General features: G+C 42.7%; 1 protein-coding gene, 1 non-coding gene and 1 pseudogene across 2 annotated transcripts; all 3 read right to left on the bottom strand.

Moving 5' to 3' along the window:
- Positions 1 to 14,037: 14,037 nt before the first annotated feature.
- Positions 14,038 to 65,042, bottom strand: LOC128584493 (sorting nexin-31-like; annotated as a pseudogene).
- On the bottom strand, positions 48,449 to 50,106 carry LOC128583186 (E3 ubiquitin-protein ligase makorin-1-like). The gene has a single exon (XM_053587197.1). It carries the CDS (start codon positions 50,091 to 50,093, stop codon positions 49,239 to 49,241), a length of 855 nt encoding a protein of 284 aa, XP_053443172.1. The 5' UTR covers positions 50,094 to 50,106; the 3' UTR covers positions 48,449 to 49,238.
- LOC128585318 (U2 spliceosomal RNA) lies at positions 53,492 to 53,683 on the bottom strand. Its single transcript, XR_008380027.1, has one exon. It is a non-coding gene; the product is annotated as a U2 spliceosomal RNA (small nuclear RNA).
- Positions 65,043 to 72,089: the final 7,047 nt, after the last annotated feature.

Below are 72,089 nucleotides of genomic sequence, written 5' to 3'. Positions count from 1 at the left end.
CTTTTGAAATTTTATGTCATATTTTTAATGTTCCTTTTTATCATTGGATATGTTTAGATACAAAAATACCTTTGTGTTATAATTACCTGCAGGGGTAGTACAGTAACATGCTGTACATGTTTGTAGCCTAGAAGCAGTAGGCTATACCATGGAGACTGGGTGTGCAGGAGGCTATACCACACAGGGTTATGTAGGTAAACTCTATGATGTTCTCACGACAAGGAAATAGCCTAGGGATGATTTTCTCAGAACCTATTTCCGTCTTTAAGTAATACATATATAAATGAAAAATATAATATACATATAATATAATATATATGAAAAAATTTGCAGAATTAGAATATAAAGAAAATATTGTATAACTGTACAAACACGAAAAGTATTTGTATTATACAGATATATATATAGTGTTTCAAGAGCCATTATATATATATAGTTCTATATAGTATATTGTACAGATATACATATATATATATAGAGAGAGAGAGAGAGAGTTTCAAGAGCCATTGTATTTGACATGTTATTCTTTTCTCTAGTTAAGATACAAGTGTGTATGAAAATACATATATTACCACTAGGTAGTTCTAAAAGGTATAAACTTAATTAAGTTTATATATTCATACAAATTAATAAAAGAATACATTTTAATAGAGTACACATACAGAACATTTTTGGGAGGAGTGTCAAAATAGTCCCCTGCAATACCAACATCAGAAACACCTTAGGTACTCTAAGAAGAAGCAAATTCGAAGGAGCTTTTCCAGAAATATTGAATGGAAGCTTACATGTGAGAGCTCAGGAAACGTGCATTTTAACAGGCTTCTTAGATGATGATTATGAACTTTGAAGTTTGCAAATCACTGCCCTAGTTTTTACTTGTTCTTTGTAGTATCTCAATGCTACAAGGGTGTGAACTGGCATAGGGATATGTAGGGTTCAATTTACATAAAAACAATTTAAATTATGATTGCATTCATTTATCAGAAATAATTAGAGCTGTTGGTATGCATTAGCTGTCTAACTGAGCTTGGTGTTCCAAATGCGTTATCTTTAATGCCCACAGAAACCTTAAAGAGGTTAAAGGGGTTAAGTAACAGAGTCCAAGGGCACAAAGAAAGACAGTGGTGATTCAGGTTCAAAGCCGAATCTGTTCTTTGCTTTTTTTTACTACTTCACTCTGATTGGAATTGCCTATGAAAAGGGGTTTTTAACTTTTGGGTATTGTGCTGGATATTTTATATCTGCACTCCACATCTTTTCTTAATCCATTATCATCCTGCTGTCTACTCTGGATGGTTGAGTGGAATGAATTGCACCCAGTTTTTACTTGGTTCAGGAATGAAAAATCTGGTAGGAAATAACAGACCAGAAGGATAGTGGAGTAGGGTCTGTACACCCCAGCTACCTGACTGATGGATCGCAAGTTGTCTATATTCTTTTGTGTGGGCCCAGCTCCTTCCAAAGAACTTCTCTGTATGATTACACTCCGCTTTCTGGTAACCACCTCCTCCCCTAGCTACTTCAGTCCTGAGGTAGAAATGCCTTCCTAAATCTGGTACTAACATTTCCTTTCTAAAATTCCCTACACACTGCCCATACATTTGTAATACTTTTTTAATTCTTATTTTTGTCAAATATCCAGTTTGAAATGTGCCATCTGTTTCCTGCTATGTCCCTAAACAAACACTCCTTTAGATTCAATTCTATTTTTAAAATAAACACTATGAATTTAATAGTATCTAGTAAAAATTTTATGTTATTGTTATTATTGTAGGTTTGTTGAGGGTACAGAGAATTAGATTATACTGTTTCCATTTGTTAGGTAAAGTCCCTCTTATAATTGTGTCCTGCCCCTAAGAGGTGTGCCACAACCCTAGTGTTTTGCTCCTTAAGGGAGAGGATCCCCATCCATACCCTCCCCGTCTCCCTGCTCCCTCATTCTTCCACTCCTCCCCCTTGAATTGATTTCAGTTTTTCTCTTAGATGAATATGTATGAGATCATCTACTGGCTTCATATTTTAATTGAGTACATTGGAGTCTTGCTTCTCCACTCTTGAGATACTTTACTAAGTAGAATGTGTTTCAACTCCATCCAGGAAAATAGAAAAGATGTGAAGTCTCCATCCTTTTTATGGCTGAATAGTACCCCATGGTATACATATGCCACAGTTTGTTGATAGGCATTTGGATTGCTTCCATGAATTGGCAACTATGAACTGAGCTTCAATAAACATTCTGGTGCAAATGTCTTTGGGGTAAAATGATTTTTGTTCTTTTGCATAGATACCTAGTAATGGAATTGAAGGATCAAATGAAACGTCGACTTTTAGTTCTTTGAGAATTCTTCATACTTCTTTCCATAACGGTTGTATTAGTTTGCAATCCCACCAGCAGTGAAGAATCTGAAATTGAAATGTCTAGTTGTAATAATTTATAAAGTTGTGAATATTCATTTAGCATGCTATCTGGCACATAGGAATGAGCTGCAAATCTTACTATATGCTTTGTTTTGAACTCCTTTCAGAGCTATGATGCATTTTTTACTTAAAATACTAATAAATCACATTTTTGGTAGAATTTTTGACAAGGTGTTGCTTCCTGATTCTTTATTTAATTTTAAGTTAACGAAATCAGAGCTCTTGTCTAGTCTACAATACGTTTTTACAACCATGGTAGTCACGTGTGTGATGAAATAAGTAAACTAATGAGTTCTGAATACATACACTTCACATGCATGTTTACATTGACCTATACCATAAACATTTTGCATTTTGTATATTTTAAAAGAAAATAAACAATACTACTTCCATTATTCTTGATTCAGAATTGCCAGAAATTCTATGGAAAAAGAGAAAAGAAAGAAAAGCAGCTATTTGGTATTTATATTTTTTCAATAATGTCTACCCAACTGGTACCTCTGACTGAAAGAACATCTCTGTTAAGTTTCCCTAGGGTGAGTGGGGGGTAAAATGAGACAAAGGTATGAGAGGATATTTCTTAAAGCACTTACTAAATGACTCTCAAAAAATCACATATGATATCTGAGACCTACAGAAATACTTACTATGTTCTATTTCTATACAAATAAAGAGTGCTGGCATACACACATCTTCGCTTCACCTCACTGAAAAGAAAATAAGGTAGTAGAAGCAAGATAAATTCAAAAAGAAAATAAAATTTGTGGTTATTATACAAAATAAGAGATGCCAATAAACTGTTGGAAGGACAATAAAAGCGGAATACCAGACAGTTCCTCAAGTGAACTAGGACTGATCTAGTTCTCCCTCCTTTCTTGCTTGTAATTCTCAAAAATAGCAGCAGAATGTGCTGGGAATGCCACCTCTTGAGTTAAAGAAGACAGCTTGGGCTTTGTTCCTCTCTCTTCTAGAAACAGGATGAACTGTGAGGCTTTCCGCAGTGAATCACATGGCCTACGCAGTAGGTAATTCGGATTAGGCTGCCCTTCAGAGTTTTTTGGCACATGGAGTCAAGATTCCATCTGCCCTGGACAATTTTCTTTAGCCTTTAGGGAACTAGCTCTTAATAAATAACAAACATCTATGCTTTACTGCTAATCAGTGAATATTAAATATGCTTTGCAAAACTTCTTGAGATTGTGTTTTGTCTTACTGGATTCACAAAAATAGGTGATGAGGATATGGTGGACCTAAATGGAAGTCTAGGATGCAGTGGGCATAAATATATGAACTCCTGTTTCTGGTAATTGGCACAGTGATGCTCTTTGCTGTTCTTCGTGTAACAGGTGTCCTCTGGTGGGATTGCTAATTAGTAAGCCTGCCTGAAATTGATACCTCAGCAAGAAAGCTAAATTTGAAAGCTAATTACTTGCATAGAGGGACCCAACCAAAGAAAACTTATTTTCACATAGAACAATAGAAAGTCCTGGCAAATGAGAGCCTTAAATACCTCTGAAGTGAGAAGATCTGAAAATGGGAAGATTGATTGAAACTTTGAGCACCAGCTAGAATTCCAAATTTTCACATTTGCCCAATGCAGTCAAGCCAGGCTCTTTTTTACAGTGACAAGATGTAGAAAATATCTTGCTGATCTAGCTTAAGCAGCAGAAGACAAGATGTAGTTCAATACTCAAGAAGACAAGATTGTAGAGCAATACTCTTCTACCTTTCACATTCTCTCTAGATTTGTAGAAAATTGACAGCTAATTGTATGTTCCCAAGCAAGGATGTATCTTCACATTCTGTTAGTTGATTGCTACAGTCTTATTAATAAAGCATATAGGTACACTACATAGTAAGCTATAATGAGAGAGTGTTGCTGTGAGTGGGGCTATGTTAACACCTCAGAATAAATTATTTAAGATGACATTTCAAGCTATAGAAGAGGCAATTTTGGAGGGAAACCCTTTCTTCACTTTGATTTATCAATTGACTAATTTAAACAGGCCTTATATATCACCTGTTATGTGCACAATTATTTCTGCCTTTAAATAATTGTGATTAATTGCATTGAATACTCAAATATAATTTTGTATAAAATGCAGTTGGAGCACAGATTTCTCTGGATTGTCAAGGACCATATGTCTTGAAATTTACTGATGAATACAGATTCCCCCTCAAAGTACAAATGGAGTAGCAGATGATATTAAGTAAATGAGAATAATTAAGTGGAATAAAATATGGAATAATTTTTTCAACCAATAAAGATAAAACTCTGAACATTTTATACCACAAAATGTAACTCCTTTCAAATTTCTTATCAAACATATAATATCATTGATATTAAGATGTTGTTAAGAAACATGTATGTTTGAAGAAGAGAATCATGGCTGCATTCAGAGAAATGAAGTGTAAAACCAAAGAAATGATTAGAAATTGAGTTTAGATAAATATTTGAAAGAGAAATAGGATCCTGAGAGAAGACCACTGGGCGCCACCTGAATGTCTATTCACTGTGCTTAGCTCACACAGTTCTCCATGGTATCAAAAGATATGGAATGTGTATGCATCTTAAGAAATTTAGTCACAGAGATAAATGATAAACAGTGATCAGCAGGGCTTCATACTTTGGACATTAATGGTCAAAATAGTCTGACTTATCTCCTGTGAGTAAATTCTTCTATGATTCTCCACTCTCAAGATATGCTGTTTGAAATTAATAGCATTTTAAAACGTGACTTGTATTTATATAACACACATTAATCTAGCAACTACAAAGCAGTTTAATTTCTTCCTAACATACTTTTGTGTAGAATTTGTCACCTAAAATGTTACATGATTGCTAATTTATTGATTGTTGTCTTTTTAATTAGAATGTGTGTTTCATGTGTGTTAGGTGCAAGTTTATTTAATAATATCTTTATAAACAGGACCTAGAATAGGAAGCAAGCAAATGTGTGTTGAATGAAAGTAAAAAATAAGTATTTTTGAATCTATTTGTTTAACGTATATATTATAAACTTTGGTTTTTACCTCTAGATATCTAGTTCTATACCAACAGGGCGTTTTGTAGTTATGTTTTGCTCACCACTGCTTAATCAGTGCATATCAAGTACCCTGAAACATTTTGATAATGAATATCTGTTGAATGAATGAATAAGATCTAAAGTGTTTGGGAAGTCCTTGTAGGACCATAAGAAGTTTATGTATCTGTTAAAGGTCATGAGATTCTGGATTCAATATCTTGTGATACAGGCCACAGGAAACTGTAAGTTATGTCATCTGTTCACACCTTCACCCCTCAACAGCAACTGCAATTATCCTTGGTATCCACAAAAGCACCCAGATTCCCTGCTCTCTCCATGGTTCGGTGGTGGTGACCTCCATGGGTTCTGCTTTCAGAATGGTTGAGGCTGTAGCTGGAGTGCTCTGGTGGTGTAAAGGCAGCTGTGTCCTGGACTAACCACCAGGAAGGCACACACCTGGTAGAGGTACAAGCTATGGGGTACACAGACCACTCACATCCCCCTCACTTAGCATCAGGAGCAGTCTCTGTCCGTGATGCACATGAAAGTGACTGGATTTCATCTTTTCCTCCTGCCTGGGCTAGAAGCAGTGGCTCAAACCTTGGAGTGCTGATCTGCAGCTGAACTGCTCAGGCAAAGAAAACCATCTGTGCTGTGGTCTTGTCCCTGAGCCAGATAGTTGTGGGGTACAGAGACTGCTTGTGCCACCTTACCACCATCAGTGTCAGTGGGATCTGTCCTTGTAGGAGCACAAAAGTGGCCCAGCCTCTCTGCTTGATCTATAGCCTTATGGATGTGGCAGGGCCAGTGATGAGACAACGGTGGGCCCAAAGCAGGACAGAGGCCTCTGAGGGCTGTTGCGTGACTGGAGATACGAACGAACAGCAGCTTTGCCATGGGTATAAACTCGCTCCTGTAATTATTAAGTCAAGAAACAGACTATATGGGATGAGATGGCATGTAGCAAAATTCTTTATTCAGGGTTTTGATTTTATACCTTTCTTGTCACGTACACACTTAAACTATTATCTGTTAGTTTCACCATTACCTCATTTTACCTATCTGAAATTAACTTGAAAGGAAATATCCTGTTATCATATCAACACAATCACTTTTGCAGTAAACATCTTCTTCTAGACACTGACTAATCTCTGGGCAGGTATCTAAATAAAGATCACAAAGAAGAAAGTAGCCACAGGGGAACAGAGTTAATGGAAGAGTATCTTCAAGCGTTCACTCAGTTTACTCAGTATGAAGTAACGACTGTGTCTTTTCCTCAGGGCAGAGCACCTATAGACCTCTGACAATATGTTATTAACAAACATCAACCCTCTGGCCAGTATCTCTGAGGAAGGGTAGCATGCTCTTTGATCTCAGGCTTCATGGGGTGCACAGCTTCAGAGAATAGGCTTGTGGAATTTTTAACTCCAGGCAAGCCAACTCTGTGTGTGTCCCATTGGGGTCCAGGTCCCTTAAGCCTCTGGAAAGAAAGCAAGCCATTTTAAACTCACACTGAGTTCACTTTGTGTGCTTAAATGTAGGATATGTTTATTTCTAAATATTATCCTACAAGGGCCGAGCTGTTTGGGTATCCCTGACCTGTTGGTGCTCAAGGATCAGAAACCTGTGTGAATCTATATGAGTTTGAGCATACACACAACACAAGTAGGTGTTGGTCAGAAGCCCCACTAGGTCCTCAAAGGGCTGTCTTGTAGCTAGAATTTTAAAAATCCCTAGCAAGGATCTCTCACTCACAGTTACCTGGGTCAGGGAGCTTCTCCTGTCTTCTTTCTGATCCTGGCTAATCAGGCTATCTGGCTTCACTGGCTTCTGCTTTTCCACTTCCACTTTTCAGATGAATTCCAGGGTCCTCTCCTAGACTATCTGTTCACAGTATGAACATATGTTCACCAATTGAGATTGCTCCCCAGGGGAGAGATGCACACTCACTGTATCTAGTCAGCCATCTTGAATAGGAACCCCAGAGTACATAATTTTTAAAAGAATCTTTACAGCATCCAATCAGGGTATATTGGGTTTAATGTACTTCAAAGCTAAAGCACATCAAAATAAATGGGCAGTGAAATTTGAGGGCATCTTTCTTAGGATACGGAAAAAATCAGTGAGTTGTTTTAACTCACATAGATAGTTCTTTTTTGGGTTAGAAAAAAATCTTAGAAAAGTAAGTGCCTCAAAAATAAATACATTATTAAAGATATATTTGTTATGATTAATTATTAGAAAGCATGCAAATTATTTCAGATCATTAAGAGGAGAAAAATATGTCTTCCTAACTTGTACATAAACAAACAATTGAAGATTCATATTTAATCTTATGGATAAATACTGTGATAATAAATCAACCACCTTGTTTTGAATTTCTGGATTCTTGGTAAAAATTATATTAAAACACAACTCCCAAGAATGTGTCATTATGTCTCCATCTTTCCATCCATTTCTGCCTGTTTCTGTTCGTCTGTCCTTTTCTCTATACCCATTATCTATATGTATTTATATCCTTAGAGAGTTTCAGTGTGGAATGGAGGTAGTTTTGGGGTGAAGAAAATAAAAAAAGTGGGATGTATCTATTCAAGAAATTATTCTAATCTTTTATATATAATGGTTTATGACACTTTAAGTATTTATAGTAATACCTGCTCATTGAAACCAAGATCCATGAGTGGCTCATGGCCTTATTCTTAGGTTTATCAGAGCAATTAGCTTAAAGATAGATACAAAATGTTTATTCAGTGAACACATATACATATACAAAATGTTTATTCAGTGAACACAATAAACAAATGTTCAGTGAACACATTCAGCTTAAAACTGTGAAAATTATGAAGAAATGATTGTTTTAAATGTATTTAAATAATATTTTTAAATAACTGTCATTGCATATGAGCATTTATTGATTTTATATAAATTGTTTACATTTTTAATATTATTTGAAACAAAAAAAAGAACTGAAAGTATATTGTGAAATCTTAAAAATAAGTGATGAGAAAGAGTTTTAAATATGTTTATAACCTACTGCGTAACATTCACATTGCTGTCTTAAAGCACTTTGGTGCAGTGGTGAAATAATGATGAAAAAGTAGAAAAATCAGTATCAGTTAACTCTTATGAGATTCATTTGTATTATTTAGATTAAATATTCTGAAAAAAGTTATTTATTTGTTAATGTTTATAGTGCTCATTGTGTGAAATAATAATTCTTAAAAATTAATTCACTACTCATCTAAAACTCAATCTTTGATTTTTCATTCCTATAAAAGCTTTTTGTTTGTGTCTTCTTTGATTACTAATGTGTCAATAACTAGCAACTATTAAGAATCACTGCTTCTAACTCCTAAGCTAATCTTCTTACATGTCCCAATAGTAAATTTTTGTTTTGTGTTATTTATGAACTTTATAAACTTAATGTTGAATATTATTTATATAATAGAGTACATTATATTTCCACATTTTTATTATATAATATATTGTATAATTTATACAAATATGGGTATAAAAATTTACAGTATTGAGTATTTTCAGAGGAACAGAAACATACTGGGTAAAATAATCTACAAATAGACAGCAGACGGCACCCATTTCCTGCTGTGAAGAAAAACTGAACTAGTTCCTCATGTATATTTTCCATAAGCATGTATTGCTTTGTCATTTTATGTAAAAAAGAAAAAGGAAATGTGCTCCCTCTCCCCCCTAAAAACAATATGAGGGTTGGAAAGGCGTCTGATAAATATTTATAGCAAAATAAATTATGAAAAGATTAAATTATATTGAACTAAAAGATAATGAATAATATTTTTAAAAGCTTTTAAAACATCTATCTTCACCATCATTCATAGCTTATTTATCAATTTTATCTATATATAATCTGTAACTAGTTTCTTATGTTTATTATATTAAATACTTGCATCCTGTATGTTATTGATAACAATTTATATAATTTTGTAGGATACCTGGACAAAAAGTGATCTGTTTTTCTTTAAATAATTATAATTTACTATACACATCAAAAGTATTGCGTACATGTGAGAGAGAGACAGAGAGAAAAGGAGAATTTTGGCGTTGTAAAGCATTTTATGTATGTAAATGATATTATTGAACTTTTAATAAACATAATGAAAACAAAGAAATACAAACTGTAATTAAAATCATTCTTCTTCAGTAAATCACTAAAATCAGAATTTTGAATTAAATATGAAATTCAATAAGTGTTTGTACATTCATTTTAGTGTTAAATAACTTCCTTTGGTTTAGTTTGTATTGTATTTTATTTTATTTGTGCAATAAAGAACACGAGTGAACTAATTATGCAATGATAAGGCTTATAACATGTGAATCGCCTAGGGTTTTAGAATTTACCTTGTTACCTTTTTATGATAAAATTGTCCCTTAATTGGTAAGCATAGAGAATATTATTTTAATGAATATTTAATAAAAATGTGTTTTATCTATTCATTAGACATCAGAGTAATAAGTATTAATAATAAATGTTAATTTATTTTTAGTTAAATAAATTACCTTTAGTGATAGTCCTGTATTATTTTTAATTACAAGTATATTTTTCCCTGTATTTAAAAGACAGTCGATTTTAATACTATAGGTTTTGGCAATGGTCATTCATGCAAAATGACAGTCAAATCAGATTGTCAGCAACCTTAAGAATCAATGCAGATAGCTACTTGATTGACCCAGTTTTTGCAATCAGTATAGATTTTTAACAAAGCATCAGCTGCAACACAACCTATTTTGGCCCCAGAAACTGCATCTTTTTTCTTATTCCCATCTTTTAGATAGGGTGTTGGATTGCATACAAATTCACAAAAAGTCACGTAATTAATAAAGCAGAAGGCGATGAATGACAAGTAAATGTGTGGAGACAGAAGCAAGCCAACTGCTCTTTATGGTAGTAAAAGTAGAAGAAAGCATTGGAAGTTTTAAATAAATTTTATTTTATTTATTTTTTATTTTTTATTTTTTTTGTAGAGACAGAGTCTTACTGTACCGCCCTCGGTAGAGTGCTGTGGCGTCACACGGCTCACAGCAACCTCCAGCTCTTGGGCTTACGTGATTCTCTTGCCTCAGCCTCCCGAGTAGCTGGGACTACAGGCGCCCGCCACAACGCCCGGCTATTTTTTTGTTGCAGTTTGGCCGGGGCTGGGTTTGAACCCACCACCTTCGGCATATGGGGCTGGCGCCCTACTCACTGAGCCACAGGTGCCGCCCAATTTTAAATAAATTTTAAAAATGGGTTTTAGAAGCGCCCTATTGGGTAGTTAGGATAAATTATCAATGCCCAAATAAAGACAGTCAATACATGGTGAGAACTAATAATGCAAGATGTGAAAAGAATAGGTCAGACATTTTAGCTCTGGGTTTAGTTCTTTGCTTTATTACTCCTCTTGCATTTGGGATTTGCTGTTTCTTTTAATAGCTCAACCACAGAACTACAACTTCATTGGCATTCAATTTATTTTTCCTTTTGCTTCTCTCATTTAATTAATCTGTCATCAAATACTCTACCACTATCTCCACTACTGGGCCCTAAAAGATATAGTACAAGCAAGGCACTTTTCACGAAGCATCTTATTTCATTTTCTCATGTCTGTGAGGTATGTTCTGTTATTAGTCTTTGCTGTTAAATGAAAAAAATAATTAAATATTAACATAAATAAAATTGCAAGGCCCTAAATTCAGGGACTTCTACCCCCAACATGATTTTAGCCATGACGCAATTCTGAACACCATCCAGGGAATCTACTTTTTTTGTGTGTGTCCAACCATCAATGATTCTCCATCCTTTTTACCTCCACTAACTTAATCCATTGTGTACCTTGTTTTGAGACTGTCTCTCTATCTCTTGCTAAACAACAATGACAACTACAACAAAAAAGTAGCAGGGCGCTGTGGTGGGCACCTATGGTCCCAGCTACTTGGGAGGCTGAGGCAAGAGAATCACTCAAGCCCAAATGTTAGAGGTTGCTGTGAGCTGTGATGCCATAGCCCTCTACCGAGGGTGACATAGTGAGACTCTGTCTCAAAAAAAAAAGAAGAAAATAAATGAACCTACACACCACAACAGAAAGGAATCAGCAAGGACATGAAGAACTAAGCACATTTTTCTTTTCTTTTCTTTTTTTTTTTTTTGGCAGTTTTTGGCCGGGGCCAGGTTTGAACTCTCTACCTCCAGTATATGGGCCGGTGCCCTACTCCTTTGAGCCACAGGCGCCACCCTAAGCACCTTTTTCTTTCCTGAATTTACTTTATGTTAGGAACCTGAAAGGACTGTTAGCACAGGGCAACAACCTCAAAAAGAAGGCATGGCTGCAAAGGAAGATAAACGGGACTCACGGTGGTAAGTATTAACTGAAAATGTAATCAGTCATCAGTAGACTAGCATCCTCAAACACAGATTCAAATGGTCTACAGCAGAGGTAACACAACTGTTTTTGTTTTATTACCTTTAAAAAGAGTTGGCCCTACAAGAGTACATGTGAAACTTACTAAATGTAGAATATAAATGTCTTAACACAATAACTAAGAAAATGCCAGGAAGGCTATGTTAATCAGTGTGATGAAAATGTGTCAAATGGTCTATAAATCCAGTGTATGGTGCCCCATGATCGCATTAATGTACACAGCTATGATTTAATAATAAAAAAAAAAGAGTTGGCCCTGTTTATGGGTTCACAAGTCATCACTCAAATGCACTATATATAGCACCTCACTAAGTTGGTCCAGACTGTGAGTCAAGTCTAGACAAATGTTGCTACAAAGTTACATGGTTCCTTCCCTGAAGACTGACTGGAGAGGGAATTATACAGAACCTAACTTTTTTTTGTAGAGACAGAGTCTCACTTTACCACCCTTGGTAGAGTGCCATGATGTCACAGGACTCACAGCAACCTCCAGCTCTTGGGCTTTCACGATTCTCCTGCTTCAGCCTCCCGAGCAGCTGGGACTGCAGGCGCCCGCCACAACGCCCGGCTATTTTTTGGTTGCAGTTCAGCGGGGCTGGGTTTGAACACAGAACCTAATTTTATTTTATTTTATTTTTTTGTTCCTATAACTTTAACTTTACTTATGATAGATATGTAAGTAAAAGTTTCATAAAACCGCCCTTGCATTTAAATTATGCTTTGTAGTATGCAATTTTCCGTTCCATTAAATTGCATTAAAAATATACTGGTCACACCCATTATATTCATTTCACCGTCTTATTTATAGTTTAAAAATGCTGCCCAACATTCTGATAAACACATGCTTTTTTTCCAGAGAATCCCTTCTAAATATCTTCCTTGGACATCTCCAGTGAGGGGACTGCTTCAGGCTTTGAGGTGGCCCTTTTTATTCTATAATTTTAGAATGCTTGTTCCCCAAAATATATTGGGAAGCATCTTTATTTCATTAAGAAGCAGAGCAAGCCTGTGATTAGTGATTACATTTCAGGTTTCCAAGACTGAGTGGAGTGAACTCCCCACACATGGTGACCAATCAGCTATTTAGAAGCTATGATAGGAAAACGATGGTCCCTTCAAAGAGGTCCCCATCTTAATCCCCAGAATCTATGCACACAACTTTTTGTTTTCTCTTTTCAAAATGAAAAGTCATTATAGTATACAAGATGGTTTTGTTGTCAATAGTTTTGGCCCAGTGAAAATATGCAAACAGTTAACATTCATCTCATTAAAATTATAGCATATCTATAAATACAAGAGATCTTTATTGTAATTAAAGTGATAAAATATCTGAGTTAGAGAGAAATGCATCCACAAGCCCAGGAACACCAAGGATTGCCCACACCACCAGAAGCTGAGAGAGCAGCTTTGAGAGAATTTCTCTGCTGGAGGCTCCAGAAGGTATCAATCCTGCTGATACCTCAATTTCTGACTTCTGCCCTCTAGAACTGTAGCAGAACCTAATTTTAAAAGGGAAATCACATAAGCCATGGTTTTCCAGAGCTCCTATCACATACCAGCACCCTCCACAGAGGGCACAGTATGAGGCATAGAGAACAGGTGGGTATCAAAGTAAGGCACTGGCCATTGGGTTCTGGCTGGTTGAAGCATGGTGGAGGAGGGTCAGGGAGTATGTGCCTGCATGGGGCACTGGGCAGCGGGAGAGTCAGGAGGCCAGGCCAGCCCCCCACCTCTCACCAAACCAGAGTCCCAATGTGGGGCTAGGCCCTCCTGGAGGAAGGGGCGCCTTTTTCTAATTTGTACAAAGTTACTGTATGGGCTGAAATGCAGGCCCAGAATTGACTGAACTTTCAAATGTTTAGAGAAAGCCCAGAAATGTATACTTTTAAATGCAATCTCTCATTTTGTTAACATCATTCTGTTTAAAAAAGCTAAAGATGCTTGTGTAAATTTAACATAATGTGAAAAAAAAGAGAGAGAGAGAGAAGAAAGGAAATAGGTTGCAGGAATCCATTTGACTCCTTGGACATCATCTGCTTGTAAAAAATCAAGAGTAGCTCATAAAAAATTAAAAGAGTACCTTTTCTTTTTTAAGTTTTTGCTGTGAAGGTGTTTATTCAAATATAGTCAGAACCTCTATTGAGTTTAAATCAGATGATTTTTCACAAGTTATCATCAACTCTTTCGTGTCCAAAGCCAAAGCCCTAAATGGGCAGGGTCAGACATTTGTCACCAGTACTCAGGGGCCATCGTCAGACTTCCTGGGTGCCTGACTATATTCAATGTGAAGTAAAAATTATCTTAAGTCTTACACTAAAATAGTGGCTCTGACTTAGAAGTATGCTTTTAAATATGACATTTTGAATTTTTTTTTTTGAAGTTTTTACAATGAAGGTGTTTATTCAAATAACGGAGTATCTTTTAATAGTTAATTATAAGGACTCCATTTTTTGCTGTGTATCAGATCTCGTGAGAGCTTTGTGAGTTAACTTTTTAAAAGGATGACTGCTTCTCAGTCATCCAGGTATCCGAGGCACCCAGGACACAGGGGAAGGAAACAGTCTCTGTCCTTGGCCAGTCAGAGTCTGGTTAGGGAGAAATGCAGTGAATGGTATTAGCAATGCTGGGTGAGAAGTGCTGGAACAGAGGATATAAACAAAACACCTTGGGAACAGGGAGGGAGGAAGGCATTTTTTCTTTGAGAAGAGTCAAGGGCGGCTTCCCAGAGGAGGCGGCCACTGGGGTCCTGACAGCCCTGCTCCTGCCTTTGGACTTCTCAGTACTCCACTCAGACTCAGGCTATGATAGCGATGGTGATGATGATAATAGTAAGAGCATTATGAGAGCAACTACAATATTTTGAAGATTTTTGCCATGCAAAAAGCCAAGATTGGAATATAACGGTCTATTAAAGCCGGGAGAGCCCTTAGACACTATTAGTTCAACCTCATCACTTAACAGGGAGACGTCGTGGTTCAGAAGGATGAAGTGGCTGGCTCAGGACTGCACAGAGAGAGGGCTAGGGGCAGGGCAAGGGACAGACTTCACTTCTCAAACTGCAATTCAGTGAGCTTTCCATGAAGCTACCTTTTTGCCAGCTGCAAGCAGAGGAAATACCATCATCTATTTCTCCCTGGTTTACAACTCCTTAATGAAGACAGATTAAGAAATCACAGCATGGGGCTGACAATTCTGACCTCTCACCACAGTGGGAACTGGAAGCCGTGCCATCGAGACTGTAGTTCCCACAAGAACGATACTAGAATTAGGTGATGTGTTCTCAACTAAGGACTTGACATCACAAAAACCAGACACCGTGTATCATAATGGCAAGGATACAATGAGCTTTATTGAACATTTAAATTAAGTTAAATGTTCTTAATGAACTTAAATGTTCATTAAGCTGTGAGCTTTAATGAACATTTAAAATGGTAATTCAGCTCCAAGTTATATAACGTGGATATAAGTATACTGGACGTGATTATATGTGGATGGAAGTATAATATGAAATAAACTCAAGCTATGTTCTGGTCCTACAAATATAATAATGAATATTAAACATTTAACGATATTTTGATTTGCCTCTTTAGGATTTAGAAAAACGTTGTGGTCTTGATCTCTTAGAAAGTCACCTAATGACGTACACATTGAGGTTCTTTCCTATGCCCTCTAGTAAGTCAAAGCATAAAAATCCACCCGCTGACTTTTTTTTTTTTTTAAGACAGAGTTTTACTTTGTTGCCCTTGGTAGAGTGCCTTGGTGTCAGAGGTCACAGCAGTCTCAACTCCTGGGATCAGCCTCCTGAGTAGCTGGGACTGTAGGTACCCACCACAACCCCAGCTATTTTTAGAGATGGGGTCTCGCTCTAGCTCAGGCTGGTCTTGAACTCCTGAGCTCGGGCAATCCACCCGCCTCGGCCTCCCAGACTGCTGAGATTGCAGGCTCATTGACCTTTTTGTTGTGCCAAAAGTTATACAGTAGGTTTTGTTGTTTCCTAGTCTCCTTGAAAAGCTCATTAAAAGTAATGACTGAACCATAACCTCTTTCCTCTTTTCAAAATTCTACCTCCTGACTTGGAGGCAGCCCTGGCAGGGCTGTGACCATCACCCTGCCTGTGGCTTAAGAACAGACTATAGGATATTCTCAGGGACTCCTGAAAGAAGTTTCCAAGTCTCCCTCCCAAAAGGGTCCAGCCAGGCCTGGGCAGCGTCAGGTCCCTGAGGATGTTGGCGTGGTGAGCAGGTGAGCGTGCACACTTGGAAGTGGCTGGCAGAGCAGGTGGAGAACTGAGGTTGGGTAACGTGGTGGGTGCATCATGTCACAACTTGGCAGAACCTCCACCTCACCAGGCAGGTGAAGGGAACAGAGGCCAAGCTCTCGATTTATTTTATTGGAGGCTAAAGGGCAGGGATAGGCAGGACCAACTATATAATGTGCAGGGCCTATCTGTGAAGAATGAAAATGCAAGTTCTTGGTTCAAAAATAATTAAGAATTTCAATAGCAGATCATCAAACAAGCAAGAGGCCCTATACAACTGCATGGATTTCGTGGACATGGAGTCAGTCGTCGGTGCCGGTAAGGGAAAAGAGGGGTATGCTAGAGTGAAAGTCAGGGTCATGTGTGACTTTAAATTATTAGGTATTCTTTCTAGGCTCACATCAAATTAGCCTAAATAATACAGAGGGTGCCAAAAAAGTATATACATTTTAAGAAAATAACAGACTATATTAAAATTAAAATACTCAATATATATCAGTAATGTTTGCTGTCTTGCAGAATCTCTTGTAATTGCAGAAGTCAAATGTGACTTGAGGATTACAATTTTAATAGTTTGTTCCTTTTAAGATGTGCATACATTGCAAATGCAGAGAGCAATTTAAAATAGAGGTAGAATTCTTTCTATTCCTCTTTCTAAACTGCTCTTCTTTTGTTTTTTTAAATCATAATAAAACATACACAACATAACATTTATCATTTTAATCCTTCCTAAGTGACCGGGTCAGTGGCATTATACGTGTATACATTCACAATGTTGAATAACTGTCACCACTATCTATACCTAAAAATTTTTCACGAGCACCCAACAAAAACTTGTACCAATTAAATAATAACTACTTTGCGCCTCACCTTAGCCCCTGCTAACCTCTGTTGTACTTTCTGTTGGTATGAATTTGCCTGCTCTAGGTATGAATATAGAATTATTACCTACCACATTTTTTAAAATGATTCCAAACCAAATAGCCTGTAACACACGTTCTTCTGAGGATTCTTGGCAACACTCACCTGCATATAGAGCAAGTCTATGGCTGCTCTGCTGCCCATCAGCATGGAGTCAAGGGCTGGATCCAGATACCTGAATAATTCAGGGGCATTAGTATAATTCATTTGCCGTGGAAATGGCATGCCCAGGAGTGAGTGCGTTAGAGAGTGGAGGCCCTCTACCCTAAGAAGCAGGGCCCCCTTTACCAACAAAGCCACACCCCTATCTGTACTTGTCTACCTTCTCTTTGTACCCCCCCCCTACATCTCTTTTCTTTCCTAATTTCTTTATTCTATAATCTTTTACCTGGTGGGCTCTGAGAGTAAAGATGTAAACAAAAAGAAAAGTTCTAATGGGAAAAGTCCATATCCCTGTCCACACTCAGCCTCCCTCTTGGACGCCAAGTCCTGGATTGCCTTTCCCTTCCCCTGAGGGCCTGGCAGAGTCATCTGCCCCATACGGACCCATCCCCATAGTCATCACCCTGCACCCAGGCCGCCCTCATGGCCTGAGCTGCTCTAGTAACCTTCTTCATAGGCTTTCTGCTTCATTTGTGTGCCCTCAACCTCACTCTTCACATCCTAACCTGAGTGCTCCTTCCTGAGTACCCCTTGAGACTCTCATAGCCCTGGGAGTTCAATCTGCCCTACTTGCTTCCCAGGCCCTCGGTGGACCCTCTCCTGCCCTCATTTCCAGTTCCATCTCCTACCATCCCCACCCCAGCACTACATTCTAACCCTGCCTGGGAGACCACTTCCTACACCAGCCTCCTTCCCTGACTGATCCACCTTGCTCTGCAAGCCTCAGTGGTGCCCTCACCACTGGTCTCTCCTCCCCAAGGCCGTGTTAGCCACCCATCCTCTGAACCTGCCCAGCACCCTGTCTTCATCCCGACCACTGCTCTGATCAAGTTTTCTTAACACCATATGTGAAGAACCTTGAGACCAGGGGCTGGGTCCTATCCAGAGTTGTTTCTCTGCACCTTCATGGAGTGATTTGCAGATAGCAAAGGCTCCATGTCAGTCCGTTAGATTCAGAATCACCAGGATGAACTGAAACTGCACAAGCAGGGCAGCATTTAAGAAAGGACAGGAACTATCAGGAAACAATGCACTATGGCTAATCTAGCGCTGACCAGAAAGTAAGGCAGAGACTCTAAGTTCAGAATCATAGGGTGAATTGGCCGATGGGTGAGCCTTAGACCAGGAAAATCAGGGTTGCACACTTCACACTCCATTTCGGTACAACCTCGCACATCCCAGAGGCCCCTGTGTGCAGAGAATAGCAACCACTGCAACAGAGAGTTAGAGGATGCCCTGACCCCTCCCAGACTGGGGCTCTGGTAGGCCAGGGCAGGAACCCTCTGGTTTGGAAGTGACCACATCACCCTGGAGAGAGGACCCAGAGAAATCTCAAAGAAAAATCCTTAGATCTCCAGCTAGACCTTACTGCGAGGCCTCACTTGTTATGAATATACAGCTTTTGGACCTTGCATCCTAGTGCTCACCTAGCAAGGCCCCCTCTGGAAAGAGGGTGAGGCACCTGGGGTCCCCCACCAGGCTCTCCCCTCATCGGTTCTGGTCCCTAGCTCAAACACACAAGTTCCCACAAGCAAAGGCCATCTGCTGGATCCTAGATGCTGGCCTATGATTGGGTAGAAGATGTTTTATCTTGTACTTATTCTAGAATTTACCTATTAAGTGAAGACACAGGCAAAGTCTAATTCAAGCTGCAAGGTAAGGAACAGAATCCTCATTGCTCCTTTGATCTCAAGTTTTCAGGAGAGGTCGTGAGCAAAAACAACAACAAAATCTAAGCCCCAGGGATTTTGTCTTCTTTTGCTTACTATAATCATTATCATCCATATAGCAGTAACAGACATAACCAAAACTCACTGAGCATATGGGATTACTTTATTTAACCCTCACAATAATCCTACAATGTAGGCACTACTATTCCCATTTTATAGATAAAGGAACTGAGGCCTTTAGGCTAAGGTTATATAGCTAAAACCTGAAAGAGCTGGGACTTAGGTTCCCATATTCTGGTCCCAGGAACAACCATGCTCAGCCATCACCTCAGTGTAAGCAGCTTCCAGAACAGCTATTCTCTAAACACGTAAATGGAACTGAGTCCTTCTGTCTTTCTCAGGGTGCAATGGCACAAGATTTTGCCCATTTCTCAGAGTACTTCTGAACAACAGTATATGAACTTCTAGCTTTGCTGAGATCTTCCTTCCCAAATTCAAAGCCACATACGGGGGCTCTAGTGAGGCCAAGCTAACTACTATTCCTAGATTTCAAAATGCCTTTCCTGAAAGCGTCTGTGGGTGGGGATGAACCTAAGCGCATGTAATATAGCCATGGTAATAAATGGTGGGAACTAAAGTTTATAGGAGTGGGTGGGGCAGTATCCTGCTTCTCATTGCTATTTTCTATTTGCTTATTCTCCACAGGACCCCATATTCCTGGGGGAAATGATAGTATTTTCTGCAGAGGGACACTCGCGTCCTATCAATCTAGGAATATGGGTGGCCCTGGTATGCAATGCTGTCCGTTAGGAGCATAAGCCCAATACGTAGAGTTCAAATTCCCAACAAATTGGCTGAGTCCACTCATTGCCTTCAGAGAACACCACACGTCAACAGAGGAATCAGATCTTGTGATAATCACAAACTCCTTCTGTTAATATGGTTAGTAATCCTTTCCAAAGCAAACCAATGGCCAGCCATTTATCTCTCTTACCTGCTTCGAGCCTCCCTGGCCTGCCCCTGTTTTTCAAGCCTGTTTTCTTGACTGCTCAGTAGAGGTGTGGAATAGATGGCCACCTTCCTCATTTGAATACCCCGAGTGGCCAGGTGAGAATGGTAAAAGTCGTCCTCAGCGTCCTATTCTGCAGGATAAGCATCTGGTTCACGCTGCCTTCTCTCAGCTTCACTGCTCTTCCCAAGACTTTCCCAGAGTCTCTGGTCTCCAGCTGTCAGGCCGGAGCAGGATGTGGTGCGATGTCCTCAAAGGCCTTCTGTACTCAAGTACTTACCACTTTCAGAGTCCAACTCTACAGTTTTCCACTTCAGAACTCCAAAGACTAACATAAGGGAGTTCAAAGCCCGCCAATTTTTTCACCACTAGAGAGGGGAGAAAGGCAGTCTTACTGGTTGAAACAGCACAAAGAGTTCACACACAGCAGCTTTCAAATGAGAAATAAAACATTATTACTAGAAATAATAAAATCACAATAAGAATATTCTCTTGCATTTTTAACTTTCTGAAGTTCATTCAAAGAATAAATATCCTTTGATCCTCATAAAATACCTGCTCCTCGAGTAGGGGATATTTCACACTGTGCTATCATGTCTATAGCACAGGAAATGGGTCCAGAGACATCCAGCACCTTCATCAGCACTCCACAGCACCTTGGGGCCGTGCCACCATCTGGACCCTTGAACTTGCAACTCAAAACCTCCAACCCACAGGCTCTGGAGGATATATATAAACTACTTTAATATTGCTGATACCACTAGACAACTAGAAAAACATTTGCAACGTCTAGAAACACACTGTAGAGAAAAGCAAATTGATGTGAATTGGACTGTCTTTTATTATTTCATGAAACATTTTAAATAAGAATCTAAGAACTTATTTCTATCATCTATGTTATATCAAATATTCCTTAACAGGGAGAAACCATGCTGGAGTGGGAGGTCCGGACACCTGGAGTGTACTAGTACACTCCATCCCCAGAAGGGTGTGACGTGGACTGAGAAGGACACCAGGATTGGGACTGGGGGTGCACAGAGGAAGTGCTCTTGCTGGGATGGCCTGAGGTCTTGCTGGAGCTGCTTGGCCACAGCTCTCTCTGAACAAAGATGCAACCTTCCACCCCTCAAGCCTTTGCTGCAGGGGCCAACAACAGTAGCGAGACTGTCCCCTGGTGGGTGACTGGCCCCTGCTGTGACTCCCCCACCTCCTGGGCTGTCTCCCCCCACCCCCACCCGCACACACACATCTCCTGGCTGCCCTCATTCCCTCTTGTATTCTTACCAGAGAGCTTGCCTTTCTTGCAAAACCGAAAGAGAAAGAGGCCGAAGTAGTCCAAGAGCTCCCGACACAGTTCAATTTTGTGTGACACCACCTTGAACCAAAGACAAGCAAAAAGGGGGAAGGTTAGGAGTATCCACTGTGCTTCCTAACTGACATGCAGATTTGGAAATTGCCTGCACCGTCAGTAAAAAGTGCCCTTGTGGGTAAGCAGACATTCAAAGAAAGCTTTTTGGAATCTAAAAATAGTACATATTTTAGAACATCTAGAAATAGAAAAAATTAGAGCAAGGAAAATAAAAATCAGTCCCACCACAATGGACAGAGGCTGTCCCAACTCAGATATGGACACATCTCCTGGTTATTTTGGTCTTTATTGTTCTATGGAAGGCAGCAGCCATCAGCAGCCACACCCCAGGAACATCTGTCCTGTGATATCTGCCCATGGAGGGTGCACACTAACTTATCCCCCTGTGGGCTGGATTACCAGACATTCAGGACAGGGCCACTCCCCGCTGCCCTGGTGGCAAACCAAGTGCACCTGTTCCTGTCTCCTTTTATCACTGCAGGCCTGCTTCTCCTGATGCCTCCTGTGATGGTCAAGGGTAATTTACTATAGCATTTGCTTCATGAAAACCTCAGACGCCAGGTATGAGCTGCTTCATTTCACTTTCCTCTTTGACCTTTACATCAAACGGCTTTCATTTTGACACCAATGGTTTCATTTCTACCATCTGGTCTTCAGACTGTAAGAGGATCTTCCACATGTCCACAGGCTATCTCACCTCCCCCCTCCCCCAGCCTGGCCCCTCTTGAAGACTGGGCTCTCAAATTTTCCTTGCTCTCCCAGTCTTAGCTTACTGAGCCACCTCTGTACCACACCTGGGCTTGCCTCCCCAGCACTGCACAGGAGCACTGCTCTAACCACGGCTCTCAGCTCTCTGGGTGGCAGTTGTACAAACACCAGGCTCAAAGGGGCACTTTTCTTGTCAGAGATCTGCAAACTACCCAGCAGGCAGTCAGACTAGGTGGCTGGTATGAGTGGGTGTTCTCAGCCGTGGCTTTGAAAATAAAGAACAGCTCAGGAATAGTTTCACAACTTTCACTTGACGACGTGATTCCCATTCCCCTTCTGTCATGCTTCCCCCCACCTCCCACACACACCCTTGCAAAACACCCAGGAGCAAAACACAGGCACTCTTCCTTGCATGGGGGTGACTGTGTGGTAGGTATTGTGTAGGAAAGACTTCTTTCCTACAGTAAATCTGGCCCTGTACACTCCAATCCTATCTCTCTCTTTTTTCATCCATTTGGCGAAAAATATACCAAGGCAGCAGATAAAGAAGAGTGGGATAAAAAAAAAAAAAAAAAAAGAACAGAGAAGCTTTTTAGAATTTATACAGATGTAAATATAAAACTTCCTTTTGTGAGCAGTGAGCATCAGCAAAAGAGACAATAATATTTTCTCTCTTCACAGTGTTCACGGTAATCGAAACTCGGGAACACAAGCACCCTCAGTAACTCAGAACAGCCCCAGGACATAGCCTGCTACTGGCCCTGTGAGCTCATGAGAAAGGAAAAGTCCGGATGGGCTGAGGCCAACCCGAGGGAGCAACGTGGGAATGGCAGCTGATGTGCTGAAGATGCCGAAGATGATTTTTACTTAGAAAATGTAAATGATGTTTTCATGCAAGCCAGGAATTTGCCAGCCCTGGGAAGGAACTTCACATCTGTAGCTGGCTAAGTGCTCCCTTTACCTTTTATGGGAACTTACCACTTCCAGGGTAGAACCTCCAGTGAAACTTACCTGATCTCAGGCTTGAGTTTCTCACAAGCCAGTGCAGAAGGAAAGCTCATTTTCTCTAAGACCACAAGTGTGCCTCAGCAAATGCGAGCTATTAGTTTCAAGGGAAATGGACAGAACAGGGGTACTGTGGAATCCAGAGGGACTGCCCCACTCAGTATTGTTCAGTGCTCCCTCTGATACCAACACCACCACCAGTAATGACCAAGAACCGCATTTATAGAACATGAACCATTTCAATAATTACTTAGACCTTGTCTTTAGTAACTTACCCAAACTCACACAGCCTCTACCGGGGCAGCACAACGCAGTCCTGCATCACTTAACTACATGGATATGTTCCGAGAAATCCGTCACTCGGCCATTTCATGGTTGGGTGAACATCACGGAGTAAACTGACACAAGCCTGGTCTAGCTTACTACACACCCAGGCTATATGGCAGGCCTATTGCTCCTAGGCTACAAACCTACACAGCACATTACTGTGCTGACGAATGTAGGCCATTATAACACAACGGTATTTGTGTATCTAAATACAGAAAAGGTACAAGAGAAATATTACGCTATAATCTCATGGGATCACCATCCAGAATTGACTGAAACATCATTGTGTGGTGCATAGTTGTTATCTGAATCCAAGGTTCATCCTAAACCCAGAAGATAGGACCCCAAACCAACACTTCCACCTTCACCTGCAGGTGTCTGGTTGGGCCAGTGAGCCCAGGGTGAAAACATATCCACAAAGATGCCTGCAGGCAGGACAGGTGCTCCTGACTCTGCAGAGTCCCAACCATTTCCAAATTATCTCCCGTCCTGCAGCAGCACCCCTGAGCGACCTGCCTGGGCCCAGATGCATCTGCATTTGTGGAGCTCACCTCCTCTTGCTTCGTTTATGTGACTGTCACCCACTTTGCAGGTCCTTGGCAATCTAGGGAACTGTGTTTCTGTGCTTTTTATTTTGAGTGCAAACTCCATAAAGCATCAGGGGCTTTGGATGCTTTTTAGAAAAATTATTCTGGAAATCTGCAGAAGAGATTGGCAAGACTGAAAGCAAAGAGACTATTGATGGGCAGCTACAGAAAGATAGGTAAAAAATGCTGAGGGTGGAGCTGAGGTTGGGCCCCGGGGAGGGAGAGGAGGAAATGGAGAGGCTGTAAGTATGAGGGAGGGCCAGTATACAGAATCAGTAGGACTTGTGGGATGGAGGACTGGGAGCCTGGAACTTCTTAGCAAGTGGTCTCAGCAACAAGGTGCTGCAGATACTGTTCCCCCACGTGGGGAATACAGAGCTGAGGAAAGGTGGGGCAGGGTATTTATGATGACTGGGGAAAAAAGAGTGTTGGAGATGCTAACCACTCCACTGAGGCCAGGAGGGCATGGGCAGCCCGGAAAGAGGAGACAGATGCTCAGGTGAAGGCAGGCCTGGCAGCTCGGCACCCAAGTGGGAACACTTTGGTCTCCCAGCTCTGAGGGGTCAGATACCACAACCCCAGCAGAAGAACTTTCTGTTCTTTGAAAGGTCCTAGAGACTTTCCAACTTTTCGTGTTTATAACTTCTTATTCTTTCTTGCATATTTCTCTGGAGGATTAGAAGCAAAATCCTCCAAAGGAAAAGGGCCTGGAGCTGGCCCTGGGAGCGGTATATGGGTGTGAGACAGCAGCCCGTGCTAGGCAGCTCTGGGTCTTGCCCCTCAGTCCTCAGAGAGCTGACTAAAACTCAGCTCTGGCCCTGTGAGCCCAGAATTAGACCCACCGGGCATTGATTTCATGAGTTTTCCCTAGGGGGGAAAAGAAGACTTCAAGAAATTTCCTGTCGGCTCAGCACCCGTAGCTCAGTGATTAGGGCAATAGCCACATACACGGGGGCTGGCGGATTTGAACCCAGCCTGGGCCTCCTAAACAACAATGAGAACAGCAGCAAAAACAACAACAACAACAATAAAAATAGCCGGGCATTGTGGTGGGTGCCTGTAGTCCCAGCTACTTGGGAGGCTAAGGCAAGAGAATCACTTAAGCCCAAGAGCTGAAAGTCTACTGAGGGCAACATAGTGAGACGCTGTCTCAAAAATAAATAAAGAAAGAAAAGAAAAGAAATTCCCTGTCACCCTCTGCCAGGAACTGTCACCAGCCCACCTGGGCATGGCCTGTTTCACACTCAGCCAGGCTCGTCCCACTTCCTGCTCCCATCCCTGCAGGCATCCCATAATAAAGCAGTGCGCACATTTTCAGGGAAGTGACAGGAGCTCTAGGAGGGACCTAGGAGATCTCTGGGAAATTGGTGCCCATAAGGAGGGTGACATCAGAGAGCCTCTGGTGGACTGGCTGGAAGTTAGAAGTTCTCCAAGGGATGCACCTCTGCAGACAAGTCACCCACAGAGCAAAAAAACAGGCAGGAAGCTTCTGGAAGGTAACCATTTCCTAAGCCCTGCTTTTCAAACAAAATTATTCCCCAATTCAGTTCTGGAGCTGGAGTTTAGACAAAGCTTACCTCTAGGACTCTTTTGGCAGTATCCGATGTTAGAATTTCCACTTTAATACTCCTTTCATTGGGCAGAAATACATCCAGAGATGCTTTCTTGACAGTGATGTTAAATGTGTTCTGTAAGCAAAGGAAAGCAAAGTCAAGTTCCAACCATCCTTCAGAGCTGCTCACGCCCCACGAGTGGACAACCAGCTGCATCCCTTCTCCAGGCACCCAAAGTACACAGACCCAGGCACAGACAGGGAAGAGGGGAGACCTAGGTACAGACAGAGTGGGGTGAGGAGGGGCCAAGGCAAATCAGTAACATGAAGCTTGAATTATTTCCAGAATATTCATTATGGAGCAAAAGTTTTTGATAAAATTATCCACATACTTAACAATTTCAGAATTAACTCTCCCATTTTCGAATATTTCTAAGAATCCCTAAAAGTTTACATCTTAGATTCTTTCTTTTTTTATTATTAAATCATAGCTGTGTACATTGATATAATCCTGGGGCATCATTCACTAGCTTCACAGGCCGTTTACCAAGTTTCACATATACCCTTGTAAGATGCACCCTTAGATTATTTCTGACGCTAAACATCCAAGACTTTTCCTCATGGCTCCTAATTCTCCAATTCTTGGGCATCAAATGGGTGTCCAACAATTAAATTTAATTCTGACATGATTTACCCCAAGTTAGCATTCGATTCCACAAGTTGAAGGACTCCGTTCCACAAAGCCAACCCCCTTCAGATGCCAGCTACAAAGGGGTGTCTGGGTTACCCACACTTCCAGCCAACTGACCACAAATGCAGGGATTCCCATGACTGACCTCTTCTCAGGTTTGATAATTTGCTAGAATTACTCAGAACTCAGGGAAATGGTTTACTTACTGGCTTATTACAGCAAATGCAACTCAGGAACAGCCAAATGGAAGAAATGCTCAGGGCAAAGGGGCGTGGAGTGCCCACGTGTTCACTAGCCGGGGCTCTCCAAACTGCACCACTTAGGGGGTTTTGTGGAGGTTCCATTATGGGGGCATGGCTGATTACAGCACTGGCTTTGTGATGGAACTCGATCTCCAGCCCTTCTCCCTTCCCAGGTCGAGACTGAGGATGAGACTAAAAGTTCCAACCCTCTCATTGTATTCAGCGGACCAGTTTCTATCCTGAAGCTGACTAGGAGCCTCCAGCCAAAAATCAACTCAGTACAAACTCTGGAAAGTTGAAATGCACTTATACCACTAAGAAAAGATATTCCTATCACTAAGGAAATTCCCAGGTTTTTGGAGTCCTAAACCAGGGACTGGGGACAAAGATCAAGTGTGTTTTTTTTATCACACTGCACCACGACATGCAGTAGTGTATGATTTTATTACAGCAAAAGTCTAACCTCACAACCTATGTGGCCAACATGGGGAAACAAGTGCCCATCCAACAAGTGAGTGCCCAGCTGAGGGCCCAACTTCCCAGCTCCACACAGCCCTGAAGGACAGGTGCTAGAAACAGTGACAAATCTGGAGACCTGCACACTTCTCAGGATGAAATCCTCTGGAATGTTGACAGGCTAGAGACACTGTAAGGCCATCAGAATCAGAGAAGCCTGGGGCTGAGGTGGAGCTCCAGTTACTCCAGGGAGAGGCACCCCAGAGGAGGTGTGGCCTAGAGAGGCCAAAGGCTGCCCAGAAGGGGCCTCATGGGGTGTCTGTGGCTTCTGGGGATAGACGGTTCTCAGCATCTCCCTAGCAGAATCCTCTCAGTTCATAGACTGGCTTATCTCTGATTGAGGTCACAGCTTTCTCATCCCAAGTTCCTGGAGAAGATTAAACTCTGATGCCCCAAGACTTCCATTGCATGCCAAGAATTAACTTCTCTCCTAGGCCTTTGGATGGTGCTAGTCAGGTGACATCCTCGAGAGAAGAGGGAGAGGAGTGAAATCATTCTCTGTGTTACGAGACTGCTGTAGAAGCCAGAATACCAGTAACACAGTGGGGAGGGAGGGAGGAAGTCTCTTTTCACTAACTAGAATATTTGCATCTGGCCCAAGTCGCCTGCTTTTGGGTGTCAAGTGTGGGGAGGAAAATCCAAATGACCAATCAGCTGATTGTTTGGGGATCACAAAGTTGGGGTTCGGGCAAGCTGATTAGGTGAGAGCCTTTCCCCTCATCAGACAATGCCACCCCTTCCCTTAGACCTGGCCACCCACATATGCAGCAGATTAGGCCTTGGGCTTTGTAGTGTCCCCAGGGGCTCCAGCAACTCAGTCACCTTGCCCAAGCACCTCAAAAGGGTGATTACATTACTGACAGGCCTTTCTCCGCCCCAACCTTGTTATCACAGGGCAAGCTTTGCCTTTAAATTTTAATTCCTCCCACATAAGTTTTTGTGATTCTAAATCTAACTACTTTAGAAGAGAAATCTGTTGTTTTCCAAAATCAAACCGTTTATTGAAAACAGCATCATATTATATGCACATGTCTGGGCAGCGTGTATACCTGACATGTCATTTATGAATATAATCCCTATGTATTTACTATACACAAATATACTGCTAGATCATGACACCGATCAGCATGCCCGTGCTAACTCTTCACGTACAGCAGTTCACTTAAATGAACTCTCCTAACAACTCGAGGAGGCATGTGCACTTAATCCTATTTTTTCAGAGAAGTAAACATTTGCAAAGGTTAAATAAGTTGCCTGTGGACATGCCGCTAGTTGGTGGCAGAGGCAAAATTCAAGGCTGGCTTCACATGACTCTAGAGCTGGCGTCCTCAAACTTTTTAAAAAGGGGGCCGGTTCACTGTCCCTCAGATGGCTGGAGGGCCAGACTATAGTTGAAAAAAAAAAAACTATGAACAAATTCCTATGCACACTGCACATATCTTCTTTTGAAGTAAAAAACAAAACGGGAACAAATACAGTCCACACCGCTTCATGTGGCCCGCGTGCCACAGTTTGAGGATGCCTGCTCTAGGGCCTGGGTTCTGAACAGAGTGAACATATTTCCCAGGTGGCCTAGAAAGGCTTTGGTATGAGCCTGTCACTCACTCTTCTCATTCTCAAAATACACCATTTGGGGTACATTATAGGGCTGCCCTACAGCTAAGCCTCCACGGCTATGCTGCTGCCTGTGCGTTTGCTGCTTACAGATGGCCAAGTGTATAACTTTCAAGCAGTCCAGTGACGTCTCGCTGTCAGCATGGACTATCAGCAAACAGGGGCTACCTGCCAGGTTTTCCCTATATGCCCCCAGTGCAGGGACAGCCCCTTCCTAGCAGCCCTTGAGAATGACCCAGAGCCCTTCGACAGAACGCAGGGCCGCTGGCCTCCCCCTGCACAGCACAGGCCTGAGCGCCCCATACAACCCTGGGCCACGCTTTCTTCACATCTCTCACTTCAACTCTGAGCTTCCCAGGAAGGGGTAGGGTGGTTAAAAGATTTCCCTAGTTTTCCTGCAAACACAGTAACGGACTGAGGGCAAACCACAGCAGGGCCCCCAAGACCCTGTATGTAGCTGAGACACAGCTGGTCAGAGAGAAGCCTGACCCCCAGAGCCACTGTTCAGATAGTCCCTCTTCAGATACATTGTTTCCTAGGCCTTGGGTCTTTAAAGGTTTTGTGTCACCTCAGGGGAAAAACTCAAAATGATTCAGAAAGAATGGCATTGCTCGATTAATAAGATTCTAAAGGAGGGTGTTATTTCTTTCTTTTCTTTTGACTCACTATGTCGCCCTCAGTAGGTAGAGTGCCATGGCATCACAGCTCACAGCAACCTCAAACTCTTGGGTTTAAGCAATTCTCTTGCCTCAGTCTCCCGTGTAGCTGGGACTACAGGTGCCTGCCACAATGCCCGGCTATTTTTTGGTTGCAGTTGTCATTGTTGTTTAGCAGGCCCGGCCAGACTCGAATGCACCACCTTCAATGTATGTGGCTGGCGCTCTACTCACTGAGCTATGGGTGCTGAGCCAGGAGAGCATCATTCCAACGCAATTCCCAACTCAAACCATACAGCAGCCCATGAAATATCTACATTATGATAACCGTTAAAATGATATAAATGTTAAATTCTTCTATAAAAGAAAAGTGAGGAAGCAGATCAGATTGGCTGAGTGGGTGAGATTACAGATGGCCCTGAAATCGGAGACTCTAGGATTTGATTAAAGAGGCAACAGGGAGCCATGGTGGTTCTAGAGCAGGGAAATGGAAGGATAGAGAGAAAGTTGCAGGAAGATTTGTTCAGCAGTGTCATGAAAACAGACCAGAAGAGAGACTGAAGGAGGGGGAGACCCCTGAGAAGTTGGCAGGGCCATCCCTATACCAGGTACTGAGGGACTGGGCTGGAAACACACAACCCCCAGGGCAGACTGCCTGGACTCTGAGCCTAGCTCTGTCACTCACTGATAGTGGCCTCATGTGAACAGGTTGCTTCCCCTCTCTCTACCTCAGTCCTTCAGCTCTAACCTAAGGATGGTGACAGTGCCTACCCCTTTGGGCTGAGGTGAGGATTCAAGGAGATAGTGTATATGGGACTTAGAGCAGCACTCGTCACAAACATTCACAAAAACGATAGCTTTAGTGTTTTGTTGTCATTAGCAGTAGGAACAAGGAGGAAATTATATACATTTAATTTCACTTAGTAGGGTGGTGCCTGTGGCTCAAGGAGTAGGGTGCTGGCCCCATATATCAGAGGTGGCAGGTTCAAACCCAGCCCTGGTCAAAAAACTGCAAAAAAAAAAGAAGAAAAAAAAAACAATTTCACTTAGTGGCAAAAACTAGGAAAGAAAGGAGTCAAGAAAATATTCGGGTGTTTTCAACCCTCACATCCGGTCTAGTTCTGAGTCCTGCACACTTCACACCCTAAACATTCTTGAGTTCAGCTGCATCTCTCCACCTCCCACCAGTGCCTTAGACCTGACAGGTCATCTCCTCTGCCCTGCACTCCCACCCAACCTCCTATGGGTCTCCCCGCTTCACTCTCGCCCCTGTTGAGCACTCCCCACACAGCAGCCTGAGAAGGATTTTTAAAAGCACAAACCTAAAAATGTCCCTCTCTTGCTTAAAACTCTCTGATGTCCTCACACTGTTCACAGGACACCCAACTCTTTGCCATTGGTCAGGGCGAGGCAAATTGGTGGGTCTCTGCCCCTCACTTTCCTCCCTAGCACATCCTACAGCTTGCCTCGCGCAGTGGAATTCTCCCTCCCCGAGAGAGCAGGAGAAGGAAGGTGGGGTACATGCCCTCTGTTAGGCAGCCAGTCCTGAGGCAAAGGCCATTTTTACCATGGCAGGGAGAGCAGCTCTGTGAGAATGAAGTCATCAGACAGGGAAGCAGGCCTTGGGGCAGGGGTGGGAAGAGGGAGCCAGTCAGACTTCTGAGACCTTTTAGTCAAGTGAGTAAATCTCCCTCTTGTGATTTTTGTCCTTTACAATTGAAAAAGGCCTGACCTGCTCGGCACAGTGGTTAGGGTGCTGGCCACATACACCGAGGCTGGTGGGTTTGAACCTGGCCCAGGACTGCTAAACAACAATGACAACTGCAACAACAACAACAAAAAATAGCTGGGCATTGTGGTGGGCACCTGTAGTTCTACTTGGGAGGCTGAGGCAAGAGAATCGCTTAAGCACAAGAGTTCGAGGTTGCTGTGAGCTGTGACACCATGGCACTCTACTGATGGCAACATAGTGAGACCCTATCTCAAAAGAAAAGAGAGAGAGAGAGAGAGAAGCCTGACTCATAATGGAAGCAGTGGAACTCACCTTATCCACTCTAAGTGTCTATTTGTTGAATGCTCATGGCTTTTTTATACTTCATTTGTTTAAAGCCAAGTGGGATGGCTGTTTAGATGATAAGCATCTTCAGACTAGCATTATGTGGTGATTTTATTTTGAACAGTACTCTGCACCAATAGACATTTAATAATCTTGGTGCCATATTTCTCAAAATTATCAAGTGAGAAGATAAAAAGAACCAGCATAGTGACATCTAAAACAGAGCATTAAAAATGGATCATTGAGGCTGGGCGTGATGGCTCACACCTGTAATCCTAGCACCCTGGGAGGCCGAGGCAGGTGGATTGCCTGAGCTTAGGAGTTGGAGACCAGCCTGAGCAGGAATGAGACTCTGTCTTTAAAAATAGCCCGGTGTTGTGGTGGGCACTGATAGTCTCACCTACTTCAGAGGCTGAGATAAGAGGATCACTTGAGCCAAAGAGTTTGAGGTTGCTGTGAGCTGTGACGCCACAACACTCAACCCCAGGGTAACTGAGTGAGACTCTGTCTCAAAAAACAACAACAAATGGATCGTTGATATACAGTCTCTCTCTCTAGCTCATCACTGCATACTTATCTTACAGATACTTCAGAGGTCTCCAATGATCTGTTTTGACATTGCAACACTGGTTTTGGTTGAGGTAACCTCCTTTCTGTGAAAAATCTCCATAAGAGAGGCAAAAGGTTAAAGACCACTAACCCATCACCATTGCTGAGGATGAAACAAATGGTCCTCACTTTCCTTCCTCCTTCTCTCTAGAGTACGTGCTACAGGTTGCCTTGCCCAGTGGAATTCTGACTCACATTCTATTGCAACCTTCTCCACTTTCCCCAAGACTCCACCATGACTACTACCTCCCTCATTCCCACCCTTTAACCTCACCTCCTACAAGTCACAGAGAAAGCATCAAGTGGGAGCTTACTCTCCTTCTGCTCATCATCTAAGCTTGGACCATGCCTCCAGCCTAGTACAATTTTTCTCTTTGTCTTACATTGAATTTAAGAGGTGCCCTTTCTCTGCTGCATTGCAGATCAAGTCCAAACCTCCTTCCTCAAGGACTTGGACCATTGATTAATTAATTACCAAGGTCTCTCCTGCCCACCATCAGGCAAACATACTCCAATCTCCCTGATCCTAAACAACCAAGACAGAGACTCTGGATGTACCATCTCTAAGGAAAAGAATCTGACCTGACTATGGAGAAAATTCTGTTTTCAGCACTGCTGTAGGTACAGAAAGAGTTAGTAATATGTTTTAGGAAGACTAAATTTTTTTTTCCTAAGTGATACAGTTTTAACTTGAGGAAAACAATAGATGTTCAAGGTAACCACAGACAATATTTACCTGTGCAGTAAAAAATATTTCCATATTATATAATAATTATATAGTAACCAAGGATTTAATTTTTAAAAATTGTGACATCCACAAAGTTAGGGAGAAGGGAGACATAGAAGAGGTGAAATAAGAAAGTTGAAATCGGGCGGCGCCTGTGGCTCAGTGAGTGGGGCGCCAGCCCCATATACCAAGGGTGGCGGGTTCAAACCCAGCCCCGGCCAAACTGCAACAACAACAACAAAAAAAATAGCTGGGCGTTGTGGCAGGTGCCTGTAGTCCCAGCTACTCGGGAGGCTGAGGCAGGAGAATCGCCTAAGCCCAGGAGTTGGAGGTTGCTGTGAGCTGTGTGAGGCCACGGCACTCTACCGAGGGCCATAAAGTGAAACTCTGTCTCTACAAAAAAAAAAAAAAAAAAGAAAGAAAGTTGAAATCATTATTCCCTTTAACAGTCAGTGGGCAGTGTTTCAAAATTGAGGAGTAATGGCCAGATGCTATGTCATAGCCCTGCAGACGCAGCTACTTCAGAGGCTGAAGCAGGAGGATAGCTTGAACCCAGGAGTTTAGTCTAGCCTGGGTGGCATAGCAAGACCCTGTCTCCAGGAAAAAAAATAAAAGAAGGAAAGAAAAGCATATGTAATTAACCTCATTTTTAGATGCCTGAAGAAAAAGCTAAAAGATTGCAAAGCCCTTGCTTTGAGAGATCTGAGGACTATTATAATTCCTTTTTGCACTTTTTACTTCTAAAATCCTGCATTTTTCTTCGATTAAAAAAATTTGTAGAATAATAACACAAAGAGGAGAAATGATAGCATCAAAAGATGTTTATGTGATGAGATAAAAGCAAGTGCAAAATAGATGAAACATTGGTTTGGAGTGGTAACCAAAGAAGAATTTGGCTCTATTTGTGATATTTGAATTTTATTAGAATGTTTAATGTATTACTTATATAATTAATAAAATGTAAAATTAATAGGAAAACACAGTTAGGCTGGGCATGGTGGCTTACACCTGTAATCCCGGCACTTTGGGAAGCCAAGGTAGAGGGATGGTTTGAGCCTAGGAGTTCAAGGCTGCAGTGAGCTATGATCATGCTTCTGTACTCCGGCCTAGGCAACAGAGTAAGACCCTGTCTCTAAAAAAAAAAAAAGCAAAAACCAAACCCCAAATCAAAAATACCAATTAGAGGGAAAAAGTTCAACTTAGTGGAGTTGGGTTATATAAAAAAAAAAGTTAAATAAGCTGCCATCTAGTTTTATGGTGGTACCAGGCAGAAAATCATAATCCACTCTAGAATACCGAGAAAACTGCCTTCATTCTTAAGAGACCTCAAAATCTTACAATCATATGGGCGTCTTTAACATATTTTAAAAACATGTGCTCCTTTCAAATTGAATTTAACAACCAGAGAAATCTTGGTATTTCTCAGGAAGATAATCGTGCTTTGTTGATATTCTGCTCTGAGGTGGAGGATGCCTGATGGCCAAGATGCTTATACCTATAGCTATAAAACCTAAGGTTTATGCCCAAGAAAATCCACTTGTGTGCTCAACAACCCCTAAACTTCCATCACTTGAAGTGATCAGCCCTAATCATTTCTCTATAAAGAAAAAGGGAGGTACTTTTAAGAGGAAATTGGGGAAGTGGGCCAGGTATCATGGCTCACACCTGTAATCCCAGTACTCTGCGAGGCCAAGGCAGATGGATTGCTTGATCTCAGGAGTTCCAGACGAGCCTGAGCAAAAGCAAGACCCCATCTGTACTAAAAACTTGCTGGGTGTTGTGGTGGGCACCTATAATCCAAGCTACTTGGGAGGGTGAGGCAAGAGACCTCTTGAGCCCAAGACTGTGATGTTGCTGTGAGCTGCGATGCTGCAGCACTTTACCAAGGGTGACAAAGTGAGAATCTGTCTCAAAAAAAAAAAAAAAAAAAAACAGTACAGGAAAATAAAATATTATCACTACCTACATTTTACAGAACACAAAACCAAGAGAGAGACAGAGGAAATGGGGTGGAAAGTCATTTCCCAGAACCCCAAACATAGACATAGCTAGACAAAACTTCCTAAGTAAATAAATTGCCCCCAACTTCCCAGGTACACAAAAGCCACTCCAAATGGCTTCTTAGTCTTTTTCCCAAACGTGTCGCTTCATGTGGGGCCCTAGAATATTGTAGTTAAGAAGAAGGAAGATAAAAAAGTCTTTAGTCTAGACTTTGATTTTCCCTTTTCAAGTCTCTTTATCTCTAAAGTGACCAAAGAGCAAAACTCTAGAGCAGAGTAAGTCAGGGGGGTCCTTGATACACAAACAAGAGGGATTGACGTGACCCCATGGTGGGTGGGCTACCAACACTCTGGAAATCTCTCCCACCATCCATGCAGTGGGGAGCTGAGTCCAAGCTCCTGGGGTTAGACCCCAGCTCCTCTGCTTCTTAGCTGTGTGTCCTTGGATAAGTTGCTTAACCCCCAAAAGGGATACTAATAGCACATCCCTCAAGTTGTGAGGAATAAATGTGATATTGTGCCTGAAATGCTGGGCCTCACACAGACTACCAGCCCCTTCTTGGGCCAAAGCCCTCTTCTTATTGGATGTACGTTGGCTTTGGCTGTCTTCGATAAAGGCTTTCCTTAGGAGCCTCCTGGAAGGTCACATGGAGTCATGCCTTTAATACAGTGTGCCCTTTCCCAGGAGCAGGAAGATGCTCTAGGACTCGCTGGAGAGCCAGGCCTGGGGCAGGGGAACCATTTGGAAACTGTGAGCCCCTGCACTTAGCCACCATAGTGAAAACAGCCAGGTGGGGAAACTGCCCAATCTCTGCTCCTGGGGCTCCCTTCATGGTCTGGCTCATCCCAGCCTCCCGACAGCCCTGCTGGAGCAGTCAGGCTGCAAGTCAAGCCAGCCACGTCTCTGCCGCATCTCCTGTGTCATCTAACTGCCAGGAAATCACTCTGGCCCTGGAGAGGGGTGGTGAAGAGTCTGATGGCAATGGGAGCAGACACTCACCCCCAATAAAAAGTAGCTCTTGCTTCCCTTTCACCAATATCAGTCCAGCATCTCCCAAACTAATCCATTCCTGGGATTTGGCCCAAGTCTGTGTGAGGCCCGGAGTTTCAGATATTATGTTTAATTTTCCCCAAATGGGGGTGGGGGGAACCAGCTAGAGTATATGATCTTGCCTACCCGCCCACCCTTTCAAACACCAGACCAGGGCACCCTCCCCACCGCATCTCCCAGACACACACTCATCCTGTGACACTGCCTCCCAGCCCTCTTTCCACCGAGTCACACACCAAAATGACAATATTTGCACCGCACACTGGGGTAAGTGGGCATGATGCCACTGGAGGAGGCGGGGCCCACTAATGCCGCAGCACAGCTGAGGGGATGGAAATCTCTGCACAACCCCAACCCTCTCCTGGAACGAGGTCCTGCACCTCAGCATTCGGTCCTGCATCACAGTACACAGCCCCACAGCATGGCGTTCAGGACGTTTATTGCTGTGCCCCAGCAACACGGCAAACTCTGCAGGCGGACTGGGTGTCGGCTCACAGTAGCTGTTTGATATGTAGTTTTTGAGTGTACAGACAGTTAAGTGATAGGATCAAGCAGGACCAGGCACAATGAACACAGGATCATCTTCCTGACTGAACCTTAATGTCCTTTTCAAAATCATAATATCAATGTCCTTTATAAACATCTTTAGGAGCAAAGTTACCATTGTCCTTCTCTCCTAGTAGAAGCAAACAAAAAACATTTGGAAGGAAAACCGTCTTTGAAGAAACAGTCCTGAACCTGAACCTCTGGGATTTCAGAGGGGCTGCCAAGCACAGTGGCCAGTGAGGCAGGAGGTGGAGGGCTCAAGGTGCCTTGGGGCCCAAGCTACACATGAGCTGCCTCAAAGTGGTCAACTGCAGGGCTCCACAGTTCTGGGAGCACAACTCTGGGCCCATCTGACACCATCTGGTGGCAAGGGATGCTGAAGAGATGTGTAGACACTCCATTTTTGCAAAAAGCAACTTCTTAGCATGGCTGGGAAGAGAAAAAGGGACTGGGGTTAAGAACCATAATGGCAAACTCACATGTATGAACATTGCACCAGATATGCTAAATGCTTTAAGGGTATTGCTTAACTTAATCCTCAAAGCAACCCCAAAAGACAGGAGTACTTCTCCCCATTTTATAGGTGGGGAAACTGAGGAAGAAAGAGGCTAAGTAAATGGCAGTAAGTCATAGTAATCAAAAGTGGGGCAGCCAAAACGGGAATCCAGGTCCTACCACTCTGGAACCTGAACTCTTAACCACTAGGCCAGTTCAAGGGCTTCTGGTCTTTGTAGACAGAAGACTCTAGAAGACGAGATCATGACTCCACGTGCTGCAGCTCATGGCTTTACCACAAGACTAATGCACTGCTTGTGCCCTAGGGCACAGTGTTCATGAGAAAGTACTCTTTCTCACTAGAAAGAAAGGAATAGGAAACAAGACCCAGAAACACAAAAGACAGATTCAACTGACTCATTGTTAAATGAGACATGACTGTGTGTGTGTGTGTATGTTTGACATACACAAAAATGTATAGAAAGAGAATATAGAGGCATCTGGCTCTGAGGAGAGCATCAGATGCTTGTGTTGGAGTAAAGGTCGTCATGTTTCAGCACGCTTGAGCGTCTGTAGCGGCCAGTAGTTTTCGCCCTTGTGGTCCAAACTGGAAACAATGCAAGTGTTTGTCAAACAGTGAACAAATAAGTAACATGTGATATATACACATGGTGTAATACTATCCAGTAATTAAAAGGAACAGACTACTAATAAATGCTGCAACGTGGATGAACTTTAACAACATTATGCTATGTGAAGGCTTTGTGTCACTCAAGGATGTGACTGTGGACTTCACTCAGGAGGAGTGGCAGTGGCTGAACTCTGCTCAAAGAAACCTATACAGGGATGTGATGCTGGAGAACTATAGCAACCTTGTTTCAGTGGGGTATTAGTCCCTGAAGTCAAATCTAATGTTGAAGCAAGGAGCACCATGGATGGAAGAGAGAGGAATCTCAAGTTGGCCCTATCCAGGCAGCTACAAGATTGCATTCGGTTGAAGCATTGCGGGGGAGGGGGGGCGGAGACAAGATGGCTGACTGAAGCCAGCTTTCCACAGAGGCTCCCGTCCAGAAGGAGCGTTAAAGGACAGAAATTTAGCAAGTAACCTGGTGGATTAGAGCTGCACCAAGAGAGAAGTTTGAAGAATGCACATCAACACTGCTGAGGTAAGCTGCAACCCCAAGGATACAAACAAAAGGTACAAAATCCATCACCAAGCAGACGGGAGTACCCTCCCCAATAAGAATGGCTTGGAGTGCCCCACAGACAAATGAGCAGAGTTCAAAGGTCCTCCCACTCCACTCCACGGGAGAGACCCTCTAAAAACTGGACCTACCTGCCCTACTAGGTTGCCATGGCATTCTCCTGCCAGGCATAAAAATGTATAAAACTATATATATTCTCTACCTGCAACTCTGAGCTCCCAGCACTCCCCTCCACTCTCACTCTGAGGTCTGGAGGCCTGTCCCCCAGGAGTCCAGATTCTTGGGTGATTTCTCGAGGCCTGTGGACAGGGCCTGAACTGCAACTGGTCAGTGCTGGCTCTGGGGCACGGAAGTGAGGAGAGGACGCGAACCACACTGAAGCAGCGGTGCCCCAAGGCACAGAGCAGCAGCCGTCTTTTAGCAACAATAGGCCTCACTCCTGGATATTCTGAAGCCACACCCTCTGTCTCCCTGTGCAATCAGAGGAGGCCGGGCATCTACTCAGGTGTCAACCACCACAGAACAGATCTGGGATGGAAATGCAGGCCTCGTAAGTAAAGGGTTTGCCTGAGGCAGTACTGGCCTGCCGGAAAGTTACCAGGGCAGGGCTGACCCAGAGCACCATTTTACTGAGCCTAAGATGCACCCAGCCCTCAGGGGATCGTCAGCCTATAGACAAAGGAAGACAGGAGGCTAGAACTGATAGGTAACCAAATACAAACCTGCAAGAGCAAAGACAGGGCCTGAGGTGCAGGCTCTGGGAACTCAAAACAGCTTCTCTTCTGCAGGGGAATTTAGCAGGGACAGAAATAAATTCCCGCAAAGTTGTTCTGTTCTGTTAGTAACATCAATAAGGGGCGGGGCTGTAACTGAGTGAACACCCCCCCAGCCTCCATCAAGCCCTGGAGGTTGTCAGGCCTCACCTCCCCCTTCTAGGTAGAGGCAGAGTGCAGTGGCCTGGCTGAACAGAAATAGATTTCTTTGTGATTCAGGCAGGTGCAAACCCTTGGAGTATCTGATCACTACAGGGAACTGGTCAAAGCCCTGCGGGACTATCAGTTACTGGGTGTGACAGAGGTGCAAGGTGGGGAAGGAGGCATCAAGCTTACCAGACTGATCTATTTGCTGGGTGGGTCCTCCTGACTCCACGGAACACTGGAGCAAGCCATACCAGAGTAGTCACCAGACCCCTGCGATCTAGTTGCCAGAGACTTTTAAACTCTCCCACCTGAGACAGGTGCTGACTAAGACAATTTATTTGGACCTTTTGAACTGAGCCAATTGCCCAAAGACTATTCAGGTGGTGCCCTGGGTGTGTGGTTGTAGGAAGGTTTGATTTTCCTTTTCCAATTGGTGCCTGTGGGGGGTGGGGTGACTTAATCGCTGGTATTTCTCCACAGCTGAGACTTCAACCCAGAGTAACTGTTTCACTAGGGTCAGACAGAGACCAGCTGAAAACAAGACAGAACCACTTAGTACCACCACACCAAACAGGTTCCCAGTTTCTTAGGCCATAGCACTGTACAGGTCCTCAACAAAGCTCCAGGGGAAAAATCAAAAGGTGTAAAACAATCATGGGGTGGAATCAGCGGAAAAACTCTGGTAACATGAATAACCGGAATAGATCAAACCCCCCAAGGAAAGATATAGCAGATGTAACTGAAGATCCCATTCATAAACAGCTGGCCGAGATGTCAGAAATTGAATTCAGAATTTGGATTGCAAACAAGATTAATAAAATGGAGGAAAATTTGGAATTAGAAATTTGAGCAGCAATTCAAAAGTCAGAATTAGAAATTCGAGGAGAAATTCAAAAGTTGTCTCAAGAATTTAACGAATTTAAAGACAAAACCACCATAGATTTTGACGCACTGAAGCCAGAATTTACAGCCCTCAAAGATCTGAAAAATACAGTATAATCCCTCAGTAACAGAGTGGAGCAAGCAGAAGAAAGGATTTCTGACATTGAAGACAAAGCCTTTGAATGCTCCCAAACTCTCAAAGAGGAAGAGAAATGGAGAGCAAAAATGGATCATTTTCTCAGAGAGCTCTGGGATAATTCGAAGAAGGCTAATATCTGCCTCATTGGAATCCCTGAAAGTGATGAAGTGGCCTTGCAAGGCACAGAGGCCCTTCTCCATGAAATTATGAAAGAGAATTATCCAGACATGCCAAGAGATTCTGAAATTCAGACAGCAGACAGTTTCAGAACCCTAGCACGACTCAATCCCAATAAGACATCCCCCAGGCATATCATAATTAACTTCACTAAAGTTAATATGAAGGGGAAAATTCTGAAAGCAGCCAGACATAACAAATCCATTACCTACAAAGGGAAAAATATTTGAATGACTGCAGATCTCTCTGCTGAAACTTTTAAGCCAGAAGAGGGTGGTCATCGACTTTTAATCTCCTAAAGCAAAATAACTTTCAACCCCGGATCCTGAATCCAGCTAAACTGAGTTTCATTTATGAGGGAGAAATTAAATACTTTAATGACATTCATATGTTGAAGAAATTTGCCATAACTAAACCAGCTCTTCAGGATATTCTCAGACCTATCCTCCATAATGACCAGCCCAATCCTCTACCACAAAAGTAAACTCACTCAGAAACTTTTGATCAAACTCCAACTTCCACAGTGGCAAAAAGATTAAAAATGTCCACTGGACTTTCAAAAAACTCGATACCCAAAATTTTACCAGACTTATCAATATTCTCCATTAATGTGAACGGCTTAAACTGTCCTCTAAAGAGGCATAGGTTAGCTGACTGGATACAAAAACTCAGGCCAGATATTTGCTGCATACAAGAGTCACTTCTTATCTTAAAAGACAAATATAAACTCACGGTGAAAGGATGGTCGTCCATATTTCAGGCAAATGGTAATCAGAAAAAAGCAGGTGTTGCAATTCTATTTGCAGATATAATAGGTTTTAAACCAACAAAAGTAAGGAAGGATAAGAATGGTCACTTCATATTTGTTAAGGGTAATACTCAATATGATGAGATTTCAATTATTAATATCTATGCACCCCACCAGAATGCACCTCAATTTATAAGAGAAACTCTAACAGACATGAGCAACTTGATTTCTTCCAGCTCCATAATAGTTGGAGTTTTAATACTCTTTTGGCAGTGTTGGATCAATCCTCTAATAAGAAGCTGAGCAAAGAAATTTTAGAATTAAACCTAACCATCCAACTTTTGGATTTAGCAGACATATACAGAACATTTCATCCCAAAAAAAATGAATACACATACTTCTCATCAGCCCACAGAACTTACTCCAAAATCGATCACATCTTAGGTCACAAGTGTAACTTCAGTAAATTTAAAGGAATAAAAATTATTCCTTGCATCTTCTCAGACCACCATGGAATAAAAGTTGAACTCAGTAACAACAGGAATCTGCATACCCATACAAAAACATGGAAGTTAAATAACCTTATGCTGAATGATGGCTGGGTCAGAGATGAGATTAAGAAGGAAATTGCCAAATTTTTGGAACAAAATGACAAGAAAGACATAAATTATCAGAACCTCTGGGATACTGCAAAGGCAGTCCTAAGAGGGAAATTTATAGCACTGCAAGCCTTCATCAAGAGAACTGAAAGAGAGGAAGTTAACAACTTAATGGGATATCTCAAGCAACATTCCAACCCCAAACCCAGTAGAAGAAAAGAAATAACCAAAATCAGAGCAGAATTAAATGAAATTGAAAACAAAAGAATTATACAACAGATCAATAAATCAAAATGTTGGTTTTTTGAAAAGGTCAATAAAATAGGTAAACCTTTGGCTAACCTAACCAGGAAAAAAAAGAGTAAAATCTCTAATCTCATCAATTAGAAATGACAAAGACGAAATTTCAACAGACTCCTCAGAAATTCAAAAAATCCTTAATGAATATTACAAGAAACTTTATTCTCAGAAATATGAAAATCTGAAGGAAATTGACCAATACTTGGAAGCACGTCACCTTCCAAGACTTAGCCAGAATCAAGTGGAAATGTTGACAGGCCCATATCAAGTTCTGAAATAGCATCAACCATACAAAACCTCCCTAAAAAGAAAAGCCCGGGACCAGATGGCTTCACATCAGAATTCTACCAAACCTTTAAAGAGGAATTAGTACCTATATTACTCAACCTGTTCCAAAATGTAGTAAAAGAAGGAAGACTACCCAACATGTTCTATGAAGCAAACATCACCCTGATCCCCAAACCAGGAAAAGATCCAATAAGAAAAGAAAATTATAGACCGATATCACTAATGAATATAGATGCAAAAATATTCAACAAGATCCTAACAAACAGAATCCAGCAACACATCAAACAAATTATACATCATGACCAAGTCGGTTTTATCCCAGGGTCTCAGGGCTGGTTCAATATACGTAAATCTTCAGCACATAAACAAATTAAAAAACAATGACCATATGATTCTCTCAATTGATGCAGAAAAAGCTTTTGATAATATCCAGCATCCCTTCATGATCAGAACACTTAAGAAAATTGGTATAGAATGGACATTTCTTAAACTGATAAAGGCCATCTACAGCAAACCCACAGCCAATATCGTATTCAATGGAGTTAAATTGAAATCATTTCCACTTGATCAGGAACCAGGCAAGGATACCCATTGTCTCCATTGCTCTTTAACATTGTAATGGAAGTTTTAGCCATTGCAATTAGGGAAGAAAAGGCGATCAAGGGTATCCACATAGGGTCAGAAGAGATAAAACTTTCACTCTTCACAGATGATATGATCGTATATCTGGAAAACGCTAGGAATTCTACTACAAAACTTTTAGAAGTGATTAAGGAATACAGCAATGTCTCAGGCTACAAAATCAACACCCATAAATCTGTAGCCTTTATATATACCAACAATAACCAAGCCAAAAAAACAGTCAAGGACTCTATTCCTTTCACAGTAGTGCCAAAGAAGATGAAATATTTGGGAGTATACCTAACAAAGGACGTGAAAGATCTCTACAAAGAGAACTATGAAACTTTTAAGAAAAGAAATAGCTGAAGATGTTAACAAATGGAAAAATATACCATGCTCATGGCTGGGAAGAATCAACATTGTTAAAATGTCTGTACTACCCAAAGCAATATATAATTTTAATGCAATTCCTATTATCGCTCCATATTTTAAAGATCTTGAAAAAATACTTCATTTTATATGGAATCAGAAAAAACTTCGAATAGCCAAGACATTACTCAGCAATAAAAACACAGCAGGAGGAATCACACTACCAGACCTGGGAGTGTACTATAAATCGATAGTGATCAAAACAGCATGGTATTGGCACAAAAACAGACAAATAGATGTCTGGAACAGAATAGAGAGCCAAGAGATGAATCCAGCTACTTACCATTATTTGATCTTTGACAAGCCAATTAAAAACATTCAGTGGGGAAAAGATTCCCTATTTAACAAATGGTGCTGGGTGAACTGGCTGGCAACCTGTAGAAGATTGAAACTGAACCCACACCTTCCACCATTAACTAAGATAGACTCTCACTGGATAAAAGATTTAAACTTAAGACATGAAACTATAAAAATACTTGAAGAGAGTGCAGGGAAAACTCTTGAAGGAATCGGCCTTGGTGAATATTTTATGAGGAGAACTCCCCGGGCAATTGAAGCAGCATCAAAAATACACTACTGGGACCTGATCAAACTAAAAAGCTGCACAGCCACAAACATAGTAAGTCAAGCAAGCAGACAGCCCTCAGAATGGGAGAAAATATTTGCAGGTTATACCTCTGATAAAGGTCTAAAAACCAGAATCCACAGAGAACTCAAACATATTAGCAAGAAAAGAACACGTGACCCCATCTCAGGGTGGGCAAGGAACTTGAAGAGAAACTTCTCTAAAGAAGACAGACACGTGATCTACAAACACATGAAAAAAAGCTCATCATCCTTAATCATCAGAGAAATGCAAATCAAAACTACTTTGAGATACCACCTAACCCCAGTAAGAGTAGCCCACATAACAAAATCCCAAACCCAGAGATGTTGGCATGGATGTGGAGAAAAGGGCACACTTCTACACTGCTGGTGGGAATGCACACTAATACGTTCCTTCTGGAAGGATATTTGGAGACTACTTAGAGATCTAAAAATAGACCTGCCATTTGATCCTATAATTCCTTTACTAGGTTTATACCAGAAGACCAAAAATCACAAAATAACAAAGACATCTGTATCAGAATGTTTATTGCAGCCCGATTCATAATTGCTAAGTCATGGAAGAAGCCCAAGTGCCCATTGACCCACGAATGGACTAACAAACTGTGGTACATGTATACCATGGAATATTATGCAGCCTTAACGAAAGATGGAGACTTTACCTCTTTCATGTTTGCATGGATGGAGCTGGAACATATTCTTCTTAGCAAAGTATCTCAGGAATGGAAGAAAAAGTATCCAATGTACTCAGACCTACTATGAAGCTAAATTATAGCTTTCACATGAAGGCTATAGCCCAACTATAGCACAAGACTATAAGGAAAGGGCCAAGGAAGGGGAAGGGATAGGGGAAGTTAGGGTGGAGGGAGGGTAATGGGTGGGGCCACACCTACCATGCATCTTAGAATGGGTACAGGCAAAACTTACTAAAGGCAGAATACAAATGTCTACATACGATAACTAAGAAAATGCCATGAAGGCTATGGTGAACTGTTTGATGAGAATATTTCAGATTGTATATGAAACCAGCACATTGTACCCCTTGATTGCACTAATGTACACAGCTATGATTTAACAATAAAAAAACCCCTAAGAATCACAAGGATTATGCATGTCTAAAGTACAAAAAAAATTCTACGGAAAATAACTATAATTAAAAAAACCATAATAATACAATTGATTAAACTACTATAAAACTGAATTTTTATTCATCAACAAAGTTAGAAAATAAAAAGTTTTTTAACAAGTAAATCATTAACCACAGCAAAAAAAAAAAAAAAAAGATAGAGAATGTATTAAACTGAAACAACAGCTGTCCTTGAGCAGGGGGGACCATGAGGAAGGAAAGTTACTTTTCATTGTATACACTTTAGTGCTGTTCAAATTTTACTACCATCACCACTTCAGCCATAAACTTTTCAAAAAAAAAGAAAATATGTGTATATTTAAGCTACCAAGGGTATGTGAAAATACGAACCACTTGGGCGGCGCCTGTGGCTCAGTCGGTAAGGCGCCGGCCCCATATACCGAGGGTGGCGGGTTCAAACCCGGCCCCAGCCAAACTGCAACCAAAAAAAAAAAAATAGCCGGGCGTTGTGGCGGGCGCCTGTAGTCCCAGCTACTCGGGAGGCTGAGGCAAGAGAATCGCTTAAGCCCAGGAGTTGGAGGTTGCTGTGAGCTGTGTGAGGCCACGGCACTCTACCAAGGGCCATAAAGTGGGACTCTGTCTCTACAAAAAAAAAAAAAGAAAGAAAGAAAATACGAACCACTACATAAGAGAAGCCTCAAGGGCCATTCTCAAGTTGCATAGACCAGTAACGATATCAATAGCCATGGGCCCCTGTCTAAATGAAATGTGTTCTGATATTTGCAAATCCAAACAAGGTATCCTTCCTCCTCCTCCATGAGGATCCAGTTCAATGGTATATTATTGTACAACTTCAGTCCCTTCAGAGCTTTTCCATTCAGTCAAGTGCATACATGCAGGCATCAGAATGTTTTCATATAGTCATGTGTGACTAGATTAAGTGATGTGCTAAACAAACACACTTAGCAAAACGTCAGCCTAGGGGTCAAGGGGCCAGTGGTTACTCAGATCAACAAATGAAAGGGAGTTGCTGTATGTCATTCTGTTCATGCTTAATTGCCTCCATGACCCATTTACAACAAAGTTAGGAGCAGAGAATATATGAGTATTAGCTGCATAAGGCCCAGTGTTTTGATGTCGTCACCATGTTACGCTTGGAAATTACAGCTGCAGAAACAAGATCACAGACTTGTTAGGGGGCACTCAGCAAGAAGAGCTGCAGTTATTTTACTATGTCCTCGGGTTTTCTTCTTCAAGGCCAGTTTTGAGACGTATGATTCTTAGGCTATAGAAAAAGCTATGCTTAACAAAATAAGCCAATGGTCAAGTGACATACCTCCTTTTCCAGCTAGAATCTAAAACTCTCAAAGAAAAGAATTAAAAAGAAATTTAAAAAATTAAAAAAACAAAATAAATAAATAAGTAAACCTCCTGCAGGACAGGAATTCTCATAACCCTGACAGGAGTGCAGCCATTTTAGCAAATCAGGTCAGAAACCAGTAATCCCCCCTCCCCAGACTCCTGCAGTACCTCATGGCCAGAGTTCCTGGAAACACCCTACCCAAAATCCTGGTCCCAAGAATAAGTTCATAATCGTGACCAGCACTAAAGAGCCCCTGAATGTACTCCTGGCTCACTGCCCCATTCCAGCTATTCTTACAAGGCTAATAAAAGCCCTTTGCAACTGTGGGAGCTGAGCTGACACCTGATCAGTCTCCATTCTCCTTTCCCCTCTGTGAACGTCTTTCCTTGTCCCTGGACTGGCCTCCTCTCCTTTCTTGTGGACCTTCACCCTGATTCTTTGCCAGAACCTCCAAAAGAACAATATAGGAACCACCCTTCCATCTACTTGAAGTGAATATAGTTTTCCCGAGTCCAGGCTCTGTGGGGCTGATGCCACAGCACACGTCTGAGCATGGGCATGCACACGTGATTAATGAAGAGAGGTGTCCTGCGGGGGAGTCACGGCCTCAGTAAAGAAGCTTACCAGCTGTACCAGTTTTAAAAACTCGGTGAAGACATCGCTTCTCAATACGTTTGGGTCTATGGTCACTGAAAAACAAGGACAGCAAGCTGTTAGCAGAGGCTGGGCGGAGCCTATTAATTGCCCTGTCCTCCTGAGATCACTCCATGGCCTTGCCCATAGACAACTGCCTCCCTGAAGATGATGGGGGTTGTGACCTTTCAAATACAGGAAAATCCATAGTGCTTGCCTCCTCCTGGCAATCCTGACGACGCTGAACTCATTACAACCCATTACAGTGTTCCGGAATCTTACCTTATTCCTGCATGCCCCACTGCGCAACTCCCATTTGCTGCCTTACCAGGGTAACGGAGCTAACAAGGAGCAGCAAAAGGTCTTAAAACTTGTGTCTGGACTCCAAGCTTAGCAAGATGCATGGTAATTTGAAAAATTTAAATCAACCGAGAAACATTGATTAAATGACAGGAAGTTACAAAAGAAGTTACAAAAAACTCAGCAATGGTAAGGCAGAAAGATCTAAGGTCTTTCCTTCTTCAATATTTACAAAAATATTTTCACCCTGAGCTTTAAAGCCCTGGATGCCTATGGCCAGGTGCGGTGTCCAGACCAGGTGAGAGCTGCATCACGCCCAGCCTGCTTCTTCCCCTCTTTCCCCTCTTCCCACGAGCCCTGGACGCCCCCACTTCAGCTTAACTCACATACCTACCATATATTACACTGTTACGTTTCTTTCTTCTTCTTTTTTTTTTTTGTTGCTGTCTTACTGATTTCATCAAATAACCTCCACTAGCATTAAAACTATCACTGACTGGCCAAAACTATCACTGACTGGCTTCCTACGGGTTCTACCTTTCCCAAACAATGCCACGTTTTCAAAATAAACTAAGACAGAGAGTGTCTGAACATGAGAAACTCTTCCTAAAAGGCATACCCTCTTTCCACAGGGTAATTTCAGATTTCAGGGTGAGGGAAAGCCTTTGCTTTATTTTCTGCCATATATGTCACAGGGAAAACTAACTTTATATATCCATTAGCATGGATTCTTGGGGATGGAGAAAACTGTGGCAGAAAGTATTCACCAACTAGTGTTTACTGTGTGACTACTAAGTTCCAGGTACTAGGCTAAGCACTTCGTATATTTTAGCTCATTTAATCTCCATGACAAACCTGAGGGAAATATTTTACCGAAAGAAACTGAAGCTCAAAGCAGGTTAAGTATCTTGCCCAAGGTCACAGGCCAGTGAGGAGTAACAGTGGGATTTGACCCAAGGTGTAAGGGTCATGACTCTCAATCATGATGCTAAGCTACATGGCCATGCTCTCAGTCATGATGCTAAGCAAAACGGTCTCCTTACCCGACCTTGTCAAGGAGGGTACACAAGACATCCTGATGGTACAGATAAAGACCAGGCCTGGAAAAGTAATCCCTTAAGCTCTGTGATCATTTGTTAAAAAGGACAGGTCTTAAAGGACTATTTTGCTAAGACATGAGAAAACAAACCAAGAGACAATGAAAATTTAAAAGGGATTACATTTTGAACTTGAACGAGCTTATTCAACATGTCTAAAAAGAGGTATGGTTTCAAGAGAGAAAGGGGTGGGGAAAGGAAGAGCAGAGAGAGGGAAGGAGGGAGGGGGTGGGGCCTTGGTGCGTGCCACACCTTTTGGGGGCAAGACACGATTGCAAGACGGACTTCACCTAACAAATGCAATCAGTGTAACCTGATTTATTGTACCCTCAATGAATCCCCAACAATGAAATACAAAAAAAAAAAGAGGTATGGTTTCCATTATTTTTTTTTTCTAACTTTAAGATTTATTTTTGTAACTTTTTTAAACAGAGAAAACAACACACTCGTTGGGGGAAAGGTGAGGGATTGAGAAGACAGGTTCTGGGTAAAAATTATTAGGACAGCACCTGGAGTTGATAGGCCTGCCTAGGAGAGAAACACAGGCACTGCCACGCCAGCACAGGGGACAGATACTGTCTGGGGCTCAGCAGACCAGTCCACGCACCACGCAAGGTTGCTATAGATCCAAGTCATAAAAATCTTCCAGCTCATCATGAAATAAGTCCCACTCATCTTCAGAGTCTGTCAGTTCATCGTCCCCACCTGCAGCCAAAAGCATAAGCAACATCTCGCCCAGCTCAAAGGTGACAACCTCTTCATCGTTGTCAAAGGGACTGCTGTTCTCTCTTTCCTCAATGAGCTCCCAGAAGTGGTTCCTTCGTTGGGCCCGGTATCTGCTTGATGTTCCCACTTTCTGTCTCTGTGGCTCCTCTCTACGGCCATCAGGGTATGTATGCTTGTAAAAACAGTTCCCTCCAAATGGGCAGCTCCCACGTCCTTCATCAAAATACCTGCACGCCTTGTTGCTCGTTGCCTCCTTGTATTTCTGAATGAGTTTCTGCTTCTCTTCTTTCTCCTCCACCCAGTACTCACTTGGAATGACAAAGTTAGATGTGATCCGGCGTTCTGGGCAGGACTTTATGATCTTGCTCTCAAATTGCTTAGCACTCCTCCACTTGCGAATGCACTTGAGACAGTAGGTGTGGTTGCAGTTAGAGAGGATCCCGAAGCGGAGCTCACTGGGGTTGGCTTTCTCCTACACCACCTCCATGCAGATCCCACACACCATGTCCTTGCTGCGCTGCACAGCAAACGAGAGCTCCATGTCCTTCTCATGGGCCTCAATGCAAGATTTTATGTGTTGCGATCTCTGGGCAGCATCCATTGGATGTAGGACCTGCAGCCCACACATATCACATGAGTTCCCGTGGAGATATACACAGTTTTCCCCATATCGGCACTCTCCCACGGCAGCATAAGGGCAAAGCTGCTGCTTTGTTTCCACAGCGGTTTGCTCTTTCTCTGATTCTTCCTTGGTTACTGAGCCCTGCAGGGGTGCTTCAGGGCAGGAAGGCGCAGTACGCCCACGGTAGGGTTGTCCAGGAACAAACTCAATAACATTCACCCAGTCCTCTGGACCAGCTCCTACACTTTTAAAGTTTGAATTTCTTGACTCAGCTTCACCGGTATTCATTTCAACAAGTGGTCCAACTGAAGAGAGACTTGAGGAAGCAGCAACAGATGACTTTGCAGTTAGGTCTGTAGCAGTTGCTTCTTCCTGTTTCAATGGCTTGCTATGTTCATATCTGCAGCGGTCTCCATAAATACAGTACCCTCGCTGGTAATACTTGCACACTACACCATATGGACTGTCAGAGAGGTCATGAGAGTAGCGACAGTTATCTCCTTCTTTACAAACCCCATGCATAAAATACCTGCAGGTGACCTGTTTAGTCCAGCCGCTGCCGCTGCCGCCTCCTCCTCCTCCCGCCCCCGGGGACGGGGCGGCGACTGTGGGGAGAGGGGCGGGGGAGGCCGCTGCCACCACCGCCGCTGCCGCTCCTGCTCCTGATGTTGTGGCTGTTGTTCCTGGAGCCACAGCCTCCGCCATTACTGTTTATCCCACACCGGTTTCCATTATTAGAAACAAATGGGAAATAGATGGCTTCTAGAATTTTCACCTACTGTGCTTGAAAAAAATGCAGCTATAATAAAATGAGATAAATCTATAGTTGCTGACATAGAATGAGCTCTAAGATATATATATATATATATATTTTTTTTTTTTTTTTTGAGACAGAGCCTCAAGCTGTCGCCTTGGGTAGAGTGCTATGGTATCACAGCTCACAGCAACCTCCAACTCCTGGGCTCAAGGGATTCTCCTGCCTCTGCCTCCCAAGGAGCTGGGACTACAGGTGTCCGCCACAATGCCTGGCTAGTTTGTTGTTGTTGTTGTAGTTGTCATTGTTGTTTAGCAGGCCCAGGCAGGGTTCAAACCAGCCAGCTCCGATGTATGTGGCCAGCACCCTAACCACTGAGCTACAGGCACTGAGCCAGAAAAACTTTTTTCTTTAGCTATGAAAGACATTAGTGTGATAGTTGACAAAGTTTAAATATGGGCTCTAGATAACATTATTGATTTCCTGATTTTGATAACTACATTATGGTTATATAAGAGAGTGTCCTGAATCTTAGGAAATACACACAGAAATGTTTAAGGATAAAATGGCCTAGGCTCGTAATTCTCAAGTGTTTCCAAAAAATTATATATATATATATATATATATAGAGAGAGAGAGAGAGAGAGAGAGTCATAATATATACATACACATAAGAAAGAGAGTGGTAGTGCAGATGTAAAATGTTAACATTTGGGAAATATGAGTGACAAGCATACAAATATTCTTTTCATGGCTCAGCGCCTGTGGCTCAAGCAGCTAAGGCGCAACCCACGTACACCTGAGCTGGCAGGTTTGAATCCAGCCCGGGCCCGCCGAACAACAATGACGGCTGCAACCAAAAAATAGCTGGGCGTTGTGGTGGGCGCCTGTAGTCCCAGCTACTTGGGAGGCTGAGGCAAAATAATTGCTTGAGCCCAGGAGTTGGAGGTTGCTGTGAGCTGTGATGCCACAGCACTTGACCCGGAGCAACAGCTTGAGGCTCTGTCTCAAAACAAACAAACAAAAAAAAAACAAACAAATATTCTTTTCATAATGTTTGAAACTTTTCTACAAATCAAACTTCCAGAATAAAAAGTTCTTAAAAAATCAGGTATAGAAAAATATGTAAACTTTAATTTGTGTTGAACACAAAGGGACCCTCATGCAAACCAGTGTGCACATGGATCATTTCTGGGGAACACACAAGTCACCTGGGGGCCAGAGTGGAAGGGAAACTACTTTTCATTGTATATTCTTTTGCATGATTTATATTTTCTAAAATATGTGTTTAGACTTTTCTAATTTAAAAAATTTCAGTATTTAATTGTCAGTTTTGCTATTTCCCTTCAATACCGTCTTTTCTCTGAGAGCTGAATGTGGCCAACCATAGTTTTGCTGTGACAGTGTTTTCAGACCCGGGCTGTCGTGAGGCTGTTGCACTGTGAGCCTGGCGGTGGCTATAGCAGACTGCTGAGTCTCCTTGGTGCCCTAGCCTGGCTTCCTGAAAGCACTGAGATGGCAGTCCCGTCTCTGGCCCTGCTAATAAAGATCTCTGATAGATCTTTCTTATAACAGGAGCTTCCCTATAAACAATTCAACTTATCCCTTTGTTCATTCTTGATTCAGATAGCATTTCTTCCACTTCCATAGTCAAAGCCAAAACAGCACCCCTAAACAAAGCATTTTTTAAAACCAAATACGACGAACACCTATTTGATTCCACATGTATCAAATGTCCAGAACAGGCAAATCTCTAGAGATAAAAATTAGAGTAGTGGTTCCCAGGGCCTAGTGGGGGAGGGGAATAGGGAGTGACTGTTAATGGGTTTAAGGTTTCTTTATGGGGTGATGGCAATATCTAAAACTAGATTATGGTGATGACTGCAAAATTAGATAATTGTAGTAAAAAACATTGATTTGCACACTTTAAGCAGGGGAATTTTGTGTAACCTATAATACAATAAATGTTAAAAAATCCAAATACATACAATTTTGCAAATATTGTTCCAGCTGGTCCCTCCTCTCATCAGCCATGGATGTGGTCATTGCCAGATAATATTTTGGTGGAAAGAGTGGCAAACAATTTCCAAAGACCCTCCTCAGCTGAAAGATCCAGAAAGCACATAGTTAAGACAAGTGAGCCTCCAATTCAAGGTTGATGAGCTACTAAAGTCTCTTTTTAGGACAAGTCTTATCCTAGCTGACCTTATTTAATCCTTTTTGGTAGCCAAAAGGAGAAAAAGAGGATAATTTGATTTTCTTTCTTTTTTTTTTTTTTTTTGAGACAGAATCTCACTTTGTCCCCCTTGGTAGAATGCCCTGGCATCATAGCTCACAGAAACCTCAAATTCTTGGGCTCAAACGATCCCCTTGCCTCAGCCTCCTGAGTAGCTGAGACTATAGGCACCTGCCAAAACATCCAGCTATTTTTAGAGATGGGGTCTTGCGTCTTGCTCAGGCTAGTCTGAACCCATGAGCTTGGGAAATCCACCCACCTCGGCCTCCCAGAGTGCTAGGATTACGGGCATGAGCCCAGCCTATAATTTGATAAGGAATTTATAATTTATATAATAAATTTATATAAATAAATTTAAATTAAATTTAAATTTAAATTTATTAAATAAATTTAATTTATAATTTGATAAGGAATTTATATATATATTTATCTCAGTATATATATATATATATATATATATACTGAGATAAATATATATATATATTCATTAATAAGAAATTTATCTCAGCATCTCTCAGTTCTGGAGATGTTTCTAGACTTATCACAGACTGAAAACTCCAGTCTAAGTTTGGTAGTAGAATGGGGATGCATTTTTATTTTTCATCTGTTTTATAATATTATGCACTCATATCACACACTATTTTCTTATTTCACAAATATCTGATATCAATGGTGAAAATTAGGAACTTAATTCCTCCACCAAATATGAACTTGACAAATGTTGACAGCTCTGCTATTTAACGTGGTGGCCTTTAGTGACCTGTGGCTTCTAAGCACATGAAATGTGACTAGTCTGAATTGAGACGAGCTGTAAGCATAAACTGCACTCTAGTGGTTTTTTTTTTTTTTTTTTTTTTGGCCCTGGGTAGAGTGCCGTGGCATCATCATACCTCACAGCAACCTCAAACTCCTGGGCTCAAGTAATCCTCTTGCCTCAGACCCCTGAGTAGCTACAGGCACCTACCACAACACCTGGCTAGTTTTTTCTATTTTTAGTAGGGACAAGGTCTCACTCTTGCTCAGGCTGGTCTTGAACTCCTGAGCTCAAGAAATACACCTGCCTCGGCCTCCCAAAATGCTAGGATTACAGGTGTGAGCCACTACACTCAGCCGTATGAAAAAGTTGGGGAGGACTGTTCCTGCAATACCGGGTCAATTTGTGGAGTGGATGGAGCAAGCTTCTATTCCAACTCCCTGCTCCAAAACTCCATTTAATACATTATCCTCAGATAGAGGATGTATCAGATATTAAACTGATAAGAACAGATATTACACTTGACCTTAGCCAAAAGGCTGAGAAGCGATCCAGTTTAAATTTCAAAGAAAAGAGAATGTGAATCATCTTATCGCACTGATAATTTTTATATCATTTACATGTTTAAATAATATCATATTTTGGATATATTGTATCAAATAAAATAAACTAAAATTAATCCTCATTCCTTCCTCTATTTTTTTTTTAAAGACAGAATCTTTCTCTGTTGCCTGTGCTAGAGTGCTAGAGGGCAGTGGCGTAATGAACCCACAGCATCCTCAAACTCCTGGGCTTACGCAATCCTCCTGCCTCAGCCTCCCAAGTAGGTGGGAAAACAGGTGCCTGCCACTATGCCCAGCTAATTTTTCTATTTTTTTTTTTTTTTTGTGGATACAGGGTCTCACTCTTGCTCAGACTGGTCTCAAACTTCTGGCTTTAAGCAATCCTTACCCTCAGCCTCCGAGAGTGATAGCATGAGTGATAATGATAGGCACAAGCCACCATGCCCAGCCTCCATCTGTTTCTTTTTACTCTTTTTAACGTGACTACTAGAAAATTTTAAATTACATAGATGGTTCACATTATATTTCTATTGGACACTGCTGGTGATGGAATTCCTATTGATGTACGATCCCTAAAACCCAGTCCAGCCCTTCCCTCCCACCCAACCATACATGACCCATGATCATACTGGTAATTATTTTTATGAAACTTTAACAGTAGATGCAAAGAAAAACAATTTTTAAAGTAAGAACCAAAACTCTTCTTTTTGCAATGTCTTCCTTGCAGTTGCAGTGGCAGCGTGAAGGTAGTAGCATTATGTTCTTTAAAATAAGAAAAAAGAAACTCAGAAACCTAGTCAGGTTTTTAACATGGTACCTTCTGAGCAAGAAGGCTGAACTCTTATTATAATACTATAGTCAGGGGTTAAAGAAAATGAAGCAGGTCTAAGAGACATGAGGCTGCAAACAGACAAGAATTTTAACTCCATGGTCTTTAAAGGCTGGGCGGGGTGGCTCACGCCTGGAATGAGAAGGTGGGGAAGCCAAGGTGGGTGGACTGCTTGAGCTTCAGGAGTTCCAGACCAGCCTGAGAAAGAGTGAGATCCTGTCTCTAAAAATAGCCAGGTGTTGTGGTGGGCACCTGTAGTCCCAGCTACCCCAGAGGGTGAAGCTAGAGGAACACTTGAGCCCAAGAGTTTGAGGTTGCTGTGAGCTATGACACCACAGCATTCTACTGAAGGTGACAGAGTGAGACTCTCTATCAAAAAAAAAAAAAATTCCACGGTCTTGGTCACAAATACAGTAAATATTCGGCGAATACTTACCTTGCATGGGCTCTCACTTTAAAGGACATCTAGGAGCTAACCACACCTCTCCACCCCTACCACCAGTGTCCCAGGCCAAGCCACTGCCATCTCTTTTCTAGATTATTGCCACGACCTTCCAACAAGTCTCTCTGCTTCCACCATGGCTCCTTCAGTCTAATCCTAACACAGCCTCTAAGACAATACTTGAAGAAAACAAAACAAAACAAAAAAACCTTAAGTCAGATAATTTAAGGCTCCACGGCTTCCCATCTCGCTCTAGTAAAAGCCCAAATCCTTATGATAACCTAGAACTGTGCCATGTGATATGGTGGCCAATAGACACCAGTGAGTAAATTTAAACTTAATTAAAATAAAAGGGCAGCACCTGTGCCTCAGTGAGTAGGGTGCTGGCCCCATATACTGAGGGTGGCAGATTTAAGCCCGGCCCGGGCCAAACTGCAACAACCAAAAAAAATTAATTAAAATAAAAATTTAAAATTTAATGCTTCAGTCTTACAAGCCATGTTTCAAATGTTCAGTAATCACATGAAATGTTGCAGTTGGTATCAAATTGGACAAAGCAAGATAGAGCATTTCCCACAGCACAGAAAGTCCTATTGGACAGTACTAGTCTCATGTCCAGAAAGTTTATTAACTGCCTGTCTTTGGGCAAAATACAGCCCCCTGATGCTTTTTATGTGGCTATCATTTGTTTGATTTTTAGAGAATTTGAATGTGATGCCAACACTTATTTTTGTGATTTAAAAAATTTTTAATTATGTCTTATAGGGAGTACAAAACAGTTCACCCATTTTGGACGTCAGCTTGACAATTTCTTATAAAGCTAACCATAATCTTACTATAGAATACAGCCATAAGTATTTACCCAACTGATCTGAAAAATATGTTCACACAAAAACCTGCATGTGAAAGTTCATAGCAGTTAGGCCAGGATTGATAGAAATGGTAAAAATGAAAAAAAAAAAAGTGAAAGAAAATTCATAGCAGCTTTATTCCTAATCCCCCAAAACTGAAAGCAACAAATATCTCCTTCCATATGTGGGTGGATAAACAAACTGTGATGTATCCGTACAATGGAGTATTATTCAGCAATAAAAGGCAATGAACTACCAAACCATAGAAAGACACAAATGAACCTTAAATGCGTATTGCTGAGTGACAGAGCCAGTCTGCAAAAGCTACATACTGTATGATTTGAATTATATGACATTCTGGAAAAGGAAAAAGTATAGACACTTATATAAAGATCAATAGCCACCAAGATTTTACTGAATAGGGGAATCACACAAAATTTCTTAGGGCAATAAAACTATTCCATATTATACTACCATTGTGGATCCACGACACTGTGCGTTAGTCAAAATCCACTGAACTTTACAATAGAAGCTTACTATATGCAAACACGTGTATTTTAAAAAAATCATTTAGGAGACTAGGGGAATCCCAGGAAAGAATGCAGAATGTTATAAAACTATACTAAAAATATATGAAACCACATCCTTGACAGTCATGAGGCAAAAATACTGACCTTAAGTAACTTTGGAAATGAATGGGGCCTGTCAAACTAAAGGTATAACCACCACAGTCTAGTTGATAAAGTTGTTTCCCATGAGAGTTAGCCATTCTGACTCTCCTGCGTCTACATACAGAATCGAACAATTAAGTAAATGAATGGCAGACAGTGGAAGTCAGGTTTCTCACTGTTGTAGTTACTGGGAAGACCCAGTAGCAATGCATTAGCGTAAGATACATTAATACAACTTCATGTTTACCTTAATGTAGACACAGATGGTTACATATAGAAATATTTATCAATACGCCTGTATATATGGGTAGTACACACACATGTATTTCCTTGCTCTGTCGCTGCAGTAGTAACGAGCATACTTAGGGTTCAGATCCCTGTTTTTAATACCATTCTCCAAGAGAAGCAACCAGGGATCTGTGGGGCAGTGGTGGACTCTGGCACTCAAGCAGGAGATACCCAAGATGAGCCTGGAGCATCTTGTAGCTCCAGAAAGTAACCCAGGCCAGGCACCGTGGCTCACACCTGTAATCCCAGCACTCTGGGAGGCTGAGGCCGGTGGATTGGTTGAACTCATGAATTCGAGATCAGCCTGAGCAAGAGTGAGACCCCCACGTCTACTAAAAGTAGCAAAACTAGCTGGGCATTGCGGTGGGTGCCTGTAGTCCCAGCCACTTGGGAGGCTGAGGCAAGAGGACTGCTTGAGCCCCAAGAGACTGAGGTTGCTGTGAGATATGATGCCATGGCACTCTACCCAGGGCAAGAGTGAGACTGTCTCAAAAACTAAACAAAAACCAAAAATGTATAACCCAAAGTATAAGGCAAATACCCAGGAGTCCTTACAGATACAATTACTGAAAGATAAGTAGGAAAGAATAGACACATCTCCTGTGCAGAAGAATACCAGATAATTTATGCAGATGCTTTTTCCTCAGAAGGGGGCCATAAATCCTCAGTCCTTAAGACTGGGCTGCACATAGAGACTTCCTTCCAAAGAGGGCGCTATGGAAGGGAGGAAAAAAATCACTTTAGAGTAAAGAAATGTGACAAACACTACTTCAGCCAGGTGATGGGGGTGGAGATCTAGAGGGATAAGTCAGGTTGATAGCAGGTACCCTTGATATGGTGAGTAGAATGGCACTTTGTCTCTGGGGTCTTCATTCCCAAATCCTATCATTCCTGTCCAATCATGTGAAAAACATAAGACAAATTCTAACAGAGGGATAGCTTACAAAATATCTGACGAGTACTTCTCAAAACTATCAAGGTCATTAAAAATAAGAAATGGCTAAGAAACTGTCAACAAGAACTTAAGGGGATGGGATGACTAAATGTCATGTTGTACCCTGGCTGGGATCCTGGAACAGAAATAAGACATTAGGCACCTGTAGCTCAATGAGTAGGGCGTTGGCCCCATACACCGAGGGTGGCGGGTTCAAACCCAGCCCCAGCCAAAAAACAACAAAAAAAAATAGCCGGGCGTTGTGGCGGGCGCTTGTAGTCCCAGCTGCTTGGGAGGCTGAGGCAGGAGAATAGTGTGAGCCCAAGAGCTGGAGGTTGCTGTGAGTCCTGTGACATCATGGCACTCTACCAAGGGCGGTAAAGTAAGACTCTGTCTCTACAAAACAGAAGAAAACAAAACAAACAAACAAACAAAAAACAAAGGAAGTCTGAATAAACTATGAACTGTAGTTAATATAACAGTAATAATAATAATGTATCACCACCGTGATAATGTATCACATCTGAGGTTGAGTGTGGTGGCTATGTATGTTGAGGCAGGAGGTTTCTTGAGGCCAGGATTTGGAGACCAGCCTGGGCAACACAGCAAGATTCCCATCTCCCTACCCAAATTTTTGATAATAAATGCAGGTATCTCTGGTTCATTGACTGTAACAAATGTACCATACTAATAGAAAATCTTTTTTTTTTTTTTTTTGAGACAGAGTCTCACTTTGTCACCCTTGGTAGAGTGCTATGGCATCATAGCTCATAGCAACTTCAAACTCTTGGGCTCAAGAGATCCTCTTGCCTCAGTTTTTCATTTTCATTTTAAGTACAATGGGGTCTGACTCTTAGGCTGGCCTTGAACTCATGAGCTCAAGCAATTCATCTGCCTCAGCCTCCCAGAGTGCTAGGATTATAGGTATGAGCCATAGCACAGGGCCCTAATGGAAAATCTTAATAATAGAAGGAATAGGATGTGGACTGTGTGGGAACTCTGTACTATCTTTTTTGTAAACCAAAACTTCTCCAAAAAATAGTTTATTAAAAAAAAAACCCTGATGTTCTGGCTTATTTTTAAAAATCCAAACATCTTAAATCAATGGGTCACACTCCCTCAAGCAACAATTTGTTAAAACTATTCCACCACACCCCACTATCCCTCACCTAAGTTATTTGCCCAACTTCATGATCTAAAAAAGATTTCTAAAACAAATTTTAAAAAATAGGAAAAAGAAAATCATGACCTAAAATTGATTTTGGAAAAAAGAAGTAATAAATTACTTGTAATATCTGTAACCATCTAAACTTGCAACCTCTCCTAGTATAAAATATTACAGCAACAATTTGGTTTCTTTTAAATTCAAAGACATTTTTCTGCTATGACAGATGTCCAAAGGCATCTCAGGTGGAGTATCAACCCAGGCAGAGCTGCTCAAACAACCTGGGATTTATGCACCCCCATCTCTACTAATTCTATTAAATAGAAACAGAAAGTTGTCTTCTTGCATGCAATTATCTCTTGATTAACTGATTAAATGATCTTTAAAAGGCAGTTATCTTCTTTGGCATGTGTTCATAAATGTCACAGATGCTCTCAAATTGGTGCTAATCACAGCAGCCTTGAGTCAACAGGCTGCCTGTCTTCTCCATCTGCAGGAGAGCATCTTGATGCAGAGCTGAGGCCAAGAGTCGGGGAAGAGGCAACAAGGAGCAAGGTTCTAACATCTATCACAGAGCAAACCTTCCCAGCAGGTTTTACAACCTGACCTGACTTCTCAAGGCATCTCTTCCCGCCCTTCTCTGATACTGGTCTAAGAGGGAAAATAAACAAACAGTAAACGGAGTAGTTAAGTCAGCCAAAAGTCAACCATCAACTCCACAAGTTTGACCCCATCAAAAGAGAATCTCCATGGGGGACAGTTGAGCTCACACAGACATGCCATCTCTTTCCCAGGTCCAGTCTTTGTGCATTAGCTCTCCACATACCCTGATGTGGACCAGGGGCTACCTTATCTGCACCAGGGGCTGCTCCTCAACCTCAGAGTTACCCAACCAAGTATAAATCTGATTCCTAAAGCCAAACCTCAAAGTCACTGTCTGCACCTAATTTAACAGAGTACATGGCATATAACAGAAACTCAGTAAACATTTAAGTAAATGAATAAATCAGCTAATTCTATAGGATGAAAACCACTCTATAAGGATGCAGACCTTCCCAGGAGATAAACTTATACTCACCAAACACACACAGCCTTGTTATTATTATTTTTGTACAGTGCTTTGTACTAAATCGGGTGAAGAATTCTTAGCCTCACGTCCTCGGTTTACCTTCCTGCACCTGTTGAGTCAAAAGAACTCCCAAGGAACATTTGTTTTGTTGAAGGGCCTGGTCTTGCTACTGATTACTCTAAAAGGTTCATCATGTAATTCTTGACAGATTGGAAGTGTCTTTTGAGTATGCCGCAAGCTCTTTTTGGAGACCAAGTTAAGAAACCCCAGTGCCTGGAGGACACAGACTTGAGCCAACTCTACACAGCAACATCCCTGATGCAAATTGACAACAACGTGATGAGGAAGTTTCATGGCTACAACTCCCTGGAGGCACATTAGGAGGAAGAAAGCTGCATGAGATCCCTGCACACGATGTATGTGCCTCTCATGCTGGTTAATGCAGCTGAGAACCCTTTGGTGCATGAAGGTCTTCTAACTATCCCCAAATCTCTTTCAGAGAAATGGGAGAATGTCATGTTTGTGCTGCCTCTACATGGGGGCCACGTGGGCTTCTTTGAGGGTGCTGTGCTGTTCCCTGAGCCCCTGACGTGGATGGATAAGCTAGTGGTGGAGTATGCCAACGCCATTTGCCAATGAGAGCATAACAAGTTGCAGTGCTCTGAGCAGGTGGAGGCCAACCTGGAGTGAGGCCTCCGGACTCTGGCTCCAGCAGCTCTCCTCCGGAACCCACATCCCCTCATCCCCTGTTTCAGGTCTCCCATCTCCCTCAGTGACCTGGAACTGACCTCACACTATCTGCAGGGGGCACCCACCATGCACACCTGTCTGGAAGTAGGCAACTCTCTCTGGGAGCTCCAGGCTATTTTTGTACTTAGTTACTGTTTTTTTTTCCATTGCATTGTTAGCCATGGTGACAAGTGACACAGTTCTCACCCTCCTGTTCAGTTTCAGCATCTGATTGCTTTTAAGCCCATTACATCTATTTTCCCTATTAAAAAATGTGTCTGAACAGAAAAAAAAAGAGAATTCTTAGCCATTTCATGCCCTCTATTGAATAGGAAGAATAAAAACTAGTTGAGAAGAGGCTAGGAAAGGTCAGCCAATCTTTAAGTCTCAGACTTAGGGTAGCCAGACAAAATACAGCATGCCCCAATAGTACATGGAACATACTTATACTATAAACTGTTTAGCACATTATAAATAGTTTATACCAGTGGAAAATCTGAAATTCAGATTTAACTTGCAGCTTTGCTCAGATTCTGTATCTATAAAATGGGCTGGGCAGCTTGAACAAAATCCTGTGCCTGAAACTGTCATAACAGAAAGTAGATACTAGTTGCCTGGGACCAAGGGTGGCTGGAGGGATCAAGAGCAAAGATGACAAGGAGACTTTTATACTTTTTTTTTTTTTTTGAGACTCAGTCTTACTCTTGCTCTCAGAAGAGTGCTCGTCATAGCTCACAGTAACCTCAAACTCTTGGGCTCAACTGATTCTTTTGCCTCAACCTCCTGAGTAGCTGGGACTACAGGTGCCTGCCAAAGTGCCGGGCTATTTTTAGAGATGGGGGTCTCACTCTGGCTCAGGCTGGTCTTGAACTCCTGAGCTCAGGCAATCCACCTGCTGCAGCTTCTCAGAGTGCTAGGATTACAGGTATGAGCCGCTGCTCCAGGTCCTGATAAGGGAGACTTTTAGAGTGAGAGAACTTTTTAAAATGTTGATCATGATGGTGGTAATCGCATACATTTACTAAAATTAATCATACTGAACCCCTAAAATTGGGAACTTTTATTACATTATTCCAAAATATAGTACAAACATGTTAGTTTAGAACTCAGTCATTTGACTCATTATTTCACTGACACAATTTATTTTGTCAACTTTAGAAAGAAACCACACAATGTAAGTCTTGGAAATCAAATCCTGACCACAACACTAACTCTATGACTTCAGAAAAATTGTGTTTCAGTTTCTTCATCTGTTAAATGGGACTAATTATAATCCCAGCTCAAGATGCTTATAAAAATGAAGCTATTACCTGTAAAGTGTTTGGCACCAATCTCAGCACATGGTAACTGCTCGCTAGTTAATGTTTAAAATTAAGAAGATCAATAACCATCTAAGATCTAAATCGTTTCTTTAAAAATGTAGTAGTTCATATGAAAAGGGGGAAATGATAAACATAAAGTGTAACGAAATTGGAAACTGGATAAAGAAATCTCCATCTTAGGATTTAAAAAAAATGGAAGTGTTCATTAAAATCTATAGATTTAATTAGATTTCATTAATAGATTTTAATGAACACTTCCATTTTTTTTAAATCCTAAGATGGAATGTAAATGTTTTTTTTACAGTAACTGAGATAACGCCGGAAAGGCTATGTTAACCATTGTGATAAAAATGTGTCAAATGGTCTATGAAGCGAGTGTATGATGCCCCATGATCATATCAATGTATACAGTTATGATTTAATAAAAAAAAATAAAAAAATAAAATCTATTGCCTGCCCCACTGGGGGCTCTAAGCTGTAGCAATTCAGTATTTAAGGGCCCCTGTTGTGACTAAAAAAGTTTCTTATTCATGACTTCTCAAATAGAAGATGAAGAATAAAAGTTTACACAATTCATGTCTCTGATTCTGGACCTGTTAGGGTTTGATTAGTTTGTTTTCCTGAAATTAAGCATTTCTCTGAGTCTGTTGGTTAAGGAGGGCCAAATTCAGGGATTCCTGAAGCCTCTGAGTCAGCTAATGTTTACTGAGAGTGTTTAATGCGCCAGGCTCTGAGAGAAACTGGTCCTTGGTCTTCACAAGCATTCTGGGAGATTGACATCCATAACGACCTACTTGCTTCTTACTTCTACTGAGAAAATTGGGCAGAGGGAGAGGTGAGGCATTCAGCCAGTGGATCTGTCCCAGCGCTCTGCTGCCTCCTGATTTGCTCCTGGAGATGGTTACCTCCCTTTTCCCACATCACACTGCAGGACAGAAGAGCGTGGGAGATGGTACCATAACTTCTGCCTCCAAATGCCTAAAACAGCCTCTTTTCTCTCCCTTTCAGATTCCCCTCCACCTGTCTCTGTATTCCTCATAACTCCCCACTTACTCACTCCTCCTACTTACTTGCAAGTAGCGTCTCACCTTTCAGAAGTCTGAGTCCATGCCTCTGCCTCTCTACATTCTATACTGTGTTGCAGGCACTACTAATACAAAGATGACCACTCAAATTAACTAATAACTACATTGCAACTGCTTTCTTGTGGATACCAAAGATACTTAATCATACCTTTAAAATGGACTTTTCACCAGGTGTGGTGGCTCACGCCTGTAATCCCAGCACTTGGGAGGCCAAGGCAGGAGGAGTGCCTGAGCTCACAGGTTCAAGACCAGCCTGAGCCAAAGTGAGACTTCGTCTCTAAAAATAGCCAGGCTTTGTGGTGGGCACCTGCAGTCCCAGCTACTTGGGAGGCTGAGGCAAGAGAATCGCTTAAGCCCAGGAATTTTTGAGATTGCTGTGAGCTGTGACGCCACAGCTCTCTACCAAGGGTGACAAAGTGAGACCATCTGAAAAAAAAAAAAAAGGACTTTTCCAATGTACCATGGTGTATAAGCAAGAAGGCTCTCTGTAGTGACCATTTTAGTAGCAGAAAAATCAAACTGAGCTGCCCATCAACAAGAAGACAGGTCTAAGTAAACTGGTGTGCCCGCTCACTAGAAGCCCGCAGACTGTCTGAAAAGATTCTCCTGCAGAATGCTAATAGCTGTTGCCTCTGGGCAAGTTTTTTTCTGTCTTCTGTACACTTTTCTTTTTAACTTTAGGTATGTGTTCCTCAGAATCTAAAACTGAAAGAAAAATTCATAGAGCAGGGGAAGGAGGGTAAAGTTTATTTTCAAACTTCCATTCACTCCTCTGATTCATTTTGAAGACTTATGACTTATAAGAGTGTAAGAACAATAAAACCTATTAGAATGGACTAATAAATCAGTCTGCCTCTCAGAGTAAGTACTGTCCAGATATCAGGGTGAGTAATTAAGGTAGAAAATGGCCTTCTAACTTGATAAGTCATCTGTTTCCTGGGTTCCCAGCCTGCCAGTACTTACAGCTTGTGAATAAGGCCATTTAAAAACAAAAATGGAGACACACCTTTTTAAAGGGTAAGCTTAAGAAACTGTAGAGAAAAGGAGATTATCTTTTCTTTTTTTTTTCCTTTGAATTGAGACAGAGTCTCATTCTGTCGCCCAGACTGGAGTACACTGGTGTTAATGTGGCTCACTGCAGCTTCCAACTCCCAGACTCAAGCAATCATCCTGCTTCGGCCTCCCCAGAAGCTAGGACTACAGTCACATCACCATCATGCCTAACTATTTTTTTCAATTATTCTTTGTAGAGATGAGGATCTCACAAGTTGCCCAAGCTGGTCTAGAACTCTTGGCCTCAAGTGATCCTCCTGTCTCGGCCTTCTAAAGTGCTGGGATTACAGGTGTGAGCCACCAACCTAGACCAGAGAGGAAATTAAATATCCCTGCATAAGCTTCCTAAAACTCTATACGTTGGTCTAGACTCCGCTTGCTTAATTTTGAAGGGGAAGGGGCATTGTCCTGGGGAACAGAGGGCACTTAAATGGAGTCCACCAGAACCCCAGTGCCCTGCCGGGGCCCACATCTCACAGCTGTAAATAATTAGGAGCCACAAGTCTTCAAGTATTTGTGGGGCTGTATGGCAAGCAATTCACACTTACTCTTGCTACAACCCATTTCACAAATGAGAAGCCTGAGGCACTGAAAGGTCCAGAGTCTTGCCAGAGTCACACGACCCAGGCCCTTGCACACTTTTCCCCACCTGCCTCCAACTCGCTCACCTGTTCATTCCAACCATGCAGCTGGCTGTAGCGCACCTTGCAAAAGAGGAAGCCATCCAGATACACGGAGTACAGCTGCAAACACACAGGCACCCCGCCCCGGGTTTGCGCGGGGAGCAGCTGACCATTGCCACCGGCCCCCGCCCTGCGCAGCCCGCCCCGGGCCCCAGGCGCACCACGTAGCGCCCCCGAGCGTGTCGGGGAGCTGCTGGGACAGCGGGATGCAGAAGTGCATCTTCATGGCTGGAGAGGTGGCGGCAGAGAGGCGCCGGGAGTCGGACCGGAGATGGCCAGCCTCTCCGCGGTCTGAGTTGGGCGGTGCGAATGCTGCTGGGCAGCTGTCGCCCAGGTGGGACCCCCCCTAGTCCCCGCCCCCCCAGTAGCTGGCCTTCAGGACGGGTGGGGGCGGGGCGCGCCCAGGGCCGCCCCATTCGCTCCTAGTGCACCGTGCGCTGGTGGCATTTTACCCAAGTACGTACCGTATGGGGCTTGAAAAAAGTTTGTGTCCATTACCTGCTTACACCGCCTGCAGTACATTATGAATTTAAGATTTTTTTAAATACATAAATCTAGTAATTACCCTATGACTAGCCCAATTACACCAGGTTCAATTTTTTGTGTGGTCGTTAAATGTAACACTTTAGATACGCTGCAATATATGTAACCCTACTTTAGTATTTTTTAAACCCTTTTCTCTCTTAGCATACAAGAAACATCAAAAAATAGAAGTGGCTTGGATCGGTCTCCGTCTCCGAGAAGCCCTGGTTTCAAACAGATGCCAGCGCCCAGTTATCTGGATTCACACTGACACTTTATTCTGTGGACCACCCTTCCCAAGTTCTTTCAACAGTCTCTCATTTTTAGTTGCTGTGGAAAATAATCCTTCTAATTCTCTTGCTTCAGTTAAATCAGAAGAGAATTCTTCCTGCCTTGCCGCGGTCACAGGTGGAGAAGGCAGCAGAGTCAAGCTCCCAGGTCCTGAGCAGCTCCCAGGTCCTGAGCAGGTCCAGCAGTCCACTGGTCACTTTACATGGGCTCATCCTTCCTCCCTCCTCTCCTTTAATCCACACGTTACTCTTCCTGGTAAACATTAGAGCAACATCCTATCAAGGACAAAACAGGCCTAGTGGGTGGAGGAACTTTCCCAAGGTCACAGAGCCATCTTTTCATAGTCAGAATCATTGAAAGTCCTTAAAAATGCTCATCATCTCCAGGGTAAGAGCTGAGTGCCTCCAGAGGGTGTCTGAGATCAGGGAAGGGGAGCCAACACTTGCTGGACACTTCCTGTTTATACTGCAGGCTTACTGTGTGTGGGCCCAGAAGACATTGTGACATTTAATTTTCACAGTAACTATGAGCTAGGGACTAGTTCTGTTCTTAGAGAAAAGGAAATTGCAACATAGGGGAGGTGGTGTCAGGTAGAGGGTTAAGAGAAGAGCAACAGAATTCATATCCCCACTTAGCGGCTTCTAGCTGAGAGGACTTGGGCAAGTTAGTGGGCTCTTTAAGCTGCAGTTGCTGCTTCTATGAAATCGTATTAATAATTGTACTCACTTCAAGGGAATTTTCAGCCCAGGGTAGATTGGCCTTAGGGTCTTCCCCTGCCTGTGGGTCGTCTCTGATCTGGAGGCCCAGCCTCTTCTAGAGCCTTCTGGGGCAGAGGCTGATTGGGTAGATGCTGAGGTCTGATCCAATCTGTAGGGCAAAATGGAGGAGGCTGGTATGGCCCAGAGGTGGCCTCCGCCTTCAGGGAACTTTCTTGCTCCTGTGGATGGCTGGGGCCCTGGCTACACCCCATGGCGATGTCCATACAGGGCCATTGCCTTCCTTTCATTTATTCCACCCCAGAAGCTGAATCGGAACAGAAAAGGCCTCTACACAAGTCCCTGTCCTCCTCCATCCTGACCTCTGCTCTCAGGTCTCATTCACTGACCGAATGGTCAGGGAATATTACTGAGCTCCCTCTGTGCACTCTGCACTGTGTAAGATCGAGTACTTGAACATGACAGAGAGTTAAGCACGTGTGTAACAACAGTAGCTGACGCTATTGGAGATGCTGCTCTGAACACTTTACATGGGTGAAGTCATTTAATGCTCCCAAGTGCCTGAAGTAGATACTGATATTATCCTCCTTTCATAGCTGGAGAGACTGAGGCATGGCGCAATTAAGGAATGGGCTCTGAATTGCAGAATCTGCAATGGCGACATGGGACCATGAACAAGTGGCCGGCATCACGAGTCTGTGCTCTGGGAGGCTGCTTTTCAGGGGGGCCTCGGGAAACCTGCACCCTTACTTCACAGGCATGCCCTTTACAGTTTTTAATTCTTAATGCAGTTTTAAATACATAAATTTTTACTAAATCTTAAATAAATAAATTTTTATTCAGTTTAGGAATCAATTCTATATTGTTTCCAACGGGTAATTTACTCTATGCCTGGCATACAGTCAGCATTCGGTAAAAGCTTAGCCTTCCTTCATTCAGTCAGGAGCCACTGGGTGCCTGTTATGGGCAGTGACGTTGGTGAACATTACAGATCCTAAGCCTAGTTTACAGATAAAAAAGACGCAATTTCTGTAGTGTGGCACATAGCATTTCAGAGCAGGTTCACAACTGACTGCTACTTAAGCTTTTTCACCATTATTTGAGTGCCTCATCTCATCTACTTTGTGTAGTCTCTTTTTGGTCCTTTGATATCTGGTAGCCCACTCTTTTGGTAACCACTCTGTCTGGCTGTGGAACTTAGTCTCTCTCCTGAGTCCTTCACACCCTTGTGCCTCTGGAATGGGCAGTGCAGTAGGGACCATGAGAGAGCCAGCAATGTGGCTCCTACTGACTGGTGCTCTAGCCAGCACTACAGGGGCCTACCCAGTGTGCATGATGGTGCCCTTGGCTCTATCTTTTCTTATAGCTCAGGCTTTGGAAGCCTTACTCCACTGGTCAAAGCCATGGACCGTGTGTATAAGGGACTTGAACAAACATGGAAGAGCTTCCTGGTTGGTGGACAGCTTTTTAGAGCAAACACAGAAAGAGATAGGAGCCATGAGATGAGATGCGTCCAGGTAAGTCTTCCCACCTGGTCAGTGTCTTCTTCACTCCCTTGAGGGTCAGATGGGAGAGTCAGAAAGATGAGGCTAGAAAGCTTGGGCTGTGTATCTTTCTCTGTTATGACTTCACCTGTATTGGGCTGTGCTGAATGCCCTCCGGTCCATTGGAATTTGCAGAAATAAACAAAATGGTAGGATACAAGAAACTGCAAAATTGTACCGGTAGTTCTGAAATTTCCATGGTTCCTGGGTGATTTTCTGGTCCAGAACATCTAAACCTAGTGAGTCGAATATTGTCCCCCCAAAATTCACATCTATGTGGAACGTTAGAATGGGACCTTATCTGGAAGGAGGGTCTCTGCAGATATAATTAAGTTAAAGCTCAAAATGAGATCCTACAAGATTAGGGTGGGTCTAAATCCAATGACAGTGTCCTTGTAAGGCACAGAAAAGGACACCCAGGCACACACAGACGTGGCTCTGTGAAGATGGAGGTAGAGTGAGGAGCTGTGCAGCCACAAGCCAAGGAGCTCCTGGGGCCACCAAATGTTCAGGAAAGGTGAGGAAGGATTCAGCCCTGAGGCTTTCAGAAGGAGTACGGCCCTGCCCACCCTTGTTTTCAGTCTTCTGGCCTCCAGAACTGGGAGATAGTTCACTCCTGTGGTTGTAAGCCACCCAGGCTGTGGTACTCTGTTGCCATAAAAAGTCATGAGAAAAAACTGTCCTGGCCCTGTGACCACAGTCAGCCTCACACAGAGTATAGAGGGCAGAGCCCTGCCATGCGTGTCTGTGAGGAGGAGACACAGGGAGTGAATCCCCGAGGAACGGAGATCTGTGATCTGGTGGACAGGGTCCTGAAACTAATACCAAGACTGGCTGACCCTATGCAGCACTCTTCATGGGCCAGGCACGGCACTCCATGCTGAAATATCCAAACTCACCTTCTCCTTGTTACAACCACATGAGATCAGTGGAAGGTCATCCCTGTTTTCCAGCTGGTGAAACTGGGAAAAGAGAACTCAATAACTCACCTGAAGTCACGCAACTTTTCAGAGGGGAGTCAGCATTCAAATCCAGGCAGTCTAGAAAGTCTCCAAAGTCCTTATCTCTAATCACTTCCCAATCAAAAAAACTCTTTATTCTTGGCGGTGCCTGTGGCTCAGTGAGTAGGGCGCTGGCTCCTTATACCAAGGGTAGCGGGTTCAAACCCAGCCCCGGCCGACTGCCACAAAAAAATAGCTGGGCATTGTGGTGAGTGCCTTTAGTCCCAGCTACTCGGGAGACTGAGGCAAGAGAATCACCTACGCCCAGGAGTTGGAGGTTGTTTTGAGCTGAGACGCCATGGCACTCTACCAAGGGCGATAAAGTGAGACTCTATCTCTAAAAAAAAGAAATAAATAAAATAAAAATAAAAAAACCTCTTCATTCTGTTCTTAACCACTGAGAGGAAACTCTAAAAAATTAAGGGTCCCCAGATTTGGGGGATGACCTCAGGAAGAGATCACTCTGTGAAAATAACACTGCTGTGAATCAAGCTGTTGCAGAAGCGACCACCACCCACCCTCCCTACTGAGCAGCTCAGCTCCACCCACAGGCTTCCGTGCAGGCACCAGGTCAGGTGGGGGGATTGAAGGAGGAAGGTGGGAGAGGTGAAGATGAAAGAGATGACCAAGCCTGACAGCCTCACAGCCCACGGGAGGCAGATACATACACAGAGCGCTAACCACCAGCCCCAAGGGGAGCTCCTGGGCAGAGTGGTGTCCACTGTGCCAGGAAGCACTCAGAGGGGATATTAACCCAGCAGGACGGAGGAGGGGGTGGCAGGAAAGGATATTTGAGAGGGATCTACAGGGTGAGTTAATTGTTGAGAGCATTCTAGGAAGACAACGCAGCCAAAGCCTGGGATGATCAAACAAAACAAAACAAAACAAAACAAAAACACACAAAATCTTAAGGAGTTTGCGGTTGTAGGGAAATAAAAGTGAGGCCTGAAGAAGTGGTTGCTAAGTCTGGAGAGGGAGGCAGACTGGTATTTTGGAGGCTACAACTGCTGGGCTAAGAAACTTGGAATTTGTCCTGTAGTTTTAAAGAGGGAGAGGATGTGGACAGTGTACATTCTAGATGGATCCTCTGGTGAGTGTGCAAAGAATGTGGGGAGGTGCTGTCCTGTAACCAGAAGCAGTCAGGCCAGCAGGGACATTTTTCATGAGAAGAGATTGTAGAGTAAGTTCCTATAATGCACTTCTCCAAAACTGGGAGCCCCGGAGCTGGAGGTCTGGGTGCCATTACCTGTAATGACCCCCTCTTAGAGGGTCACAAAGTGCTTTTGTATATTCGGGGCTCTGAGATGTCTGCAGCAAAGAAACCTGGAACTCTGGTTGAGCTTGTGCCTATCACATTGCGGGGCTAGTGTCCCAGGAAAAGCTGTCACTGTGCGAAAGAAGCCTAGGCTAGAGCAGTGTCAAAGGGGGTGGATTAAAAACTATTTAGGAGGGCGGCACCTGTGGCTCAGTGGGTAGCGTGCTGGCCCCATATACCTAGGGTGGTGAGTTTGAACCCGGCCCCGGCCAAACTGCAACCAAAAATAGCCCGGCGTTGTGGTGGGTGCCTGTACAGCTACTTGGGAGATGGAGGCAGGAGAATCACTTGAGCCCAGGAGTTGGAGGTTGCTGTGAGCTGTGATGCCATGGCACTCTACCCAGGGGGACAGCTTGAGGCTCTGCGTTAAAAAACCAAACAAACAAAACTATTTAGGAGGCTTAGCTCCCGTAGCACAGTGGTTATGGCACCAGCCATATACATAGAGAGTGGTGGGTTTGAACCCAGCCTGGGCCACCTAAACAACAATGACAACTGCAACAAAAAATAGCCAGGCATTGTGGTGGGCATCTGTAGTCCCAGCTACTTGGGAGGCTGAGGCAAGAGAATCACTTAGGCCCAAGAGTTGGAGGTTGCTGTGAGCTGTGACGCCACAGCACTCTATTGAGTGAGACTCTGTCTCAAAAATAAAAAAACAGGGCAGCGCCTGTGGCTCAAAGGAGTAGGGTCCCGGCCCCATATGCTGGAGGTGGCGGGAATAAATACATAAATAAATAAATATGCTATTTAGGAGCACAACACAAACTCCAAAATTAGTTAGAAATGGCTCCTGTCCTCACGAAGCCAAAAGATAAGCACTTAAGGCATTCATAACTTGTCATTTGGCCCTTGACTGCTTTGTCATCTTCCATCTTCCATGATGTATTGCCAAGTCCAGCTACTTACACTCGATCCTGAGAGAGGGTTTTGTTTCCTTTCTCTTAGAGCCTCCCTTCATGGATGATGGTTGCTGCTGGCAAGTGTTGCCAGATGTGACCCTGCTCTATCCCCATCCAGCGGTGAAAGCTGAACCAGGGATTGAATTCTGAAGAGATACAGGTGCAAGAGCAAATATTCAACAGCAATTCACCTCACTCAGGAAGATCACTGACAAAAAGATCACATACGACTATATATTGTACCTGACAACAAAACAGTATTTTGTTAAATTGTAAAAAAAAAAAAAAAGGGGGGGAGGGCAAGTGGCATAGGACTTGGATTGATCGGGATGGGAAGTAAACAAAAGGAAGGGAAGGGGACCTCAGGCTGCCTCTGGGCTCAGGTGGGAGAGGCTTACAGGGAGGCAGGAGCTACGGGTGGGAAGCCCAGACTGTGCTTGGACGTGCTAAGCTGGACATGACGGAGGGGTCAGCTGATGGGACGAGGAGGGGACTGGGAGTCAAGGGAGCACAGATGAAGGTCAGAGTCATAGGAAAGGATACAGTCATCTGGCAAAGAAACAGGGGTTAGAGGACCTCTGGGCTCATGCTATAGAGAATTGGTAAAACCCTGGCAGATGTGGTGAAGGTGACAGGAATGGAGTGAGATTAGATCTGTAACCCAGCCAGTTTTCCTGTCCTGGGATTGTCTGGGAAAGGCTGTGGACTGCTCAGGGCCTTTGTGGGTGGAATGTCTAGGAAATAGCGTCTAATAAGCCAGGGTTCCTTCAAGCTCTGTCCAAGAGGAAGAGATACATCTTGAAGATGGGGGATTCTAACTCCTGATGTTAGAGGGCTGGGAAAGGTCATCAGGCTTTTGTCTAGCCAAGATGAAGTAGCATTCAAAACCACTCAGCTTTCTCAGCTGTGACCCTATGCTCACCAAACAGCCTTCCAATTAGTGACTTGGATTTCTGAGGGTGCCAGCAAGGGGGCAGTGTAAATC

This window comes from Nycticebus coucang, chromosome 4 (genome assembly GCF_027406575.1).
Source record: "Nycticebus coucang isolate mNycCou1 chromosome 4, mNycCou1.pri, whole genome shotgun sequence".
Classification (NCBI taxonomy): domain Eukaryota; kingdom Metazoa; phylum Chordata; class Mammalia; order Primates; family Lorisidae; genus Nycticebus; species Nycticebus coucang.
This window is presented reverse-complemented; position numbering and strand designations above follow the sequence as displayed.

Coding starts and splice junctions, on each gene's coding strand:
- LOC128583186 (XM_053587197.1), bottom strand. CDS start 50,093: ATGGCGGAGGCTGTGGCTCCAGGAACAACAGCCACAACATCAGGAGCA.